The 72089-nt window shown below is 36.0% G+C and overlaps 4 protein-coding genes across 11 annotated transcripts in view; 2 read left to right on the forward strand and 2 right to left on the reverse strand.

Moving 5' to 3' along the window:
• Positions 1-3958, forward strand: part of LOC107778195 (zinc finger CCCH domain-containing protein 64) — a 7032-nt gene extending 3074 nt beyond the window's left edge. Inside the window, exons 6-11 of one of the 7 annotated variants that reach the window (XR_012704303.1) lie at positions 313-746; positions 849-1134; positions 2293-2386; positions 2802-2932; positions 3280-3506; positions 3599-3958. Coding sequence is in view for 2 of the 7 variants with exons in the window: in XM_075241620.1 (XP_075097721.1) it covers positions 313-746; positions 849-1134; positions 2293-2386; positions 2802-2932; positions 3280-3408 (1074 nt within the window). In the remaining 5 variants the exon portion in view is untranslated. Of the gene's footprint in view, positions 1-312; positions 747-848; positions 1135-2292; positions 2387-2801; positions 2933-3279 lie in introns of all 7 variants that reach the window. The other 6 variants (XR_012704304.1, XR_012704305.1, XR_012704307.1 and 3 more) reach the window with 6 other exon arrangements.
• Positions 3959-22414: 18456 nt separating this feature from the next.
• LOC107778193 (uncharacterized) lies at positions 22415-24345 on the forward strand. The gene is made up of 4 exons (XM_016598405.2): positions 22415-22528; positions 22628-22734; positions 23729-23807; positions 24060-24345. Exons 1-4 carry the CDS (start codon positions 22526-22528, stop codon positions 24105-24107), a joined length of 237 nt encoding a protein of 78 aa, XP_016453891.1. The 5' UTR covers positions 22415-22525; the 3' UTR covers positions 24108-24345.
• A 1743-nt stretch (positions 24346-26088) lies between these two features.
• On the reverse strand, positions 26089-28067 carry LOC107778196 (putative polyamine oxidase 5). The gene has a single exon (XM_016598410.2). It carries the CDS (start codon positions 27886-27888, stop codon positions 26257-26259), a length of 1632 nt encoding a protein of 543 aa, XP_016453896.1. The 5' UTR covers positions 27889-28067; the 3' UTR covers positions 26089-26256.
• Positions 28068-29760: 1693 nt separating this feature from the next.
• Positions 29761-37094, reverse strand: LOC107778191 (beta-galactosidase). 2 transcript variants are annotated; one of them, XM_016598404.2, is made up of 19 exons: positions 36735-37094; positions 36377-36472; positions 36144-36256; positions 35976-36042; positions 35382-35474; positions 35102-35245; positions 33896-33984; positions 33694-33799; positions 33289-33376; positions 33052-33170; positions 32678-32842; positions 32401-32576; positions 31816-31925; positions 31589-31698; positions 31374-31484; positions 30945-31055; positions 30639-30844; positions 30419-30540; positions 29761-30133 (listed from the first exon to the last, which is right to left on the reverse strand). In XM_016598404.2, the coding sequence occupies exons 2-18, from the start codon at positions 36470-36472 to the stop codon at positions 30432-30434; spliced, it is 2013 nt and encodes a 670-aa protein (XP_016453890.2). In that variant the 5' UTR covers positions 36735-37094; the 3' UTR covers positions 29761-30133; positions 30419-30431. The 2 variants fall into 2 exon arrangements, with proteins under 2 accessions (XP_016453890.2, XP_075097590.1); XM_075241489.1 differs by lacking the exons at positions 29761-30133; positions 30419-30540; positions 30639-30844 and adding an exon at positions 31188-31268.
• Positions 37095-72089: the final 34995 nt, after the last annotated feature.

Here is a 72089-nt window from a genome sequence, read left to right on the forward strand (position 1 = left end):
AGTTTCCTAGAATTTTACACTTATCCTTCAATGGGCAGACAAGTCTTTGACAAACTGAGAGGCTTCTGCTGTCAAATGCTGGACTTGATATCACTGTAACAATGACAACTAAAACCTTAATCTCAACTAGTTGATATTGTGCAAATGGTTCCTCTGCTTCTATTGTGTTGTGTTCTTAGCTTATAGCTAAGTCTGCATTCATTCCAAGAGATTATGGGTCTTTAAAGAAAACTTCTCTCCATATGATTTTAGGTCTACCTCATCCCTTTTGTATCATTTTGAATCCTCATTTTATGCATGAATACTTTGCAGAAATTTATTCATGCAATATCCCCCACTCCGGCATCAACAATGTCGAAACCTGAGCTTAGGGCAAAGCCACCAAACACTACTTTATCTCCATATACCAATGTTGACAAAGCAGTCCCACCCGATGGAGCAACGAAGAGGCCCGGTGATAGTACGTCTGAGTCACAGTATTGGAGATATGATGTATCTCAGAAAAGGCAGAAACATGGAGATGGTAATGGTGACAGACTCTGCTTTAAATTCGTCTCTTCTGGCTCTTGTCCAAGAGAGAAGTGCCACTTTAGGCATGATGAAGAAGCTATGCAGCAGTACTCAAGAGGTGTGTGTTTTGACTTTCTCAACAAGGGAAAATGTGAAAGAGGTCCCAATTGCAACTTCAAGCATAGTTTGCAGGAAGAAGGTGGCAGATCAGCTACTGGTGCAGCAAGCTCTCACAGGTGGATATTTATCGAACTACTACTTGTTTTTTCGTGATGACTTTGCTGTTGTCAGTTTCTGTGCCTTCATAAATACTTCCTATTTCTTTCGCTGTTTTTCAGGTCAAGAGAATGTTGGTTTTGTTTGTCAAGTCCGAATGTTGAGTCACATCTCATCACTAGTGTTGGAGAATATTACTACTGTGCACTTGCTAAAGGACCTTTATTACCAGATCATGCGCTGATTATGCCCATTGAACATATGCCCAATACGTTATCTCTTTCACAAGAATGTGAAAAGGAATTGGAACATCTTCAAAACAGCTTCAGAGCTTACTTCAAAAGGCAAGGGAAGGAAGCAATTTTTTTCGAGTGGGCATTTAAACGAGGAATTCATGCCAATCTTCAGGTGTGGAAAAATTTGCAAATAATGTATTGTGATGATGTATCCCTGTGTTACTGATTATTTAAAAAATAAGATATGTCTGTATTACCATCTTTGAAACTGTCGCTAAAAGTTTGTTTATTAGCATAACTTAATTTTAATTTATTTGCTTTTTGTTGTCTACTTTCATAGGATATGGTAGCAGTTTAACCAATATTTCAGACAAACTTGAATTCTTGTTTTCTTTATGTATCAAGTACCGCAGTTTTCCAAGCATATTTCAGTGGGCATAAGGTGTTGCAGTAGCTTGTACTGACAGAAAAAGGTGTTGCGTTGCAGCTCGTACATGTATTGTTCTATTTGAGATCTACGGCTTTAGGAACTCTGAGTAAACACAAAACCTTTCCTGAGTACTGGGTTTGATTAGAAAACCATCCATAGAGTGCCATTGCTTGATCGTTTTCTCTCAATATTCAGTTCTTTGTGAAAGAGCTGTCGGTGTTCATCACTCGCAGAGAGGCATACACCATGAGGCACAAACATTACCTAACTGGAATTAGTATTTATATTTTGAAGTACGAGTGAGAGATCAAATTGAATGAAAAATGTAAGCAAATTACCAGAAAGCTTAAAATCTGCACGGGAAATTAAACCCCATTCAAACCTTAAAGGCTACATGACAATGGAACAGGCCCTTGCTTTTCACATTTTGCAAAAGATTGTACATATTCATGCACTTTCTTTGTGCTCTTTTGTTTGAATTAAATACTTATTGGTTTGAAAAGGAAAAAAAGAGAGAAAATGCTCTGTTTGTGGAAACTGATTAAAGCTTGAGTACGATTTACCCAACTGGTGGTTAAGAAGAAAGACTCAGTCAAGGATCATGTGGCTGACACTCGTCATGTGAGGCTTACATCAAAGACACCCAAAGAGGCAGAGCCTTAAAAAACATAGACATGCCTTAACTTACACCTTTTAGAAGTATGTGTTTAATTTTACACATTGGGGCAAATTGCAGCTGCCTTGCCTTAATGGCTCAATCTCCTTTTTTAACATTGATGAATGATGCACAATTATGTAATTGTTATTCTCATTTCACAGTTCGTTTGTCCATTATTCCTTCATCTTTATTACCACTTATTTTCCATTTATCTTAATCTCCACTCTTTGTGTATCTTGTAGGTTGTTCCTATTCCCTCGTCCAGGGCATCTTTGGTTCAAGATATTTTTAACTTGGCTGCTGAAAAATTGGGATTCAAATTTACCATAATTAAGGGTATGGTTAATGACTTCTGTATTGCACAAGGCCATGGAGTCAGAATCCCTGCCCCATTCCCCAACCAGATAATAGAAGAAAACTGGTAAAGGACTTGATCAAAAAAAGAAAACTGGTAAAGGTAGAGACATTAGAACAGTGGAAAACAGCAGCTCAACTCTGCATTCATGCCTCAGCCTTGGCTATTCTTCGTTGTCCTTTAATGCATCATCACTGCAGATGCTCAAAATTCTAAACTTCTGTTTTTCCCATTGTATCCTTTTCTCCTCTGTTCTCTGTTAATTGGAAATGTGGGTTAGCATGGTTATGGACGAAACTCTCATGGATTTACAAAGTCATAGTTTGTCTCGTGTGGGAGGGTGAGAACAGTTCAGTTTAGAGATGACATTCATGTGGTGTTTTCTTTTTACTGCAGAAGGAAGACAAGCGTTGCGGACCCAGTTTGACAGAAGTTGCAGCTTATTTTATGTTGAAGTTCCTGGAGGTGGTATTTTGTCACATGTTGTGGAGGAGAATGAGAAATTCCCAGTTCAATTTGGTCGTGAGGTAAGATGTTTGTATATACCTGACAAGGGAGGATAGCCTAGTGTAAACGGGAGGAGCGTTGGCCCTCCACCTCGACCAATGAGGTTGGAGTTTCGAGTCACCAAGGGAGCAAAGTGGGGAGGATAGGATGTAAAAGCATGTAACTGAAATGTTTATATATATATATATATCTGGCAGAATGCACTTCCATATAAATTTTACCTAGGTTGATCGTGCAATCATCCCCTTATCTAATAATGTATCATGTAGTTAAATTTTTTGACAGTTGACGCTTAGTTTGCTTCCACTTTATGCAAAATATGTTTTAACAACTGTAATTTGCTGTGTTTTGCATGAATGTGTCACAGGTTTTGGCAGGCTTGCTAAATGTGGCAGATAGAGCTGATTGGAGAAATTGTAAGGATAGCAAAGAAGAAGAAATTAAAATGGTCGAGAGATTCAAGAGTGGATTTCAAGAATATGATCCAAATCAATAGGATATTGAAGAAAGATGCAACACGAGAGCTTTTCCTCTTGTGTTCTTCACCTAACGCAACGTAGCATTTCCTTGAGGTTCTCTTTGCTCCCGGCTTGGGTATAATTGCAAGTATTTGCAGTTCTTCAAGCTCATGTGCTTGCATTATGGTTGAACAGTGATCTGATTATCTGAAAACATTTTTGCCACAGGAAATGATGCAAATGTTAACCGGATAGTAACTGCATATATTTAGACAGCAACATTAGTTCAACGATTTGGTGTTATACCGAGTAATTCTGCACCTATTATGGAACTTTGGTCTACTTGCATAATGGACATTGGCCAAGTTGCTGCTAGGAGGTATAGCAGTTCAATTTTTATGTATGCTATATGTGTACACTCAGCTTGTCAGTTAGGCTATTGAGATAGTTGGACAAAACGTCGCAGAGCAGAACCATCCACTGTATGAATGGATCATGTATGAGCTTGTGAGTTTGTTTGCAACTGTTTGAGATAAGATGCAATTTTAACTTTTTTGTCCAATGGATTTGGTTCTTATTTGTTAGAAACATTACAAACTTTATTGACGGGACTGATATCATGTTAACTGGTTCACCAGAATAAAGTTTTATGTATTGTAACAAGAGTTCTTTCCATTCTGGTGTGAGTTAAAAATCTTGGAAGGCAAAAGAATGAATTGCTGCTAAGATCTTGTAGTACAGAAGTCTTTACCACTCTGCGGAACATGTTTACTCCTACTATCACTTGTGTTTAAGAGCATTGTCTGTATATAATTTGGCAAAGAACTTACGGCGATCTCTGGGAAAATCACACGACTGATCCTGAAACCGTTTTAGAAGTCAGATTGAATTTTCAATTGGTGGTTGGAAAATCTTTGAAAGGCGGTACAAAAAGAGGGGTAGACCAGGGAACGTATCGCTCCTCGTGAAGTAGATACCGCATCCAACCAAGTCTTTGACCAGGGAACGAGAGAATTTCCACTACTGCTCTTCTTATCTGTCGTACCCCCAATCCTCCTTTATACGAAGGCATCATAACATATACATCAAATCAAGATCAAATAAATGATTTTCCATCCCTTCTTTATACTCGTCTATTCCTCTATCACTATATATGCCATACAATATACTCTAAATTCTCATTGTCGAGGGAAGTGAATCAACAAATGCATGCAAGGAGGGATGTAATTCAAGAGGTGTAGTTCATCTAAACGTTCATCTATCTGTATATTAAAAGCACGAAGACCTTTAGCGAAATGTCGTTCGCTTTTTTTACCCTTGATAAATTGATTTCATACTAGACAAAATAGTCTTTTAATTATTTTCCTAATATTTAGGAATATAGATATTTATTATTTCCCTAATACTTAGGATTTCAAAATCAACTAAATTTTTTATATTAAATCTTCCTTATTTGAGCTATGTAATATAATAAATTTGTAACAAAAATAACAAAGAAAATCACATTAATTTGTGACAAAGGAAAATCCCATTATTATATCAATTTATGGAAACTTTATGGCATGCGCTAGGAATGTAGTGATAATATTGCTTCTTTTAAAGTTTTCTATAGATATTTAACCTTGAAATTAATTAAAAGAGAGCTCTACTTTACTAAATACGATAGGAATATGCAGTGAGAGAATTTGGTTCTTCAAACTTTTAGTATTTGTTTTTCGCCACTAGAGTTAATTAATCATTTTTAGACTAAATTAGATTTTAAACAATAAATATATTAGCATAAAGTTACATTCCATGTTGGATATAATGATAATTGCCATCAATCTTTTACAATTAATTTTTTCAGTTCAGAATGAGCTAATATGTTGATTTTTGAATTCAACTATGAATGTTTCACTTTTACTCTCCTAAATTTTATGAGGTTTCTTAAATTCTACGACCTTTTTCAATTAATAAATAAAATTCTTATTTTATTGTACGATGCGTGCATGACATTGCTTATGAGAAATTGCTTCTTTCAAGTTTTTCATAGCTATTTGAATTTTTTAAATAATAAAAAGAGTATTTTTCCTTGTAAATGAATGCTGTCATAATACACATTATCCTTTAAAAACAGATTTTCATTGGAAAAAAATCATAATATTATTTTTATTTTTCTAATATTAAAAACTTAGAAATCAACTAAAACTTTTAATTATTAAATATTCTCTTATTTGAACTACATAAAAACTTCTAATATTTAAGAATTTAAAATTAAATAAAATTTTACTTATACAAATTATTTTATTATTTGAATTATGTAAGAAACTATAAAAATTATTTTCGTATTTAACATAATGACTTTTCTTATTTTGAATTTCTTAAGTTTATTCCAACGGGCAAAGCCGTGCTACTTTTACTTCTCAATTTGAAAACAAAAAAGATTTAAAAAGATAAAACTAAGGGTCCTTCATCAATATTGTAAATGCTTCAAGATAGAAAGAACAAAAGCCAAAATTTTGTGGGAAGTACCTCATTTCACAATATCTTGTGGGAATGTGTTTATACTTTACATTAAAATAGTAAATTAATTTTCTAAAAAAAAAGTTCAAGTTGAATAAAGTGGTAGTAGTTTGTAGAACCTTACCTAATACTTAAAAATTTGAAGTCAACTAATAACAGAACTTATTAAATTTGTAAGTCAATCTAAATTTCTTAATCTTGAGTTTTTGGGCTTATATGGTATTTCAAGCGATTAACTGTGTACAAAATATAAATATAGTTTAAATCAGAGTCTAATTCTAGATAAAACTAAAAATAAAGTTGTTGAACATTTTTCACCTCTCTCAAAATTATCCAAAATAAACACAAGGGTGCTAGCCTCCAAAACATATCTTCTTTATTTCCTTATAGATTTTTATGCCGTGAATTTGCCTCTAAATATCAAAATTAATTAATTCTTTCTTTACATAATTGAGTCTTACTTATCTTCTATGTACAACATAATTGCATATTTTCAAAAACACATATTAAAAATTGTTTTTAAGAAAATATTGTATAAGACTTCCAAGTATATCAAAGAAACGAACCGGCATTGCTCCTTCGTAAAAGTTGTCGTGAGTTCGCTCCTAAAAAATTTTCAAATATAATTTATTGTCTTTTATATGCTTCTATCTTACTTAAACTTTAGATTACAGGATGATTTCATTTATTAGAAAGTATAAGAAAATTTCTCTTTTAAAATGTGGTATGTATATCTTTCAATATTTTACTTTTGAATCTTGTAATAGCACAAAATACGATTCAATGTACGTGCATAAAGATTATAAATATTTGTATTTTCGAATGAGCATCTTTATAATGAGGAGATATAATTACTTCACACTTCCTAAATGTGAAATTGCCAATACATAAAAATTTCTTACTCCAGGTTGTGTTAATATTGACAAAGAAATTCCATGGTGTTGCTATGTGTAACACTTAATATTATTTTGATAAATTATTGTTAAATACATTATAATTGAGTTTTTGGGCTGCCACCCTTTTGTATTTATCTAAGGATATTTAGTATTTGGGCAGCCATTTTTATTTCATATTTATCCAAAAAATTTAAAGATAACTTTGATTGACTTAGTCTTCCATAAACTCCCCATTTTCATTCTTTCAAGAAAAAAAAGAAAATCTCTACCCTCTCTCCTTCTTATCACCTGAAAATTTCATGAAAACCACCATAAATTTTTACTAAACCAACCAGCAAAAATTATTTTTGGTAAAACTCAAGTTGCTCCTCTCTTTTGTGGTAAGTTACTAAACCCGTTTTTACACTAGATAACTATTAGTGTTTTCTTCATATCTTTTTGTATAGAGCTCCATTTTAAGTAATCTAAGACTTTCTGAAAAGCTATTTTATAGATCTATAACTCTTATGAAGGAACTAAAATATAGTTTGTCTTTTATTTACCCGAAAATAGGTGATGAAGTACATGGCAGGTGCTGCCCGGATTTTCTATTTTACAACCCCTCCATGTACTACTGTTAGTAAGTTTAGCATAACCTTTTGTACAAAACTGATATGGGGGTTATTCAAGATGTTTGAAACACTAAGACACATATCTATAACTGTAAAGAAGACCACACAGTCTAGGTTGTCCTTTTTCATCTTCAAATCTGAGTCACAACACGAGATAGTGATACTGTCCAGAATTTCTGTTTCAAATATTTTGGGTAATTTTCACCAATATCATGTTTAGTTTGACATGTTAAATCACTGAACTTATATAGATATTTTATTATATATTTAAGGTATATATATATCCTTGTAAAATCTACGGGGAAGTATTTAAGGAAGTGGACGGATTTGGTTTGTCTAGGGCGTAGACGATTCGAACGTCCTCAAGTTGTGGTTGAACTATTTTGTGGTAAAACACCAAGGTTTGTGTATAAACTTTGTACTCTTTTTACTTGCTGGAATATTTTAAATTAACCTGATATTTTATTTTTCTTGTATTCAATTAATAGCATTGTATTCGTGTTATATCAAGTATTGTAAGATATTTGCTAAATCGCCCACTCATACGGATTGTTTGATCATTTTGTATTCTTGTTGGGACTTTGTCCTTCTTGTGGTAGTGACTTTGTCACTGATCTTGGCATGCCTCTTGATTTGGATCTTTTGCCATCTTGACTTTGGATTTGTAGTTCGTCTTAAATTATGGAACTTGTCCGTGTTAAGTATGAACTAGGAAGCCATTTTTAATATGATTCTTGATTCTCTTGACTATTGGGTTTTGACCCTACTTGATTTGGGGGCTTCGGTCCATATTGATATCTGATTTTGCTTAGTGTGATAGCATGACGTATATATTGGGCGAAAAATGGATATTTGACAAGCTTTCTTGGATTGCTAGTATACGATTTCTCAACTCTTGAATCTTGAACATTGTTATTGATATTTGAAAACACTTCAAGGGTTGATATTTGATACTTTTGATATATTTGTTCACTTGTTTCAAAATATGTTTCATTTGAGCTACCTATGACTGAAAATGAAAATTGAAGAAGTTAATGGCTCCAAGCCCAAAAATTATACGCCGCTAAACTTTATGCTTAGTGATAGTTATTTTCTATCGTAGGTAATGTATGTGATAAAATTTGAAGACGACCTTATGAAGTGGTCTTTTTGGGAGCACTTATGTGTAAGCACGTGATTTTTGACCCGCACAACTTTTAAAAGTAGTATTTTAAAAAAAAATAGTTATTTATTTTTCATTTAATAGGATTTCAGTCAACTTTTAGTTTTAATTTTAAAACATAAGTTTAAAAACACAAAAATAGTTTTATAATATTTCATTTCTTATTATATATTTTTGTTAGCTTATTAGTATTTTATGATATTTATAATATTTAAAAAATACCATAAATATTTTTATTTTTAATCTATAGTTCACTTTAATAGTTTATTCTTATTAACTAAGATTAATTAGTATATTTTGGTAGTATTAGTATTTTTATTTTTGTTCAATGCGAAAGAATTAAATTTGGGCCAATTGGGAGCTCATTTTCGGATTTTGGTGGTCCAGCAAGACAAATGCCCATTATTCCCAATTTTTTTTATCCCAAACCCTTTTCTCACACTTTAAAACCCCCCTTAATCATAGCCATTGATCTACTTTCATCCAAGGGTTAGGATTAATTCCCCTACACCATATAAAATCCTAATAGAACCCTAATCTAAAAGAAGAACCTAATTTCCTACCCCCACCAAAAAAGGAACGGCGCTGCTTCCTTCAAAAGAAAAATGACCCCATTTCCTTATCATCAGCTCTCATGCACACATTCGAGAGAGTCAGCTGCAGACTGAATCTCCTAAGCTAAAGGAAAAAGACACATACACTCAAAAAGAAAGAAAGAACAAGAACGATACAGTGAGAAAACGGACGAAATTGGACAGAATCTTTGAATAAGAACTAAAGTTTTGGTTCTGGGATTTCATTGTTCCTTCTCCTAAATTTTTGTTTTGGTTTACTGCACCAAACAAGTTTCGGTTCGAGTTCGAGGTTCCGGTCTAAAGTCGATTTTGGGTCTAGGATATGTCATGAATGGTCGTTATATGAATTTTGTTGGAAGCTTTGTTCAATAGAAAATCATTGCTTCAGTTAAGGTCCATTCTCAATTTGTCTTTACTATGGATTAGTTGAGTATTATATTTGTTTGCTTTTGCTAAATCATTTAATTGCTTTATTTTAGTTAAAAATCTTGATTGCTTGTTTGAATTGTTGATCGGTACTTTATGAGACTTTTTTTGTGGTTTCAAATAATTCCATGTATATATATTTCTAGTGAACTCAATCCTCATTGTTTTTGACTTTCTATGCTTGTGTCGGTCATGAGCCTTTAAAATTCACTACATAGTTCCTGGATGATTATCGCACTATGAATGTTACATTGTGGTTCTGATTGTGAAACTAAAGTGTGTTGTTGTTGATGGGAATCCACAGCTTAGATTAATTAGAGATAATCCTGAGGGAATCTATCTATTGGGAAATTTGAATTGTCTCTTTGGTCGAAAATTGAGCAAGAAAGTGTTCTGTTCGCGTTTGTATTATTTTCTTAGATATATCAGTGATCATGTTAACTCTCTTTTTAATTAAATTTTACACTTCATCCACAATTGACTTCCATAACTCATGGCCTCACAATAATCTCAAGGTTTTGGAAGAATAATGAATATCATAGCTTGCTTTAGGCGCGATTAATAAATAAATCATCGTGACTATGGGTACGGTTCCCGTGGCATAGTCATGATACATAATCCCCAATTCGAGTGTTCGTTTCACGTGACTCGACCGTAACTTCGAATAATAATAAAATTAACATGTTGTAAATCGCGGGTGCGTTTCACGTAGCGCGATTTGCAATGTGTACAAAAATAAACGAGTGCGCGACATCGCGACTTGTTCAAACAAATTCCACAATATTAAAAGCAGTTTAAAAGGTTAAGATGCACAATAGGTTCTAAATATGTAATTAATCAGATAATTAGGCCAATTATTAATTGTTAAGCGACCGTGCTAAAACCACGGAACTCGGGAGTGCCTCACACCTTCTCCCGGATTAATAGAATTTCTTACTCGGTCTTCTGATTTTGCGGAATTTAAAACAGAGTCAAGTTTCCTCGATTTGGGATTTTAAATAAACTGGTGACTTGGGACACCATAAATTATTCCAAGTGGCGACTCTGATTAATTAAATAATTCCATTTTGAATTATGTCACTTTAATTGGAAAAATCCCTTATCCCCTATCCTCCGCGGAAAAAAGGAGGTGTGACAGCTCTGGCGACTCTGCTGGGGAAAAGAACTCAGAATCTCTAGTTCAGGGTTCAGAATTCGAGCTTAGAATAGCTGTTATGATTGGCTTTTATGATTGTCTGATTTTTACGGTTTGAGCCTAATGTGCTAAATGCCGCTTTTTTACCGCTTTGATATTGTGTGAATTGTATATAAACTGCTATGAAACCCTTCTTCTCTCTGAGTCTTCTAAATCTTCTGGGAAGCATGCGCTTCGCGTGACTTCTTTTCTGTTAGATTCATATCCTAATTTTAGAACGAGGTTCGGACAAGTTGCAAAGTCGGTGAAGCTTCTATATTCCCGGTACGCTGTTCCCTTCGACTCGAGTTGTCCGCTCGGGTAAGCCAAGTCTAGAACAATACCCCCAGGGTTCAAACCTAGAAAAACATAACCCTATGCCGGATCCCTAGTATGTACGTTTGTTTGCATCACGTGCATGTGACTTTGGGGACTCAACACAGGGGTTGGGTTCGTCTAGGATAGGTGTACCCCAAATTAAAAGACCATCCTGATGCATCTTACGTGCTACTTGTGTATTTATTTGTTTGGCTTGCATGTTAACTGGCTTCTAGGATAGGGAAAGAAAATCAAGAAAAATAGGAGAGAAAATTGACCCGGTTCCTGAAAATATCGGTATTTGATAAAAAGAAGAAAAAAGATCCTGAAACTCTGCCGAATTTTTAAAAGGTTGTCGTAAATGAGTCCAAATTTTCAAAAATGACATTTTTCCCGGTCCTGAAAAACTGGCAGAATTATGCGGGTCTGATTCTCACCGAATGTGAGATACGTAGGCAAACCTCATCGGTTCCGGCCCACAATTTTCAAAAAATCCAAAAATATTTTCCTTTACTTCCTTCTTTAGAAAGTCTTTATTTTAATCCCCAATTTTAAAAAAAATACAAAAACATTTTTTTTTAATTTCTTCTCAAATTCCAAAAATATTTTCGTTCTTCTTTCGAAAATTGAAAAGAAAATTCACAATTCAAAAATATTTTTTTTCTTTAGAAGTATTTCTTTCATAAATTCAAAATAAAAGTCCATAAATCCAAAAATATTTTATTTCTTATTTAGAAGTTTTTCTTTCGAAATTCCGGAAAAAAAAATCGGAATTCAAAAACAAAAATATTTTCTTTCTTCTTTATAAGTCTTTCTTTCAGAAATAAAAAAAATAAAAAAAAGAGAGTTAGTTTATTTCTTTTATTCTTGATCCTCCCGAACTACGCAAGATCTGATTCATGTTCCCACATGATACGTAGGCAACCCACATCAGGTTCGATCGAATGAACTAAAAAAAATGCAAAAAACAAAAAAATAGAAAACAGAAAAAAAAAAATAGAAAAAAAAAGAGTGTTCATTCTAACATGTTTGTTATTTTGAAATAAAATCTGGTTAAAGGTGGTCGGTTTGTTGGTTTGCAATGGCGAGTCCAGGATCCCTGAGAAGGAGCAAGAACCACTGTTGTTGATCAAACTAAGGTCACAAAAAGGCAAGTAGATAAGTTGGTGATAAAATAGAGACAAATGTTGACTGACTTCTACCTGTTTTGAGCAATAGGACATGTTCTGCTTGGACGATCTTTCTTCCAAGTCCTTTGGCAAATCTGTTGCTTTGAAATTTTACATGCCGTCAGTACTGAAATCCGACAACCAATATTGGAAACGGTTCAGTCAAAAAGTCAAAATGTGAGTGCCGAATCAAAAGCAATAAAAAGGATTGAATGCCATTGTAGTGCTGATGTGCAAATTTGTGGCTAAGATGTCGCTTAGTAACTGGAAAGTCACTCCTCTTTTAGACAAGGAGGAGTCTTGGTAGTTTATTTTGTCATCTTTTCTGTTATCTGGGTTATCCAGGGTTGTAACCCAGATTCCAGTTTGTTTGTCTTATTGTCAAATCCTGCCATCCTTTATTAATGAAATACAGTTTGTCCCTTTGTGTCATTCTGTCCCTTGGTGTCATTTTATGCTTAATTCTTTCGCCGCTAGTTCTAGTGACATGACATGCATGCAAAATTTTCGGTCGGCTTTTATAAAATCAGTCTAGTTTTGAACTGGTTAACTGAGAACAAGACACTTTTGAGGATGAATACAGAGTCAAAACACTTTGGAATTAAGCTCGGTTCAAATTCATGTGGAACTAGAATAGTCATACCCGTGGGGTTAATGATCTTTACCTTCAAATCATTGTGAAGATCGGATTTGAGGAAGAATTAATTGTAAGTTTGGAAAGTTTGACATTAATGGATGGAAAGTGTCTTTCGACCACGAGACCCCAAAAGCGATATGTCCATCAATGTCATGTTTGTGAAGGGATAACATGATTGGCATTCCCGAGGTTGGGAGGCCCTCTTTCTACTACCTAAATAATTTATATCCTTTGTTACCCCTTTTGAGCCTATGTTATTTCCTTTGACCACCCTCTTTTGGAATCAAGTTTAGAGTCAAAAGTAAAAAAAAAATGAAAAAAAGAATATAAAAAAAAATGAAAAGAAAAGTTCATACCCCAAGAGTACAAATTGGGACAACTCTTAGAAAGTACAAGTGAAAAAAAGAGAAAAGAACAGTGACCCATGCCCCATAAAATAAAAGTTGGGGCAACTTGTTTTGAAAAAAAAAAGAGAAAAAAAAATAGTTAGGTCAGATGTTTGAACTATGTTAGACCTGATTCCTTTAAAAAAAGGATACGTAGGCAGCCTTACACGGTTCGGTCCAACCAAATAAGAGTAAAAAAAAAAATTCCAAAAAATCTCCGATATCTGAAACTGGGGCAAAGATTTTATTTCACTTTTGAAAGAGTCAATTCCGAGAGTTGTAAATCTACAGCCCCTTATTTTGAGTCTACTTTGAGCCTTTATGTCAACCATTCTTTCCAACCCTATCCAAAAAAACCTTCCAAAAAAGACCTCTTGATATGCCTTCAAGAATGCCAAGAAAAGCATGCAATGAGCAAAAGTTGTCACGCGACATAGAACACTGTCAAGTTGCTCACACAAGAAAGCAAAAAAAAAAAAATAGAAGAAAATTGAGTGAGTCTTACTAGTGAAAACCCTCACGGGCACTGTAAGGCGACGGTAAGAAGAGATAAATAAATGAGAGAGGCTTGTTGGTGAAAATTCCTCGGGGCACTACTTGTCGAAAGTGAGTCGTGAAGCTGATGCAAAGGATTGGCACGAACAAGCCCGACTTCAAATTCATAAGAATGGTAAAAGGGAAGATTTGGCCAGTTTGATAGATTAGACTGTTAAGTCCAAAATGCATGTCATGATCATTAAGGCTAGTTACCGCAAAATAAAAAGAAAAAAAAGAAAAAAAAGCTCTTCCTTCTTTCCTTCCGACAGGGGCATTTCTTGTTAATACTTGTTTCTTTGCATCATTGTATCCTTCACTTTGAGTCAGTCCTTGTCAAAACAAGCTAGAAAAGATTTCAAAATCTACTACCAGTTTTTCAGTTGTACAAAGTAAATTTGGCCAGCACACTTAGTCGTTACTGTCAACATGCCTTGAGGGTTCATGAAAATGTTTGCCCCCAAAAGACTCTTGTCAACCTATTGGGCGCAAGCAAAGATAACTGGTGATTCTCTTTGACAGACAAATTGCTCAAAAAGCAGAAAGACATTCAAGACATAGAAAAGGTCACCTAAGCAAAGATCTCCAGTTGGGATAAGGCTAATTGAGCCACAAATACAAATGGTACTCGGGTGTGAAATGACCAGGGTTGATGTAAAGCAAAAAGTCTCTTGAAACTGACTCAAGCTGATTGAGCAAAAGCCAAGCTGCCCAAGACTCAAGGCTGCAAACCGACCACCACTTTTAAAACTAACAAAATTTTCTTTGTTTGAAACAGGAACAAAGCAGTGCAAGGAATTTGGGTTTAAGAAAAAAAAAGAGAAGAAAAGAAAGAAAAATAAAAAAGAAGAGAAGAACCGACAAAGGTAAGTTTCTTAAATCTTTGCCTTTATCTGTCTTGCTAGTGTGCATAAATATTGCAATTGCTCTTCACATTTTTCCTCCTAGGATAAAAAGTCCTAGTCTGATGGATTTTCTCCCAATAAAAATCTTAGTCTGATGAATTTTTCTCCTAAGATAGAAAACCCAGTCTGATGAATTTTCTCCTAGGATAAAAATCTTAGTCTGATGAATCTTTCTCCTAAGATAACAAAAAAAAGACCTAGTCTGATGAACTTTCTCCTAGGATCGAAGTCTTAGTCTGATGAATCATTCTCCTAAGATAGAAAACCTAGTCTGATGAATTTTCTCCTAGGATAGAAATCTTAGTCTGATGAATCTTTCTCCTAAGATAACAAAAAAAAGGACCTAATCTGATGAATTTTCTCCTAGGATCAAAATCTTAGTCTGATGAATCTTTCTCCTAAGATAGAAAACCTAGTCTGATGAATTTTCTCCTAAGATAGAAATCTTAGTCTGATGAATCTTTCTCCTAAGATAACAAAAAAAATACCTAGTCCGATGAACTTTCTCCTAGGATCGAAGTTTTAGTCTGATGAATTATTCTCCTAGGATAAACGTCTTAGTCTGATGAATCTTTCTCCTAAGATAATAAAAAAGAGACCTAGTCTGATGAATTTTCTCCTAGGATCGAAATCTTAGTCTGATGAATCTTTCTCCTAAGATTGAAGACCTAGTGTGATGAATCTTTCTCCTAAGATACCAAAAAAAAAAAAAAAAGACCTAATCTGATGAATTTTCTCCTAGGATCAAAATCTTAGTCTGATGAATCTTTCTTCTAAGATTAAAATCTAGTCTGATGAATTTTCTCCTAGTATAATAAGTTTAAAAAAAAAAAAGAAAAGTCTGGATTTAAAAAAAAAAGGGGGGGGGGGAGTGGGCTTAATTTTCAGTTTTCTTAAGTTATCAATCTTTAGTTTTCTTGAAATCAGGGGTCCCGCCTAGAGAATAAGGTTAGTTTTTAGTTTAGTCAAGCTTAGTTTATAGTTTTCCGCAAGCTCAATCTCAAATCTAGGAGACACTTCCTAGTTTGGGTTTTTGAGATTTTTATTTCTTTAGGAGACGCACTTCCTAATTTTAGATTAAAGGTTTTACCCCTAGGAGACACACTTCCTAGTCTAGGTCTTTCAGGATATACTTTTAGGAGACGCACTTCCTAAAGTGAGATTTCACCCCTAGGAGACGCATTTCCTAATTCAAGTTTCACCCCTAGGAGATGCACTTCCTAGTCTGGGTCATCCAGGTTTTTTTTGTTAGCAGACGTATTTGCTAGTCGAAATTTTCTTGATTTTACTCACAGGAGACGCACATCCTAGTCGAGTCTTCAATTTTACTCTCATCATTGCAATCTTCATCAATAGCATAGGTAATTTATAGTTCTGCTAATAACTCACAAATCTTTCTAGTGTAAACTGGGGCAAAAAAAGTTTCGTTTGTTATGTCCGTTTTGCTGTAGTGGCAGGCTCCCACCTGGAGAACGAGGGAATTCATTTCAGTGTTAAGTCAATATCAGGCACCCACCTGAAAAATGAGGGAATTCATTTTAAGTTTTTAAGTCAGCATCAGGCGCCCACCTGGAGAATGAGGGAATTCATTTCAGGTTTTATGTCAGCATCAGGCGCCCACCTGGAGAATGCAGGAATTTATTTCATGTTCAAGTTATAGAGGCATCAGGAGCCCGCCTGAAGAACATGGTCAACTTTTAGTTTTCAAGTTCAAGTCAGAGACAGCAGGATCTCGCCTGAAGAATAGGGACAATCTCCAGTTTTTCAATTCAAATCAGAAGTAGCGCGAGCCGCCTGAAAAACAAGGTTGCAAGCTCAAGTCTACCGCAAGGTCAAGTTTATTTCAAGTGCAAGCAGCAGGGTGCCCGCCTGAAGAAAAGGGTCAACTTCCAGTTTATTTCAATTTTCAAGTCATTGGCAGGCACCCGCCTAGAGAACGAGAGAATTTATTTTAAATTTCAAGTCAGTTGCAGGCACCCACATGAAGAACGAGGGAAGTCATTTTAGAATTCAATTCAAGTTAGAAGTACAGAAGCTCGCTTCAAGAATGCAAGTCGACAATCCGAGATGACCAAAAGAAGAAATCTCAATCCAGAAAAAAAGAAAAAAAAAGAAGTGAATTCAAACTGTAGAAGCAGATGAAAAGATATGGGCTGCTCAAGACATGACTGAAGTCGCAAGCTTTGCATGTCCCGTCTTAATTTGAAGAAGCTGAAGAGATGAATCTGCACCTGCAGCTAGCAAGCATCAAGGTTCAAATCAAAAATCTGCATGAAGAACCATTCAAGACTCAAGATCAAGTTTCAGAAGACTTATAGATAGGAATCTTGTAACTCATAGCTGGCAGGCTTAGTTAGTCTTTTTCATTTTTGATTTTGATGTAATAATAAGATCGCGGACCGGAACCTCGACGGAACGGTATCTCACTCGACTCTATCATCCTCTCTACACACTCCATCACTTCTGAACTACACGTGTCCTGATTCCTTTATAGCCAAGGATATGTAGGCAGCTCAAATACCAGGGCTCAGTTACAATCTTTTGTCCGTCTTTGTTTCGTTTTGAATAAGCGTCGGGGTCATAAATCAATTACATTGATTATTGTTCTTTGCTCCGAAAACTCTTCGTGTTTCCAAGCAAAGAGGGGCAGCTGTAAGCACGTAATTTTTGACTCGCACAACTTTTAAAAGTAGTATTTTAAAAAAAATAGTTATTTATTTTTCATTTAATAGGATTTCAGTCAACTTTTAGTTTTAATTTTAAAACATAAGTTTAAAAACACAAAAATAATTTTATAATATTTCGTTTCTTATTATATATTTTTGTTAGCTTATTAGTATTTTATGATATTTATAATATTTAAAAAATACCATAAATATTTTCATTTTTAATCTATAGTTCACTTTAATAGTTTATTCTTATTAACTAAGATTAATTAGTATATTTTGGTAGTATTAGTATTTTTATTTTTGTTCAATGCGAAAGAATTAAATTTGGGCCAATTGGGAGCTCATTTTCGGATTTTGGTGGTCCAGCAAGACAAATGCCCATTATTCCCAATTTTTTTTATCCCAAACCCTTTTCTCACACTTTAAAACCCCCCTTAATCATAGCCATTGATCTACTTTCATCCAAGGGCTAGGATTAATTCCCCTACACCATATAAAATCCTAATAGAACCCTAATCTAAAAGAAGAACCTAATTCCTACCCCCACCAAAAAAGGAACGGTGCTGCTTCCTTCAAAAGAAAAATGACCCCATTTCCTTATCATCAGCTCTCATGCACACATTCGAGAGAGTCAGCTGCAGACTGAATCTCCTAAGCTAAAGGAAAAAGACACATACACTCAAAAAGAAAGAAAGAACAAGAACGATACAGTGAGAAAACGGACGAAATTGGACAGAATCTTTGAATAAGAACTAAAGTTTTGGTTCTGGGATTTCATTGTTCCTTCTCCTAAATTTCTGTTTTGGTTTACTGCACCAAACAAGTTTCGGTTCGAGTTCGAGGTTCCGGTCTAAAGTCGATTTTGGGTCTAGGATATGTCATAAATGGTCGTTGTATGAATTTTGTTGGAAGCTTTGTTCAATAGAAAATCATTGCTTCAGTTAAGGTCCATTCTCAATTTGTCTTTACTATGGATTAGTTGAGTATTATGTTTGTTTGCTTTTGCTAAATCATTTAATTGCTTTATTTTAGTTAAAAATCTTGATTGCTTGTTTGAATTGTTGATCAGTACTTTATGAGACTTTTTTTTTGTGGTTTCAAATAATTCCATGTATATATATTTCTAGTGAACTCAATCCTCATTGTTTTTGACTTTCTATGCTTGTGTCGGTCATGAGCCTTTAAAATTCACTACATAGTTCCTGGATGATTATCGCACTATGAATGTTACATTGTGGTTCTGATTGTGAAACTAAAGTATGTTGTTGTTGATGGGAATCCACAGCTTAGATTAATTAGAGATAATCCTGAGGGAATCTATCTATTGGGAAATTTGAATTGTCTCTTTGGTCGAAAATTGAGCAAGAAAGTGTTCTGTTCGCGTTTGTATTATTTTCTTAGATATATCAGTGATCATGTTAACTCTCTTTTTAATTAAATTTTACACTTCATCCACAATTGACTTCCATAACTCATGGCCTCACAATAATCTCAAGGTTTTGGAAGAATAATGAATATCATAGCTTGCTTTAGGTGCGATTAATAAATAAATCATCGTGACTATGGGTACGATTCCCGTGGCATAGTCATGATACATAATCCCCAATTCGAGTGTTCGTTTCACGTGACTCGACCGTAACTTCGAATAATAATAAAATTAACATGTTGTAAATCGCGGGTGCGTTTCACGTAGCGCGATTTGCAATGTGTACAAAAATAAACGAGTGCGCGACATCGCGACTTGTTCAAACAAATTCCACAATATTAAAAGCAGTTTAAAAGGTTAAGATGCACAATAGGTTCTAAATATGTAATTAATCAGATAATTAGGCCAATTATTAATTGTTAAGCGACCGTGTTAAAACTACGGAACTCGGAAGTGCCTCACACCTTCTCCCGGATTAATAGAATTTCTTACCCGGTCTTCTGATTTTGCGAAATTTAAAACAGAGCCAAGTTTTCTCGATTTGGGATTTTAAATAAACTGGTGACTTGAGACACCATAAATTATTCCAAGTGGCGACTCTGATTAATTAAATAATTCCATTTTGAATTATGTCACTTTAATTGGAAAAATCCCTTATCCCCTATCCCCCGCGAAAAAAAGGAGGTGTGACATTATGGAGATCACATTTGCATATGCACCATGATTTTGTATAATTTCGGGACTTGTACATGATATATATGTCACACTTATGTATGTTATTTGGAGGCTTGGATATTAAGACCAAAATCTTGTAACTTGAATTTGGTAACTTATTTTGCTGTTTTAAGGTGTGTTAATAACTCAAGTCTTGTAATATGTTAAATTTACACTTTGTCTTATATATATGTACAAAGGAGAAAATTAGTTTTTTTTTTTATACCCGATAATTTGAAATTTATGTACAATACAAACTTGCAGTGATGTTGATTATTCAAGAAGGATTATATCACCTTATATTAAAATTTTGACATTGTATTTTATTTTTAAAAAATAAAATAAAATTATGAAGAGTATTTTCAAAAAATAAATAAAAAAATATTGCACTTTGGACCTCATCGCATGAGCCTATTTCCGCTACTAAATTAGATTTGTTTCGTAATGTTGTAAGTAATAAATTAGATTTGTTTCGTAAGTAACACCCTCCCAAAGGGGTTGCTACAATATCTATCTATATTATTAGATAAATATGACTGCTTAAGTAAAAATATTGATACACTAAAATATTTATATTGAATTTAAAGAAATGTCGTATTTATCTCGATGTCAATTGCTATTACATATAATTTATTTTTATTCTACATTTCATACATTTTTTAATACACGCAAAAAATACGTGCACAATACGTACACTAAACGTAGTATTACAAAATAACAAGCATTGCAAGGGGATAAATTAGCTCAAATTGGCTAGAGTTGTATTAGACGATGGACGTGAGGTAAAAACTTACCGCACCTAGTATTAATATCCAACCATATTAATTTACTATTATTAAGTTTAAATCAATATTTTAAAAGGCGTGGACGTAAGGCGAGGCGTTTTACGTATGCCTTAGTGAGGCGTAAGCCCCGAGGCACGGAGCGTAAGTCCCATAGGTATTTAATTTTTAATATTTTATAAAATAATATAATGACAGTAAATATTTATAAACAGATAAAATTGCATAAAAATTGAAGAAAACTATAAATATGTGAAATATATATATATATATATATATATATATATATATATATATATAAAATTAAATAAGAATTGAAGAAAACTATAAATATGTGAAATATATATGCTCCATCCTCACAAAAAAACTAGTCAAACAATCTATTATACGCCACTTACAAGCAATGTTTTAAAAGGCGGGGGCGTAAGGCGGAGCGTTTTACTTAATATGGGGTAGATCTTTAAAAATTTTAATTTATAAATTAATAAAATAACATAATAACACAAAAAATATAAAATATAAACTAAAAGTTAAAAATTAAAGAAAATTAAAGGAACTCATAGAAAAAAAATATCTAGCATGATTCTTTAGTATAACTAATGCATACAAATCACGTATAACGTCTTTCACTTTCAAATAATTAAGAACTTACAATTTCTTTAAAAAAAATGATCAAACTCCATATTTTACCTTCCTAAAAGTAAATAATTAATAAAATCTTATTAGTACGATAATTAAAATATTACTCCTTCATGAATAAATACAAATTAGCTTAAGATATCAAATTAATAAAAGTATATAACAAGGAGGGACAAATAAACTAAGACACGACCAATAACAAGTGAAGATATAAATTCGCAATATTATGTCTCATTATTAGAGTTATGCTCAATCTTCATATTTTTACCGATGAATAGAACTTGTCATTAATTTGTTAAATTTTTTTGAAGGTCAATGATATTAATTAGGAAATTCGACACGTGATTTGCGTTAGAACTGTTAGGCGAGCCTCGAGCGTTGCGCGTTAGGCGTGTTTAGGGCGCACGATCGGGCGCTTGGGTCGTAAGCCTCACAGAACTAAGTACCATACATGAGCCCCAGGACGTTTTGCAAGTGCCCCGCCCAGGAGCGAGCCCGGGCGAAGCCCAAAAATACCTTTTAAAACACTGGTCTAAACTAAAGGCGAGAATGTGAGTTAACTATGATTTTATGATATGGGTGTACGTGAAGGCAATGTATTAAATATTCATTGTGTTGGATACATTACGGTATGATTACAAGATAGTTACCAAAAAAAAATAGAGCAATTTTTTTCCTGGTAATAAAATGCGATAGTTACCAAAAACAAAATAGTTAAGTTATTTTCTAATACTTTGTCGTCACCCACGGGGTGGGATTTTGGGGGGGGGGGGGGGGGTTGAATGATTTGTTTTAATTTTGGGTGGAAATCATTTCTTTCCTATCTATCTCAACTCATAACTTCATTTTATTGCTCTAACAAACACTTAGATATTAATTATCATTCTTTAAAATTTAAAATTTTCATTTAAAAAAAAAACTAATTCGATTTGCAAAAAGTATTATAGCCTGTTTGGCCAAGCTTTTCCAATGAAAAAAGTATTTTTTTTTTAAAATTGAAGTGTTTGGCCAAGCTTTTGGAAGAAAAAAAAAAGTGTTTTTGAGGAGAAACAGAAGCAGTATTGGAGAAGCAGAAAAAAATAGTTTCTCTCCAAAAGCACTTTTTTGAAAAAGCGCTTTTAAAAAAAAAACACTTAGAAGCAGTTTTTAAAAGCTTGGCCAAACACTAATTGCTGCTCAGAATTTTTTTTTAAATCAATTAGCCAAACACAAGCTGATTCTCGCCAAAAAATACTTTTAAAAAAAAATACTTTTCAAAATAAATTAATTTTTACAGCTTGGTCAAACAAGTTATTATTAATTTTTAATACGCATTTTTAATACACCGAAAAATGGTTATTCCAAACACAAATGGACCATGGTGATTTGACGATTTCGAGGATTAAAGGTTGACAAACTTATTCTATGTCGATCCTTTGAGTTTTCAACTTAGCAAATTAGTCCTAAACATTGGCACGATGTAGCTACTCTAGTACCTATTCATGCTTTTTAAAGTTTTTTAAAAATTGCAGTTTCAGTACATCGCATAAAAATATGCGATTTACTTTTATATTTTCCCATATTTATTCCATCGCATACCCGAACTCTTCAGAACTCAGATCATCTCATTGCGCTCTCTAAGTTCTCTAAAATGGTATGCAATTTCTTCTTCCTTGTTTCATTCTTATCATAATCTCAGCGAATGTATGAAATTTTTTAATATAATTCGTTAATATATTTTTTTTTCGTTAAGGTTCAATCAGCAAAACCCATTTCAAGCCCAGTACCCATTACATGGTACCCAACCCTAGCGGTATTTATGCTTGCAATTGGCCTTATCGTAACTGCTTCCTTCTTCATGTAAGCGCTTGATCTGATTTTAGTAATACTGTATTTTTTATTCTTTGGGATGTAGGGGAATTTTATTTAGTGGATCCAATAGTTTAAGATTAAGGCGTATTTGACTAATATTCGTTTATGCTAGTAATTGAAGTGATTTGTGTCAACGTTGATTGATTGCATTTAATACTTGTGAGAAAGGGCTGTTGAAGATGGTTGCATGTTGTGAATAAGGAAATTAAATAACATGAAATTGTTTATTTGACTCTGTTACTTCTTTCTTAAATGGCTCTATTCAATATGATGTGTGAGCTTGCTCACATTGCTGGTTTCAAGCCCGGGTAAAGGAGGAGGGTTGCGGTACGCTGCACCCAGCATAAACCCTATCAAATTCATGTTGAATCCTCATAATACAGATATCGTTACTGTATTCAATATGATGTGTGGGCTTGCTCACATTGCCGGTTCCAAGCCCGGAGAAAGGAGGAGGGTTGCGGTAGGCTGACAACCAGCATAAAACTTGCCAATTCATGAGGAATTCACATAATTCAGATATCGTTGCTCTATTCATATGATGTAAACTGTTTATTACTAATAAAAATTGTCATGTATGTTGACGAAATTATGCATTAGTGGTTTGGTTGTGTTAAAATAGCTTGAGATTAAGTGTAGTTGTTGTAGCTGTTTGTTGTTGGCTATGTTGTGCGGACTCTCCAAAATGCCGCCGTACTCATGTTGGATCCTCCAAAAATCATTACTTTTGGAGGATCGGACACGCACACGGCAACATTTTCAGTGAGTCCGAGCAACATAAGTTGTTGGTTGCGTTAAATTGATTAAACTGTGGAAATGATCACTTACTAGAGTATAATTTGAGACAATGTTAAAGAGTACCAGTCTGCTGGTATAATTTGAGACAATGTTAAAGAGTACAAGTCTGCTGTATGACTGATATTCCGGGTTCTACAAGTGTTGCTGTCTTTTCTCTTATAACAAACCTATGAATGTGTGACAGCTATGAAGCTACTTCTCCGAGGAAATATCGCAGTCTCGTGAAGGAGCTTACAACTGGAGCAATGGCATCTGTTTTCTTGGTATGTGCACTATAATGATTTGATCTCTTGTTTTCACTCTGCCTTTGTTGTTGATATTTGCTTGTTTCTATTCTTCCTCTCGAGCCGTGGGTCTTTTGGAAACAGTCTCTTTACCTCCCCAGGGTAGGGATAGGGTCTGCGTACACACTACCCTCCCCAGACCCCACTTGTGGGATATTACTGAGTTTGTTGTTGTCTCTCGTTTTCACAAAACTGGTTGCTTGTACTGATTCCTCACTGCACCTTGTGCAGGGTTTTGGATCCTTGTTTTTGCTACTTGCTTCAGGCGTATATGTTTGATGCATCCACATGGTTAGAGATGAAGTATTGTACTACTGTTTCTACATGAATGGTTTTGAGAATTGCAGTTGGTTTTATATGATTTATGATTGAAAATAGCATCTGTAGAACTGATCCTTGTCACCTGGTGTAGTCTTAGAATTTTTAACTGAATGGCAGCATTGGAGAGCTTATTGAAAAATTGATTGAGGTAAGTGTGACCTATTAAGCTTATGATGTAAGGCATTTTGAAACTTTCTATTGTTGGAGTTCAGTGCATAAAAATTTTAGTATTAAAGAACTTGTTGAAGTGTATGGATGTAACAACTAACCATGGCACACATCGGATAGAATGTTGGATATAATGGGAGAGCAGGTACATAGACAAACCATGATGTTACATCTCATTCTCATGTGTTCATGTGCTTATAGAATTGTCTATAAACGCAACAATACGAACAAGAAAATACTCTCTATGATGATTTGTATGAGTGTTATCGTCAATTACTTTGTAGAAGAGCAATTCAAGGTAATGCAATAAATCCATGGATATAAATGATTGGAGTTAGAGAAGATAAGTAGAAATAAATGATCACAAAAATGTGTGATATGCAGGATGTATACATATAGATACACACACAATATATATAGATATATGTATTCGCCTTTTATGCGTCCGATCAAACATTAGATCTCTTGTGATTCGTGGATAACTCTTTTGTGGATTAATATTATTTTTTACTCTTGCATAAGGATAGTTATCAAATTGCAGGAGTGAACAATAATAATCCACAAAAGAGCTTTCCGCAATTCACATGAGATCTAATAAGTAATAGGCTACATTCTAAGAGATATATATATATATATATATATATATATATATATATATATATATATATATATATATCCATTCATCAGTACATCTGCTTTTCAATCCTTTTTCTTCTATTTATCTTCTCTAAAACCTCAATGGATTTATTGTTTGTTGGAATTGCTCAGTATTCATGGAAACCCAAGCAAAGGAATCCTCACTTTCTTCTATAAAGTAATTGACAGGCGACACTAATATAATCCGCCTTAGAGAATAGTTTCTTGTTTTTGTTAGGTTTATTGGCCATATTATCTGCGTATAAACAAATAAGATGTAACATCATTATTTGTCTATGTACCGACCTTCCCATTATATTTAACATTCTTTTCGTTGTGTGGCATGGTAAGTTGCTACCTCCAAAATAAAAATAAAAATAAAATAAAATAAATATATATATAGTTAATCCTATATGCATTGAACTCCAACAATGGGGAAGTTCATGCCCTTATATCAAAAAGCTTAATAGACCAATCGATAAACATAGTTATAATTAAAGCAGTTGCTATCTCATGGCGATGTTTTTAAACAAACAGAAAAAAGACGAACATATATTTGATCTAACTAAAGAAACCAATAGATATACAAACTTTAAGTGATTGAAGTTTAGTAGTATTTTTATACTTGGCAAATATTCCTGATTATCTAAGTACCTTTTTCCAATTACTGCAGCTAGCTAAACTGCTCGCTAACAACATAAGAGCAAGTACTAGTACAATACATGTTTTAATCTTTAATAAGTTGCTAGTGCGGGAGCGGAAACTTGGAGCAATGGTAAAGTTGTCTTCGTGTGACCAAGTCACGGGTTTGAGCCATAGAATGAGCCACTGGAGCTTACGTCAGAGTAGGTTGTCTATATCATACCGCTTGGGGTATTGGCCCTTTCCCGTACCCTACGTAAACGCGAGATGCTTGGCTGTCGTTTACGAAGTTACTAGCGCAAATGAAAAGAAATAAAAAGATGTTGACTAATCATATATCATGAAAATTGAAACTTAGCTATAAAATCTCAAGTCATGATTATGTTAGATGAATAGGAATGCTAGAGAAGAGTACAAAGGATTTTGAAAGCAAGAATCACCAAATAATAGGAAAGGAAAAGTCCTTCATCACAAACAAATTGAAAGCAAATATAAAATGAAAAGTTTCTTTAATTCATTCATCAAAACATTCATGATATGTTTCTATTTCCTTCCCAATTCCTCTTACTCTCTAAAATTCCCCTAAACAGAGAGTATAACAAACAACTCATTCCAAATTTGATATGAAAACAATAAGAACAAATAAATACAACAATCTTTTTCAGATATCAACACATTGAAAGTGCTTAAGTAGCCTATTGGCTTCTCTAACTCCAGTAAGATAAGCACCATGAGTTGTTGAATAGTAGCATCTATGTGTTGCTTCCCCTGCAAATAAAATCTGAAGTGGAGGGCAATTCTTTGAATTTTTACCATAATTTCCCACTTTAGGTAATGGCTCAGCTAAAACATCCAAATCATCTCCACTTGATCCAACTGCAATATGAGTATATGATCCCAAAAACAATGGATCAGTACCCCATTTACACTTCAAAACCTTTGAAAACTTAACACAACTTTCTGCTGCTGCAGAATCTGAGTTCTTGAAATGCTTTGAGTTTGCTAGAAACTGTGATATTGTTGTCGAAACCCCGTCTATGATCTCCTCGTCATCTAGAGTTTCCATCTCAAGAGCTTCTTTACCTGTAAACCATGATACTAAAGTACTTGACTTTGGATAAAGTGGATGTATAAGAGCTGTCCTCCTAATCCACAAGGGAATTTTTGAATGAAATAATTTCGCGTCCGATTGATGAAAAACCATTTGCAAGTAGGGAAAATTCATCCCCTCATAGCCACATTCTTCAGTACTTGGACTAAGTTGCAAGAATAACTTGTCAACAACACCAAAACCAAGTCTTGAAATTGCTTGAGTCTTGAAACTAGGAAGTTGAGGACTAAACATAGCAAAGTCGTCGCGAATTCCTTGTTTTAGTACCCCTAATGAGACTGTTACAATGACATGATCAGCATACATTACTGATCCATCACTAAAATGTAACTTCACTGGCTTAGTACCATCACCATTTTCAAATTTTAAGTCACAATCATCATTTTGCCATTCAATTTTTGTGACTTTTCGGCCTAATTGAATCAAACCAGATGGTAAAACAGATGCCAAAGATTCAACCACAGTTGAGTACCCTTTGGCTATAGTTAGTTCATCTCCAGGAAAATTACAATACTGACTTTCTCCATTGAAATCTAAAGTACCCAAATCACCAGCTGATGAATAATGCCTATGTATATTCTCAAACATAGCAAAAACACCTTCTTCAAGTGATTTTCTACTCCATTTATCAAACACTTCAACATTTTCTTGATCTTTCTTTAAATTCCAATAAAATTCAAGACCTTTCCTAAGGAAAGAACCAGTACTTAGATTTTTTGTACTCCCATTTTCAAGATTTATACTTTCAACAATTTCTTTACATACCTCATCTTGAAAATTCCCTTCACCTGAAGAAAAAGCTAACATTTTGTTGAAAAAATTTGATATGGATTTAACAAGGGAAGAATTTACCTCATAGCCATCTTCTGTTATTGTCACTTTTTTATCCATTAATTTACCTTCTTTACATTCCCAAGGCTTTTCAGATTCCAATGAGTTAATTTCTTGAGCAATTTTATAAATTGGATTACCTTCAATTCCATGTATCCAAGTAGCTCCCATTTCAATTTGATCTCCATTAAATTCTGAAGTAAAAATTCTTCCACCAATTCTATTTCCACCTTCAACAACACAAAGCTCAAATAGTTCATTTGAGTTTTGTGTTGTGTAGAGTGTTTTAGCTGCTGTGAGACCAGAAATTCCAGCTCCAATTATCACAATTTTTGGCTTTTGTGTCACCATTTTAGAGGGAAAAAAGATTGAACAATTTGTGATATTTGTATTTTTTGTTTATAAGAATTTGGCTTGTGAGAATGAAGTAATTGAACAAGAAGCAAATCTATATATAGGAGTATATCATGGTGTCTATTACATTAGTTTATTCTTTATTGTATTCAAATTTTAAAGGTCTAGATTTTGAATAATGTAACAAATATTATATTGTAACCATAATTAACCAAAAGAATCATAAGTTTTTGGGAAAGAATTCTTTAACTTTGGGAAAGAATCATAAATTAAAGCGATCTTGTTTGAAATTCTAAATTTCAGTAATAATTTAAATCTCTAGCTCTGGTATGAAATAATTGACATACTTCCAAAATAAGTTAAACCCTGGTTCAATGTATTACCACATTGAAACGATGATAACCTGGTTTTTGGTTGCAGTTTAAAATTTGATTTGGCTTTAGTAGGGTTAAAATTAGAAAGGACAAATAAACCAATAAAACAAGCAAATTCAAACTATATATGTTGTTCAACAAATTAAACTGACAAGTAATAAAGACAAAAAAAAAAAAACAAACCGAGAGAATCTTACAATAATTTATATGTCATCACAGAACAAAACGTCTTTATTGAGAAACGAGCTTATATTAATTAGTTCAAATAAAAAAATAAAATTGAATGGCCCTTCTGACCATATATGTATTGATACTAAGAATTTTGGTGATGCTACAAACGAAGTTACTTGCGAAATTGCTATGTCCTTAACAAGAGGTATCGAGTTAGTTTAAGCTCCGAGTATAAAAATTACTTTTGTTAGGGAACGTTTTACTTCTAATGCATTTCATGTGTTCCAATATTAACATATCTTGTGGATTCATATTACTCAAAATTTTCTATAGCATCTACGCATAAATCAGCGTAATAAACACATTTACAGGTTGTTTGAATTTGTATCTAACATATTTTGAGGATTCATATTACTCGAATATTTTGCTATAAAATATGCGCCAAAATCTTCGTAAACACATCAGACTGGACATCTGAAGCGTGGACAATATAAGATGGGGGCACAATATCGGTGAAATAAGAATTTTTTTTTGGGGGGGGGGGGGGTGGAGGGCTGGCTCTGATACTATATTAAAATGGACCTTGAGCCTAACTTAACTCCAAAAGTTAGTTCATGAGGTGGGAATCGCACAAAAACATATAAGGAAACCAAGCTTCTCACCCCTAGCCGATGTGAGACACCAACAATTCCCTTCAAATTTTGATGATGAAGTTCAAGAAATGCAGCAATTCCCTTCAAAAGTTAACTCATGAGGTGAGGATCGCACAAAACCATATAAGGAAACCAAGCTTCTCACCCCTAGCCGATGTGAGACATCAACAATTCCCTTCAAATTTTGACGATGAAGTTCAAGAAAATGCATCAAGGTATAATGGCAAAAAAAAAAACAAAACAAATGAGGTCCCTTTTCTCGTCTAAGATTTGATTTTGATCAGATTTGTGGTTGATAGTGTTATATCAGAACCTTCTTATATTAGCTAGAACTAATCTATTCTATAGTTGATACTCGCTGTGTTAGATTAGCTGATGTATGATGGCAACATAATGGCTAATATTTGTGGGTTGATGCGACAAATAACTATTAATTGAGTCACGTAAAAATGAAAAAGAAATGATGCAAGGCTCTATAGAAACTACAATATAGTAGTAGTACTGTTACAAAGAAAAGTCAAAAGAGAGATTTTCTGACAAGAAAAAAGTTGGTTGAGACACGGGATGATAGGGCGGGGAGCACTCAATTTCAATACTAAGTAAGGTCCTCGTCGAATAAGTAAGAAAGTTCAGCTACAGAGGGTAAAGAGAGGGGCAGACGAGAGTGAAAATTGGCTTCCTTGATAATGAAACTTGTATTATTTCACAACCTTGTGATCAACAAATAGTAGTTGTATATATACACGAAGCTTTATTTGTAATCTAAATACAAAATGATACTGGCAATTGTACTTGAAAACTGTACAGTTTCTTCAAATCACTTGCCCCAATCAGCAGAGTTCTATAGAACTTCCTAAAACAATGCTTACACTGAAGCAAGGGAATTTTTTAAAAACTATATCCCTGTAATCTGTACTTCAAAATGATTTATTCAGCTGCAAATAGCCTCCACAGTTAACTTCTTTTATGTATTCGGACGAAGCTCCCGCTCATAAGGTTTTCGAGCACCATATTTACTGAACAAGCTTACTGTCCTATGCAGCTCTGGATTAAGAGGAAATTATAAGTAAAACATTGGAGTAACAGTTATGTATAAGTTTACTCAACAGCAAAAGTATGTATGAGATCCTGAGGTTAATACAAAGATAAACTCATGGTTTTAGACGCGAAATAAAATACTGAATTTTGAATCAGGACAACAGGTTATTGCAGCATAAAAAAGGGCAGCCGGGTGCACAAGGCATTTCGCGTTTATGCAGGGTGCGGGGAAGGGCCGCAACCCAAAGGAATTCTAACAGCTAATGCAATGCAAAAAAGGAATTCGCATACCTTTTAAAGCTATTTATCTTGATCTTTTGACCAAAGAAATTCCTGTTGGATCACCACCCCATTCTTCAAATACTACCAATAGGTTTCCACTTGGTTTTAGCCATGATCTTGGAACATGGTACCTGAAATTAACAGTTCCACAAAGTTACTTTAAAACAAACTGGAGTTAAATAGTACCATATTTAGCTCTACTATTGTAGGAATTATGGATATCTCTTACCATCTTTGAGAAGGTTGTCCGCAATTAGTTTGACATTTCTTCTCATTGAATGTTCCAGCATAATTGCATTTTCCGCATTCACCTTGTGCTATATATCCAGGCCAGTGGCGACCTACGCCTTCGCCATTTATCCATATCTCACCTTTCCCCATACTTGCCATGTCTAAAGCTAAAGGGTCACTTCCTCCGGGCGCGTTAAATGTAGCCTGGAGAATTTATCAATATATTAACTACACTGCTACAATATATTATTCAAGATCATAAAATTGATTAAGAAAACATGGCAATATGTAGATTGGAATTTACCTTGTACCAAGTCAGGGGCTGTTTTTGAGCCACTAGTGAACCTTTAATCCATTCAACAGAAGAACTCCCACTTAATGTATGAAGACTTAATGATTCACCTTTTAGACCAACCTGCAAATAAGCAAATTATAGATTTGTCAGGTATCAACTCTATATATATATTTCGTTACTCTCACATCTAAGTAGCTTCATTCGTCTCCTCAACAAAAGGACAGCCTAGTGCACGAAGCAGAAGGGCCGCACCTGCACCTTAAGGGGATGTGATGTAGGCAGCCTACCCTGATGCAAGCATCAATGACTGATTCCACGGCTCGAACCCATGACCTATAGGTCACATGGAGACAACTTATAGGTCACGGGTTCGTCTCCTCAAAAAATTATATGAAAATCAAGCTTTAGGGAGAGAACAGAAGCAATTAGTAAACAAACCTTGTAAGACCATCTCTGTTTTGCTAAGTCTCTTTTCCCCTCATTGAGACCACTCAATGTGACTGGACCTAGAACTCCTGCATTCCACGTATCAAAATGCACGCCAACGTTCTGAAATGGCGATTTAAAACCATAGGTTATATACAATTTTACAAAAATGGTTCAGCTATCATTGCTAATTGAAGGGCCAGAGAAACATGAAGTAGAAAACTAACCGGGAGACCAACAGAAACACTGAGCAGAGAAATCTTGTTAATACCAGCTCTTAATTTCACATTGCCACTATATGTAAGTTTTGGACTATCCAATGTCCCATAAACAGTTCCTACCACAAGTCAAGAACATATAGAGATCAAAAGGAGATAAGAATAGACTTAAAAGTTGTAGTTTGTTAGGAAAAAGTACTTAGCCATATTCCCAAATAGAGTGCAGTTCCCACTACCTGATAGTTTGCCATTGATGAAGACATGCAAGACATGACCCGCCGACATAACAGTGAGATAAGGGTCCTTTCCATTCTTTAAAAATCCTTCATCAGATGCTATATTTACACTGGAGAAAGTAAACACAACATTATCAGGATATCCAGTGGCGGAACTAGGTAGTGTCAAGGGGGTCCCTTCGTCGGAAAATTATACTGTGCAAAAAAGGTCAGCTCGATGCACAAGGTATCCTGTGTTCACGCAGGGTCCGGGAAGGGCCGCACCCCTAGGGATATGATGTAGACAACCTACCCTAATGTAAGGGTTAGTGGCTGATTCCATGAAAAATTACATTGGTGCAAATAAAGTAAAAATGATCTTTTTGGTTATATGTGAGCTGTTGAATCCCCTTGACGTGAAGAAAAGTTCAAGTATAATAGTAAAGGGGTGTTCAAAATTGCTTTAGGTCATAGGTTCAAATTCCAATGGTGACATCCTACAATATTTTTAGAATCCCCTTGTATAAGTTTCTGAGGATATAGGATCTGCCAAGTAAAGATGGAACAAGATAAAATCGTTTATAAAAGAAAATGGAAGTTACTCACTCTGTCATGTACCAAAGATAGTCTGAGGAATCTCTGGTGACATTTTTCTGTTCCCATAGTCCATTTGCTGAAAGTGTATCGCTGTCATCAGCAGTCGGAGTTTCTTCATTATATGACTGCCAAGAAAGTCCACCACCTGTCGATGTCATCTTTATGCTCGAGCTTCGGGAGCTAACCTGCAGCATCACATAGAGGACATTATGACTTCTGTCCATAAAACGTTCTCATCTGTATTTTTCGACAAAAGTATTAGTAGGATTTTGTTTATTTTCATTACCTTTGCTGTGTTATAAACAGCAGTTTTGCAGTCAGGAAGAATACTGATGGACCAAGGAGGCAGATCATATGGCTTATTCTGAAATGTGACTTTAACTGAATATTTCGAGTCGTAGTTTGATAGAAATGCAGCACAATTTCCAGATTTTGATCTAAAGACATGAGCCTGTATTGGCCACAAAAATGTAAAACAAAGTTAGAAGACAAATCAAGACGATTATTCGACCATACACAAATAACAACAAACCCAATATAATTACACAAGTGGGGTCTGAGGAGGGTAGTGTGTACGCATACCTTACCCCTATCTGGAAGGTAGAGAATAATTGTATGATTATTCAACCATAAACATACAATTTTTTATATCAGACTAACCTCTTGATTACTGCCAATCTTAGTCACTGTGGGATATGATGAAACTAAAGCTGGTTCACATAGCTTAATTGCTTTATGCAAGTCTCTCAAATGCCCATATTTTGGTTCATTCAGCAGCCCTTTTACATCATAAAACGAATAATAGTCAAGATAAGCACGAAAAATTTGCAGAAATTTTTTCCATTATACTCATTTTTGTTGTGCAGATGTGAGAAGATATCGGGGTTTTTATCGTACCATACTCATCTAGAGGAGCATCATAATCATAGCTAGTTGCAATGAAAAGCCCTGAAGATGTTCGGCCAAAATTCGTTCCTCCATGATACTGAAGCAACCACAGTATAAAATACAAGAACATATCAATAAGACAAATAGCTACGTTTATATTCTAAAAAAATAAATAAAAGGCAGCCCGGTGCACTAAGCTCCCGCTATGCGCGGGTCTGGGGAAGGGCCGTACCACAAGGGTCTATTGTACGCAGCCTTACCCTGCATTTCTGCAAGAGGCTGTTTCCACGACTCGAACCCGTGACCTCCTGGTCACATGGCAGCAACTTTACCAGTTACGTCAAGGCTCCCCTTCTATGTTTATATTCTAAGTAACAGCAAAAACTGTAACACGAAATGCAAGGTCAAACTTACCATGTAGTAATTGAAGAATGAACCATTGTTCTGAACAAACCTTGCAACTGAAAATGCAATATCTTCAGCTGGCCTTTGAGGAACTGGACCACCAAATTTTGTATACCTAAATATAGATATAGTAGTTGAATTAAGCAACTAAAATAGGTGGTTAAGTAACATAAGATGTTATAATCATATATTTGGCAATCTTGGAATTTACCAGCCAGTCCAGACTTCTGTCCACATTTTTGGTTTGTAAGGCTTATTGGGACGGAATCCTTCGCAGTAAAAGCCATTGCAGGTATCAATCTGTAGCAGAATAAAAAAAACAATTATGAGTTCTAGAGAGAGAGATATCCAAAAAAATCTTTAAACAAGTTGCAACAGTTATTGTTTCAAGAATTGACAAGTTACTCCTAATCTATATCAATCCACAACATAAAAAATTTACACAGTAACAAATACTGTAATGAAGTCACTAAAACCCAGTCCTCCAAAACCTTTGTAACTTGGATCCTCCAAAACTGCAGCTACATTCGTGTCGGATCCTCCAAAAATATATTATTGTAGAAGGATCCGACAGTCACCCGGCCGCATTTTTGAAGGATGTGAGCAACATAGCTAAAAACTATTGCTAGATGATGCCACTATATTTATCACTGATATAGAAAAGATCCGAGTAACCAGAGGCGGATCTAGCCTTCTGACACCGAATTCATCTGAACCCATAACTTTCGCCGCGGAGCATAAATTTATGATTAAAAATATACTAAAATTCAACAAATAGTAGATATGAAACCATAATATTAACTTAAACGTTGAACCCATGTAGTTTAAATATATGGATTCGCCTTTGCGAGTAACATAGCCAATAACTATAGCTAGATGATGCCACCATATTTATCACTGATATAGAAAAGATTATAAATTTTGAACTCAATTACGTGATAACTCTGTCTACCAAAACTATATTATGGGACCCGTTATCATTAAATTGGGGGAAGGCAAACAGAGATAGGTAAATCTAAACATACAACGAAGATTAGCATGGTCACTAGGTAAGGATGACACGAACAAAAAGCACAGTCCAGTGTACTAAACTCCCGCTATGCGCGGGATCCGGGAAGGACCGGACTACAAGGATCTATTGTACACAGTCTTACCCAGCATTTCTGCAATAGACCTGGTGCACTAAACTCCCACTATGCGTGAGGTCCGAGGAAGGGCCGAACCACAAGGATCTATTGTAGAGGCTATTTCCACGGCTTGAACCTGTGACCTCCTAGTCATATGGCAGCAACTTTACCAGTTACGCCAAGGCTTCCCTTCGTAAGAATGACACGAACAAATCGAGAAAAATTCCCCCCCCCAAAAAAAGAATATTATGCAATTATTTGAAATTAGGAGGAAATTGGGAAATGCTTACCACAGGATCAGGGGCATCCTCTTGTTTACACATAATCCAAGGGACTCCAGTTTCAAGACTCACAGCCATTTGAGCAGTCCATTTTGTATAAGCTTTACCAGGAGCACCAATTTCCCATTCTACTGGTCCATACTCATTTTCTATCTGTAGCATTAATTATCAAATTATAATTTTTCCACTAATCGAGAATTAGGAGATAAATTACAATTAGGGGAAAATAATTCCAAATTCATTTGTAGAAACAGTGTAAATAAAGACAAGGCATGAGCATAATTCAAACCTGGGCAATTATTATTGGTCCTCCTTGAGGTTCAAATAATTTTTCTGACTTCATCATGTTGACTATTCTCTGTACAAATCCTTGCATAGCCACCTTCATTATAGTCAACCAGTAAACATGACAGTTCAGACTTGGTACACAACTTCTATTATTATTATTATTATTATTATTATTATTATTATTATTATTATTATTATTATTATTATTATTATGTACAAGTTTGTAATGACTCTTAGTAAGTATTAATATTAGTCTCTTTTTAACCTTAAGAAGCAAATTCAGGATTTTAAGTTTATGAGTTCTGAATTTTAGAACAACGATTTCAAGTACTAATGACTGGGTTCTAAATTTAATATTAGTACATATTTAATGAATTTCTTAACACAAATATACTATTTGAGCAAAAACTACTGGGTTCTATCGAACCAGCCGGGGTTCTAGCTCCACCCCTGGTTGTTGTTATTGTTTTGTGTTCAGCCCACAAAAAGAATTAAACTCACACGTGAAAAAGGTTGAGACATAATATAATTAAGTAAAAATATGATTTTTCTAACAACTTAAGCTTTAAGAATATGGGAAAGTAAAAAACCAGACCTTGAAAGGCTGATTGTCTGTTCTGAATTCCATACCAGGAACATACTTTAGCCAAACAGGGAATCCCCTGCAACCAAATAAAAAAAATAAAACAGAGTATAAAACAGGGGAAGCTGCAAAAAACTAAAGCCAAGTCATTTATATATTAACTTATTTTTTGTAAATTACCCAAAGTTCCATTCTGCACAAACGTAAGGGCCAATACGTAGATTGACATAAAGTCCTGCTTTTTGTACCAACTTGACGAACTTAACAAGATCATATCTCCCTTCAAAATTATACTGAAAATTGAAAAAAATATATATTAAAAGCTTAATATTTTTGTTTTTAGATACTAATTGCAGAATCTTGATTTAAATTTAAAAAATAAAAATAAATTAAGTAGAGTTAAAAGGAATTACTTTTCCAGGTGAAGGTTCATGCCCATTCCAAAAAACATAAGTCTCAATAACATCTAAACCTCCATCTTTTGCCTTTTGTATAAGATCAGGCCACATCTGAAATTACCAATAACAAAAAAAAAAGAAGACAATATTTCATAATTTTAAAAAAAGAATTATAGAGCCAAAAAGCATAAGGGAACAAAAATTACAAATAGCAAGACAAACCATTTTTCCAGAAGCCATAAAAATGTGTAAACAAAAGATTTTTACAACCCAAAAAAAAACATTTAAAAGGAAACAAAAAAATTGTCAAAGTACAAGACATGGCAATTTATCAAGAAATCATGAAAATAATGAAATGACGCTGCATAATTACCTCAGGAGTGCTTCTTGGGTAATGAATAGAACCAGAAATAAGAATTTTTCTTCTCCCATTTATGAGTATAGCTCTGTCATCGTAAGAAACAGTGGCTTTCACTTTTGTCTTGTCTTTCTTCTTATGCTTTTTGGCTCACAAATAAAGAGGAGAAAGAAACAGAAGAAGGCGAAAGGGGCGTTAAAACCAACAAAAAGAATGACACTTTTGTCTTGTCTTTCTTCTTCTTCTCTATTGATTCTTTTGAGAACCAAGTATGTAAAGATATTTATACCAATATTTTAACTCACTCTGTGTGTGTGTGTGTGTTTTAACTCTATGTACGTAGGTTTTGAAGGTGATTTGGTTACGAGGGAAGTTAAGGAAGAGATGTTGCAACTGCTTTATAAACAAGTAGGAGAAATGCACAACTGCTTAGGTGGGGCACACATTTTGACTCACAACTTAGATTATCCGATTATTTGTTTATCTTAATAGTTAATACTTTAGATTTTGATAAATTTTGAAGTATAATAATTTTGTTTATTTTTCCACAAGGGTGGTTTCTTGATCCACTTGCATGCAATTCAATTATTTCCTAGGATACCTAATATATTTCTTTTTATCTTTTGAAAATTCCCAGGAAAATTTGCCGTCACTAATTTTCGGGTGCACATTGGGTAATTTGCTTACTATGAAATAATTCACAAAATATACATGAGATGTAAATCAGTTTACGCAAGCCCAGTGCAACGAGATCTAGCTGAGGACACTATTGGTGAAAAGAATCGATATTTCCCAAGTATAAATATTAAATAACGTAAGATTAACACATGAAAAAAAGAACATCTATCACTTTTATTTGTTTACGTGGAATAACTTTGTCTTTGAAAGGAAAATACTTCAATAATGATAAAGGATGCACTTTCTTAAATTCTTCATTTAGGTGCGCATCCTTTAATTTGGTTCTTTTTGTAATACATCCTTTTTTTCTCATAAAGAAATGAAAAGAATAGTTTTTTATAAGGGAAAGAAAGTATGAAAATGATTGAAGTAGCTGTGGTTTCTTTACGAAATGAAAATAACAATGAGGGGTAATATTGTGTATAAGTATAAAATATTGCTTGAAAAGCTTAACTAATTGCAAAGTTTTTGCGCTATAGTTGAGATACTGTTGTAGCAACAAGAGGTATAGTTAAATAGTTAATCAAATTTATGCTTTAATACTATATTGACTTGGTAATAAGTACCTTAATGGCTTTAATTTCATTTACTCAATAACTGCCTTGCTAATCTCATGCCATAAAATTTTTAGTTAATTTTTTGAAAGTTAAATGGAGTGTCACGTAATGGAATTAATGGTACTATAGAACGTGTTATTTAATTATATAGTGTTTTATAACTTAAATTCAGTTATATATTGGATAATATGTCATAAAGTTAGTATTGTCCTTGCTAGGCGAGCGATTTGGTTGGAATGATCGTTTTTTTTTCTTTTTCTTTTTTAATTTTTCACCCGATGTTTGCTATTCGTTTTGGACTTCTGACTAATCAGAATTCACGGTACATAAGGCGCATAAAAAGGGAGAAAAGCTCCCTACCAGGTATTTTCATATTAGGTTCAAACTCGATAATTTTTAATTAAGAGTGGAGAGATCTTATCTATCCAACTACGACATTAGTGGTGGACCGGTGGTTGGAGCGATCTTCTCATGCATAAATTAATAAATTATTGTAAGTCTAAAAGATTAAATTATGCGGATATATCTTGGAAATAACTTGTGCTATTCAAATTCTAATACAAACGTTCAAGGAAAAAGTTCCAAATAATAATGTAGATATTGTTGAGACAGAGGGCTTTATGTGATTTTTATACAACTGAAAGTTCCATTTCTTGTTATTCAACATGATCCACAAATCGACACTTTCTTTTTTTTCATTTTCCTTTATTGTGGGGTATCAGAATTTTTTTTTAGTGGTTTATAATGATATAAAGAAGCAATAATTTATCACTGGATATCGAGGCATATACTAGCATTTGTGAAAAAATTCATATCTATCAATAATTATTAGGAATTATAAATTGGGAAGACACAAAAATTATAGGATAGCTAGACGTGAAATAGAATTAATAGAAGTAAAAGAGATATCTTAAGTACCAACGGTTGTGGTGGTAGGGAACGGTTAATCAGAGATTTCGGTCCAACCATATAAATAAAAAATAATATTTGGTAGGAAATTGTTCTTCATTTAATGGGGCTTACACTGTGAATCTGGATTACTCAGAATCCCAAAGAGTTTACCGGATATTGGATGAGAAAAAATAAATAAAAATAACATGTTTTAATTTTAATCAACCCCTTTCTATCTTTCTCTTTTCTTTTCCTTTTTCTTTTTTCCTCATCTTTTGTTCTTTTCTTTTAGGTCCATTCCTATTAAGCTCTCATTGAAACACAAGAAAAAAGACAAGCAAACATAATGGTCCCAAGTCTGAATCCTTAAGAATGTAAGGCGTACAAGGGATGAAGACATCATGTTATTTCACAACCAAAGCCAAAGCAAACTCACAACTTTCAATGATTTCGTGCTGAATCCGGCAAACGAATAAATAGGTGGTCTTTCCGGAAATGTTAAACAAACGTTAAGTGTGCGAGATATATCATTGTACCCATTGTTATCCTTAAGGGCCTATATATCATCGTAAGAGTTGTAGCTAGGAAAGATTATAGTTCGGAAAGCGAGGATATTTCGCACCTAACATACTATTTTTTGTCACTGACGTTGATGATCCAGCTCTTTCGAACCTAGATTCGGATTTCACACTTTATAAAACTTCAAGGCAAAATTCAATTGCGGGAGGAACTACGTTTTATTGCTTTCAGGTGGCGTCTTCCTTTTATATAATCTCAGCAAAAAGAGCGCCTAACATAGGGAACATTTCACCTAACCTCTGTTCATTACATCCAAAAGACCATCCTTATAACCGTTAATAGAACAAATACAAAGATAGAGTAGCTTTCTTACCAATATACAAAAAGCACATATCAAAAGTACGTAAGAAAGTCTACCTATGTATGAAAGGAGCTCTATACAAAAAATGACATAGGTTCAGTAACAAATTTCCTTTTTTCCTTGTGTCTAAATATAGCCATTTGTATCTTATCCATCAGATATGGGCATGTAGCTTGATTGGGAAGATCCTTCCAATTATAAATAATGGAATTCCCATGAATGATGCTCCATTTAGCCAATGCATCTACTACTTGATTAGTATCACGATAGCAATGCTGGTGTCACGATCCGAAATTTCCACCTTCGGAATCGTGATGGCGCCTAACATTTCACTTGTTAGGCAAGCCAACGTTAAAAAATCTTAACCATTTTTAAACAAATCAATTTAAGCGGAAGTCAATTATTGAAATAAAGTGTTGAAGACCACAACAACCGAATCATCACAATACATCCCTGAATTTGGTGTCACAAGTGCACGAGCTACTAGAATAATACAAATAAAGGTGTGAATAAAATTCAAGCTGTTTGAAAGATAATACACAGCTAAGGTAAGATAGAAGGGGACTTCAAAACTGCGAACGTTGTGCAGTTATACCTCAAGTCTCCTCTGAGTAGCTGAATCCGAGCACGTCTATGGTACGCCGCTAGGACCAACTCCAAAATCTGTACAAGAAGTGCATAGTGTAGTATGAGTACAACCGACCCCATGTACTCCGTAAGTGTCGAGCCTAACCTCGACGAAATACTGACGAGGCTATGACAAGACACGTATGTAAACAACTTGTACAAGTATATACAAATACGAAGCAACAATAAAACAATAAATAACACTTTATAAATTTGGGAGGAAACATGCGAAGGGGGTTGATATAATAATTTCAGCAGGAGAATTAGCACTTAGCAGCCAAATAATTCCTCAATAATAAAATGAGCAACTGATGATATGAAAATGGCACGGCACCACCCTTCGTGCTTTTACTCTCATTCCTCCCATAAACTGATAAATAAATAATAATAATTGGCACGGCATCACCCTTTATGCTTTTACTCTCTTTTGGTACGGCATCACCCTTCGTGCTTTTACACTCTCTGAAAATGGCACGGCATTACCCTGCGTGCTTTTACACTCAAAAATGGCACGGCAACACCCTTCGTGCTTTTACACTCTTTCTCACCATGACAATGATAGTATAAATAATAAAAATGGCACGGCATCATCCTTCGTGCTTTTACACTCTTCCTTACTATAAAAATAATAATATAAATTCGGAACAGTATTTAAATGTGGGGATATATACTTAAAATTCAATTCAATACCAGAATATCGACTTCACCTTCAAGAATATTCAACAATAATTTAACTAACAATAATCCCATGAAAAATGATCAAATAAACATTAATAATTTAAGCAGAAATATCTTAATTAAGTATACAATTATTTACAATAAACAGATTCCACCCGCTATGCTTTACTCAACCACAATGCATAAGTACTCGTCACCTCACATATACGTTATACCCGCACATTAAATCACGTAGCAAATAGACTAATAAGTCCTACTCCCTCAAGTCAAGGTTAACCACGACACTTACCTCGCTTTGCAACCAAATTCAAAATTCCAATAAACCTTTGCCTCGTGAATTTGTGTCTGAAATCCTCAAATCTAGTCATAAAACTTTCAATATACTCAATACAAATCGTAGGAATTGATTCCATATGAATTTACTAATTTTCCGGATTAAAATCCGAAATTCATTTAAAAAATTGACAGTGGGGTTCACGTCTCGAATCTCGAAAACCTCACAAAATCAGAACACTCGTTCCGATACGAGTTCAACCATACAAAAATCATCGAATTCCGACATCGGATTGACCTTCAAATCTTAATTTTACATTTTTGGAAGATTTTATAAAAAACTAATTTTTCTTCAATAAATTCACGGATTCATGATATAAATGAGTATAGAATCGTGAAATATAATCAATATAGGATAAGGAACACTTACCCCAATATTTTTTTCGTGAAAATCGCCCAAATATCGCCTTACCCAAACTCAAAATCGTGAATAATGAAAAATAGGGCGAGATCCCATTTCCAAAACTTAAGTTCTGTTGTCCAAGTTTTTACTCATCGCGATCGCGGGAATCCGTTCGTGATAGCATAGAACAATTTTCGCCCAGGTTCATTTTACTCTTCGCGATCGCGGGAATGGCTTCGCGATCGCGAAGCACAAATTGCACAGGCTGCCAATTTTCACTATGCGAACGCGACATCCCATAAGCGAACGCGAAGCATAACCCCGCAGACTTCGCGATCGTGGACCACTTCATGCGAATGCGAAGAACAAATTTGGGTGCCCCAGCTTGTGCCTCATTTCCTCTTCGCGGACGCGATCAACTCTACGCGTTCGCGGTGCACTGGGAGCTAACCTTCCGCGATCGCGTGCTTATATTCTCGAACGCGAAGGGTAAAAATCACGGCTCACAATTTTCTCTTCGTGATCGTGGGAATGGCTTCACGATCGCGAAGCACCATGCACCAGATGACAGCTGAAGCTCAAAAACCAGATTTTTTCAAAGTTCAAAAGGTCCGTAGGCTATCCGAAACTCACCCGAGCCCTCGGGGCTCTAAACCATATATGCACACCAGTCCAAAAACTTAATACGAACTCGCTCGCGCAATCAAAACACTAAAATAACACTTGAAACTATGAATCAGATACCAAATCAAATGAATTTTTTAAGAAAACTTTAGAATTTCTATTTTAACAACCGGACGTCCGAATCGCGTCAAACCAGCTCCGTTTCTCACCAAATTTGGCAGACAAGTCATAAATATAGTAATGGAGCTATACCGGGTTCCGAAACTAAAATACGGATCCGGTATCAACAAAGTCAAACATTAGTCAAATCTCTTAAGTCATTAAACCTTTAAACTTAAAATTTTTAACAACATGTGATAACTTGAGGTAGAGACCTTTGAATTCAATTCGGGCATACGCCCAAGTCCCAAATCATGATACGGACCTATCGGAACTGTCAAAATACTGATCCGGGTCCGTTTGCTCAAAATATTGACCAAAGTCATCCCAATTGAGTTTTAAAGCTCTATTTCATATTTTAATTAATTTTTCACCTAAAACCTTTCCGAAAAAATTTACGAACTGCGCACGTAAGTCGAGAAATAATGAATAGTGCTATTTAAGGTCTCAAAACACATAAATAATTTATTAAATTTAAAGATGACCTTTTGGGTCATCATATTCTCCACCTCTAAAACAAACATTCGTCCTCGAACGGAATTAGAAAAGTACCTGAGCTGGTGAAAAGGTATGGATATTTACTCCGCATGTCCTACTCGGACTCCCAGGTAGATGTTGATTGACCTCTTCATTGCACCCGAACTGAAGGATAACTCTTAGACCTCAACTGTCGGACCTGCCTGACTAGAATAGCTACCGGCTCCTCTTCGTAAGTCAAATCCTTGTCCAATTGGACTGCGCTGAAATCTAACACATGGGACGGATCATCATGATATTTCTGGAGCATAGACACATGGAACACCGGATGAACCGCTGATAAACTAGGTGGTAATGCAATCATGTAGGCTACTTCACCCATCCTTTCAAGAATTTTGAAGGGTCCTATATACCTAGGGCTCAACTTGCCCTTCTTTCCGAACCTCATTACACCTTTCATAGGTGAAACCCGGAGCAATACTCTTTATCCAACCATGAATGCAATATCACGAACCTTACGGTCGGCATAACTCTTTTTCCTAGACTGAGCTGTGCGAAATCGATCCTGAATAATCTTGACCTTATCCAAGGCATCCTGTACTAAATTGGTACCCAACAATCGAGCCTCTCCCGGTTCAAACTAGCCAACGAGCGAACGACACCGCCTCCCGTATAATGCTTTTATATGGAGTCATCTGAATGCTCGACTTATAGCTGTTATTATATGCAAACTCCGCAAGTGGCAAGAACTAATCCCTAGAATCTCCAATGTCTATAATACAAGCGCGGAGCATATCTTCCAATATTTGAATAGTGCGCTCTGACTGTCCGTCTGTCTGAGGATGAAATGTTGTACTCAACTCAACTCGCGTGCCTAACTCACGCTGTACAGCCTTCCAGAAGTGTGAGGTAAACTGCGTACCTCGATTTGAAATAATAAACACGGGCACACCATGAAAGCGGACAATCTCACGAATGTAAATTTCAGCTAACCACTCTGAAGAATAGGTAACTACCTCTAGAATGAAATGTGCCGACTTGGTCAACCTGTCCACAATGACCCAAACTGCGTCGAATTTTCTCTGAGTCTGTGGGAGTCCAACAACAAAATCCATAGTGATACACTCCCACTTCCACTCAGGAATTTGTATATTCTGAAGCAAACCACTAGGTCTCTGATGCTCGTACTTGACTTGTTGACAATTTAGACACCGATCTACATATGCAACTATATCCTTTTTCATTCTCCTCCACCAATCATGTTGCCGTAAATCTTGATATATTTTGGCAGCACCTGGATGAATTGAATACCTGGAACTGTGTTCCTCTTCAAGAATTAATTCATGAAGCCCATCCACATTAGGCACACAAATACGACCCTGCATTCGCATAACTCCATCTTCCCCCACAGCAACCTGTTTGGCTTCACCGTGCCGCACCGTGTCCTTAAGTACAAGTAAATGAGGATCATCATACTATCGCTCTTTGATGCGCTCTTATAAAGAAGACCGAGTGACTGTGCAAGCTAGAACTCGACTGAGCTCAGAAACATCTAACCTCACGAACTGATTAGCCAAAGTCTAAACATCTGCAGCTAACGCCATCTCACCAACCGGAATATATGCAAGACTGCCCATACTCACAGCATTTCTACTCAAAGCATCGGCCACCACATTGGCCTTTCCGGGGTGATACAAAATAGTGATATCATAGTCCTTCAACAGCTCCAACCATCTTCTCTGCCTCAAATTAAGATCCTTTTATTTGAACAGATATTGTAAGATACGATGATCGGTAAATACCTCACAAGAGACACCGTAAAGGTAATGCCTCCAAATCTTCAGCGCATGAACAATGGCTGCCAATTCTAAGTCATGAACAGGATAATTCTTCTCGTGAACTTTCAACTGCCGCGACGCATATGCAATCACCCTTCCATCTTGCATCAATACTGCACCAAGCCCAATGCAAGATGCATCACAATACACCGTATAAGATCCTGAACCTATGGGTAATACCAACACTGGTGTCGTAGTCAAAGCGGTCTTGAGATTTTGAAAGCTCAACTCACACTCGTCTGACCATCTGAATGAGGCACCCTTCTGGGTCAATTTGGTCAATAGAGATGCTATAGATGAAAATCCCTCCACAAACCGACGATAATAACCTGCCAAACCCAGAAAACTCCGAATCTTTGTAACTGAAGTAGGTCTAGGCCAATTCTGAACAACCTCAATCTTCTTAGGATCCACTTTTATGCCTTCTACCGATACAACATGCCCAAAAAGGCAACTGAGTCTAACCAAAATTCACATTTTGAAAATTTGGCATACAACTGATTATTCTTCAAAGTCTAAAGCATACTCCGAAGATACTGCTCATGCTCCTCTCGAGTGCTGGAGTAAATCAAGATATCATCAATGAATACAACCACAAAAGAATCTATATAGGGCTTGAATACCCTATTCATCAAATCCATAAATGTTGCCGGGGCATTTGTCAGCCCAAATGACATCACTAGGAATTCGTAATGCCCATACCGAGTCCAAAAAGCTGTCTTAGGGACATCAAATGTCCTAATCTTCAACTGATGGTAACCAGACCTCAAGTCGATCTTTGAAAACACCTTGGCACGCTGAAGCTGATCGAATAAGTCATCAATTCTTGGCAGTGGATACTTGTTCTTGATAGTAGACTTGTTCAACTGCCGATAATCTATACACATTCGCATTGAGCCATCTTTCTTATTTACAAATAACACTGGTGCACCCCAGGGAGAGACACTAGGTCTAATAAATCCCTGATCAAGCAAGTCTTGTAACTACTCCTTCAGTTCTTTCAGTTTCGGCGGGGCCATACGGTATGGTGGAATAGAAATGGGCTGAGTGCCCGGAGCTAAATCAATACAGAAGTTAATATCTTTGTCGGGTGACATCCCCGACAGATCTGCAGGAAATACATCTGGATATTCACGGATAACTGGAACTGAATCCATAGAAGGAACTTCCGCGCTGGGATCGCGAATATAAGCCAAATAAGCTAGACATCCCTTCTCGACCATATGTCGAGCTTTCACATAAGAGATAACCCAACTAGTGGAATGGCCAAGGGTCCCTTTCCACTCTAGTCGAGGTAACCCCGGCATGGCTAAGGTCACCATTTTGGCGTGATAATCCAATATAGCATGATAAGGGGACAACCAATCCATACCCAAGATTCTATCAAAATCTACCATATCAAGAAGTAAAAGATCCACACTAACCTCGAGACTTCCAATAATAACCACACACAAACGATAGACATGATCTACCACAACAGAATCTCCCACCAGTGTGGACACACACACAGAAGCACTCAAAGAATCACGAGGCACAACCAGATATGAAGCAAAATAGGAGGACACATAAGAATAAGTAGATCCTGGGTCTAATAGAACTGAAGCATCTCTATGGCAAACTGGAACAATACCTGTAATCACGATATCGAATGACTCGGCCTCAGGCCTAGCTGGAAAAGCATAAAATTGAGGCTGGGCCCTACCACTCTGAACTACGTATCTGCGACAGCCTCTAACTGGCTGGCCGCCACCTCTAATGGTCTGACCTCCACCTCTAGCTGCATGACCCCTACCTCTAGCTGGATGAGCAGGCGGTGAAGCAACCGGTGCTGGAATCATAGCACGAGAACCCTACTGCTGCATGCTGCCCTGAGACCTAGGGCATAATCTAGCAATGTGCCTCGGATCACCACAAGTATAACAGGACCTCGGCTGCTGTGGCTGCTGACCCTGAAATTGTCCATGTCATCTGAGTAACCACCTTGGAAACCCTGGATTAGAGGTACACTAATAGGAGCTGGTGGTGCACTGCAGGATGCCTGGAGCGCTGAATGAAACGGCCTGGGAGGATGACCCCTACCAAAATTACCTCTACCTCCAGACGAGGCACCACTGAACCCACCGAACTAACGAGGCCTCTTATCAGACCCCTGCCCTCTTTCCTGTGCAAGAACCATCTCGATCCTCCTAGCAACATTAGCAGTCGCCTGAAAGGAAATCTTACTTCCAGTCTTCTTGGCCATCTGAAGACTGATAGGGTGAGTAAGTCCCTCAATAACCCTCCTCACTCTATCTCCCTCAATAGGAAGTAAAAGGAGAGCATGACGGGCTAGATCCATAAAACGGGTCTCGTACTGAGTAACAGTCATACTGCCCTGCTGGAGATGCTCAAACTGCCTGCGGAAATCCTCTCTCAATGTGATAGGTAGAAACTTCTCTAGAAATATCCATTAGAACTGCTCCCAAGTTAGCGTAGGCGACCCAACTAGTTTGGTCAACATAAAATCTCTCCACCACCTCTTGGCGGAACCCGTCATCTGAAATACAACAAAATCGACCCCATTGGTCTCAACTATACCCATGTTTCGCAGCACCTCATGGCAGCGGTCAAGATAATCCAGTGAGTCCTCAGAATGTATACCACTAAACTAAACTAGAAAGAGCTTAGTAAATTTATCCAGTCTCAATAAGGCCTCAGAAGACATGGCGGCCCTATCACCGGCCTGTGCAGCAACAACTGGCTGAACTACCCCAACTGGCGGGGCTTTTGGAGCCTGATACTGGGGAGCCATCTGCTCTGGAGCGGGAGTAGTGGGAGTTTGTGCTCTTCCCCCAGCCTGTGAGACGGTTGATACCATTGGAAACGTACCATTCTGAGCCACGCCCTCCATAAGACTCACCAAACGGACTAGGGTGACCTGAAGTATTGGAGTAGCTATGAATCCTTCCGGGACCTGAACTGGTCCAACTGGTACAGTCTGAACTTGAATCTCCTCCTGAAGATCCACCTGAGGTTCTATAACAAGTGTTGCTGCTCAAGCTATAGACTGGGTTCTACCTATGCCTCCGCCTCGGCCTCTAGCACGACATCGACCTCGACCTCTACCCCTATTCATAGTTGCCACTAGGGGTTATGGTCCCTGTCTATCGGTAGATGTATTACGTGTTTTCACCATCTGCGAGAGAATAAGAAAAGAATGGTTCAATCATCGATGATAGAATAAGATCGCACGACAGAATAAAAAAGAAGTGATATTTTTCCTAAACTTCATAGCCTCTGAAAGATAAGTACAGACGTCTCCGTACCGATCCTTCAGAATCTACTAAGCTTGCTCGTGACTCGTGAGACCTAGGTAACCTAGTGCTCTGATACCAACTGTCACGACCCAAAATTTCCACCTTCGGGCCCGTGATGTCGCCTAACATTTCACTTGCAAGGCAAGCCAACATTAGAAAAATCTTAACCATTTTTAAACAAATCAATTTAAGTGGAAGTCAATTACTGAAATAAAGTGCGGAAGACCACAACAACCAAATCATCACAATACATCCCTGAATCTGGTGTCACAGGTGCACGAGCTACTAGAATAATACAAATAAAGGTCTGAATAAAATTCAAGATGTTTGAAAGATAATACACAGCTAAGGTAAGATAGAAGGGGACTTCAAAACTGCGGACGCCGTGCAGTTATACCTCAAGTCTCCTCTGAGTAGCTGAATCCGAGCACGTCTATGGTACGCCGCTAGGACCAACTCCAAAATCTGCACAAGAAATGCAAAGTATAGTATGAGTACAACCGACCCCATGTACTCCGTAAGTATCGAGCCTAACCTCGACGAAGTAGTGACGAGGCTATGACAAGACACGTACGTAAACAACCTGTACAAGTATATACAAATACAAAGCAACAATAAATAACACTTTATAAATTTGGGAGGGAACATGCGAAGGGGGTTGATATAATAATTTCAGCAGGAGAATTAGCACTTAGCAGCCAAATAATTCCTCAACAATAAAATGAGCAACCGATGATATGAAAATGGCACAGCATCACCCTTCGTGCTTTTACTCTCATTCCTCCCACAAACTGATAAATAAATAATAATAATTAGCACGTCATCAACCTTTGTGCTTTTACTCTCTTTTAGCACGGCATCACCCTTCGTGCTTTTACACTCTCTGAAAATGGCACGGCATCACCCTTCGTGCTTTTACACTCAAAAAAGGCGCAACAACACCCTTCGTGCTTTTACACTCTTTCTCACCATGACAATGATAGTATAAATAATAAAAATGGCACGGCATCATCCTTCGTGCTTTTACACTCTTTCTTACCATAAAAATAATAATATAAATTCGGAAGACTATTTAAATGCGGGGATATATACTTAAAATTCAATTCAATACCAGAATATCGACTTCACCTTCCAGAATATTCAACAATAATTCAACTAACAATAATCCCATAAAAAATGATCAAATAAACATTAATAATTTAAGCAAGAATATCTTAATTAAGTATGCAACTATTTACAATAAACAGATTCCACCCGCATACTTTGACTCAACCACAATGCATAAGTACTCGTCACCTCACATATACGTTGTACCTGCACATTAAATCACGTAGCAAATAGACAAATAAGTCCTACTCCCTCAAGTCAAGGTTAACCACGAGACTTACCTCACTTTGCAACCAAATTCAAAATTCCAATAAACCTTTGTCTCGTGAATTTGTATCTGAAATCCTCAAATCTAGTCATAAACAATTCAATATACTCAATAAAAATCGTAGGAATTGATTCCACATGAATTTACTAATTTTTTGGATTAAAATCCGAAATTCATTTTAAAAATCAACAGTGGGACCCACGTCTCGAATCTCGAAAAAACTCACAAAATCCGAACATCCGATACGAGTTCAACCATACAAAAATCATCGAATTCCGACATAGAATTGACCTTCAAATCTTAATTTTATATTTTTGGAAGATTTTATAAAAATATGATTTTTCTTCAATAAATTTACGGATTCATGATATAAATGAGTATGGAATCATGAAATATAATCAATATAGGATAAGGAACACTTACCCCAATGTTTTTCCGTAAAAATCGCCCAAAAATCACCTTACCCGAGCTCAAAATCGTGAATAATAAAAAATGGGGGCGAGATCCCATTTCCAGAACTTAAGTTCTGTTGTCCAAGTTTTTACTCATCGCGATCGCGGGAATCTGTTCGCGATAGCGTAGAATAATTTTTGCCCAGGTCCATTTTACTCTTCGCGATCGCGGGAATGGCTTCGCGATCGTGAAGCACAAATTGCACAGGCTGCCAATTTTCACTATGCGAACACGACATCCCATACGCGAATGCGAAGCATAATCCCGCAGACTTCGCGATCGCTGACTGCTTTATGCGAACGCGAAGAACAAATTTGGGTGCCCCAGCTTGTGCCTCGTTTCCTCTTTGCGGACGCGATCAACTCTACGAGTTCGCGGTGTACTGGAGCTAACATTCCGCGATCGCGTGCCTATCTTCGGAAATGCAAAGGGTAAAAATCACGGCTCACAATTTCCTCTTCGCGATCGCGAAGCACCATGCACCAGATGACAGTTGAAGCTCAAAATCCAGATTTTTCCACAAGTTCAAAAGGTCCGTAGGCTATCCGAAACTCACCCGAGCCCTTGGGGCTCTAAACCATATATGCACACCAGTCCAAAAACTTAATACGAATTCGCTCGCACAATTAAAACACCAAAATAATACTTAGAACTACGAATCAGACACCAAATCAAATGAAATTTTTAAGAAAACTTTAGAATTTCTATTTTAACAACCGGACGTCTGAATCACGTCAAACCAGCTACGTTTCTCACCAAATTTGGCAGACAAGTCATAAATATAGTAATGGAGCTATACCGGATTTCGGAACCAAAATACGGATCTGGTATCAACAAAGTCAAACATTAGTCAAATCTTTTAAGTCATTAAACCTTTAAACTTAAAAATTTCGACAATATGCAATAACTCGAGCTAGGGACCTCCGAATTCGATTCCGGACATACGCCCAAGTCCCAAATCACGATACGGACCTACCGGAACTGTCAAAACACTGATCCAGGTCCGTATCATGACCCAAATTCTAACTAGTCATGATAGAACCTAACCCAACCTTCTAGATAAGCTAATTAACTACTAACCAATTCCAATAACAATTAATAAAGCAATTAAGTAAAGAAATATCTGAATCTTATACATTTTACCAAAGACTAGTCGTATAAATCATGAGCTTCTAAGAATCGAGTTTACAAAGCTGGTATGAAGTAAATACATCATCTGTTTGAAAATTACATAAACAGAGTTTTATGAATCTAAGGCTACCATGAACAAGAGGCAGCTACAACCGGAATACAGGTACATCTTCAGATTCAGCTCCCAACGAACACAGAAACATCAGCAGCCAACATCTGCATGCAAGGTGCAGAAGTATAGTATGAGTACAACCAACCCCATATATTCAATAAGTAACAAACCTAACTTTAGGTTGAAAGTAGTGACGAGCTTGTACCAAGGTCAGAGTCCAACTCCAATAACCAACAACAATTCATGACTACATAACGTAAGTAATAAAAGAAGTAACTCAAAGATAAAATGCTCAGCTTAATCATAATTTCTAAAAATAGTTCTGTCTTTCAAGTATATCAGTAAAAACCCAAATCGTTACCGAAGTTGCCAAAATTATGAGTACGTTTGAAAACAGTAATTTTTCCAAAAATCCTTTCAATAATAAATAAAATGTTTCATTTTCTTTCTAGATAGCCAGTGTAAAACAAATGCATCACTATGACCACGTGTCAACATGTGTGAGAAGTCATGAATGACGTGATACCGTACAATATGAGGAAAATATCTCTATGCCTGTATGTCATGAGTGCATGTCAATGCAATGTATCTCAGAGATGAACTCATGTACTCACACTCTCAGAGTACTCAATCTCACATTCTCACACATTCCACTCATCATGCTCAATCACTCGGTACTGTATATGGCCAATTCGGCCTAGGGAAGATCCATCCTGGAATATACACATCAACTGATCATCAGTCACTCAGTACCGAGTAGGGCCAATCTAGCCCATGGAGATGATCCATCTCCGGGTATATAATGCTTCAAACAAGATCTATGTCCAGGGAAGATCCATCTCTCAATAATATCAATCGCGCTCACTGGGGGTGTGTGCAGACTCTGGAGGGGCTCCTTCAGCCCAAGCGCTATAATCTGTATGGACAACTCACGTGCTATAGTATAAATATCTGGATTCGCACGGACAATTCACGTGCTGCACGGACAACTCACGTGCTATAGTATCAATATCTGGATCCGCACGGACAACTCACATGCTGCACAGACAACTCACGTGCTATTATAAGGCAATCTGGCCTGCTGTGGCGTAATGTCAGGAAACTAGCCCAAAAATGATGATATGATGTGTCAATATGTAGCAACAGAGACTGAGATATGATATGAAATGAATGAACATAACTAAATATGAAATTGCAATGTAAGCAAATAACTCAATAGCAGTAATGACCTCAATAGGTCCCAACAGAATAAGCATGTAGCCTAGACATGGTTTCTAACATGAATCACATCTCGATAACTCTAGTACGTAGAGATTTCATGATTATAGATAAGTTCAGGTAACTACACAGTACCACAGGAATAATAGAGTCACAGTTCACACGGTGCACGCCCACACGCCCGTCACCTAGCATGTGTGTCACCTCAATACCAAACACATAACACGTATAATGAGGGTCATACCCTCAGCTCCAAGATTAGAAGAGTTACTTACCTCGAACAAGACGAATCCAATGTCGAGCAAGCTAAACACTGCTCCAGAAATTCCATTATACGCGTATCAACTTCTGAACGGCTAGAATCTAGCCACAATAAATTTGATTAAGTCCACACAATTATAAGAATTACTTTCATATCAAAATACTAATATTTTCCCATAAAATTCGAAATTACACTCCAAAAATTGCCCATGGGGACCACGTCTCGGAATCCAACGAAACTCACAAAATCCGATAACCCATCCAATTACAAGTTCAACCATACTAATTTCATCCAAATCCGACTCCGAATCGATGTTCAAATCTTGGAAATTTATATTATGAAATTGTAAAAAACTTCCTCCGATGTCTCTTGAAAAATCAATAATCTAACGCCGAAAACGAAGATTAATTCATGGAATATAATCACAAGGGAGTCAAGAACACTTACCCCAAGTTCTGTGGAAAATTTCCTCTCCAAAATCGCCCAAACTGAGCTCCAAAATCCGAAAATGGCTAAAAATAGCGAACCCCGAACTTAAAGGTTCTGCCCAGCGTCTTCCGCATCTGCGGTCAAATATCCGCATCTGCGACCTCCGCTTCTGCGCAAGAAGCTCGCATCTGCGACCGTGGTCGCTTTTGCGACATGCAAACCGCATCTGTGCGCACATGTCTGCATCTACGGCCTCTGTCCAAAGCCTCCCTGGCCGCTTCTGCGGCTCCTTTGTTACTTCTGCGACCATCGCACCTGCGCAAACCAGCCGCAGGTGCGGTCACACCAGAACCAACAGCAACCATCAATAATAACTTGAAGAAAAAGAAATGGTTCAAAATCAATCCGAAACACACCCGAGCCCCTCGGGACCCCGTCCGAACATACCAACAAGTCCCATAACATAATACGAACTTAGTCGAACCTCTAAATCACATCAAACGACGCTAAAATCACGAATCATACCCCAATTCAAGCTTAATGAAACTAAAAATTTTTAACTTCTACATTCGATGCCGGAACCTATCAAATCAAGTCCGATTGGACTCAAATTTTGCACACAAGTCATAAATGACATAACAGACGTATTCCAACTTCCAGAATCGGATTCCATCCCCGATATCAAAAAGTCGACTCCCCGGTCAAACTTCCAAACTTACATTTCTATTTTTAGCCAATTCAAGCCTAATTTAACTACGGACTTCCAAATAATTTTTCGGACACGCTCCTAAGTCCAAAATCACCATACGGAGCTATTGGAATCATCAAAACTCTCTTCTGGGGTCGTTCACACATAGTCAACATCCGATCAACTATTTTAACTTAAGCTTTAAATCTAGGAACTAAGTGTTCCAATTCACTCTCAAACCTCTCCGACGAGTCAGAAAATTATAATTGAACACATGATAAGCAGTAAATGGAGGAACGAGGCTGTAATACTCAAAACGACCGGTCGGGTCGTTACATTCTCCCCCACTTAAACATATGTTCATCCTCGAACGTGCCAAGAGTTGTTCCTAAGCCATTAAATCACTATTCCATCTTACCACGCACGTACCCGGGGGTGATCCCATGTCACCCTATTCTATATAGGCTTGACAACACCATACAACTGAAAATCATTAATTTAACATTAGCCCATAAACCTTGGAATTCTCAACATTCAGAATTTTTTACAAGACCCGAATCTCACAGTTACATACTGTATAAGTCTGAACAAGCTGCATCGAGCCATAACTACAACCACAGATATAATCACCTAACATATTACACAACTCGCATGCTCGTAGCACTATTCCTGATCACAATAACTACTCCAAAACCAACCAAGTACTAGTATTAAACCCCATATCGAACCAAACCTCATCCCAAAACCTTCGTACACTGTTGATAAATAAAGAAACATGCATAATCTCGTAACCCCTTATCAGATCAACAAGTCATGGAGCTCTCTTGCTCCAACCCGAACCATAATCCCTTTCTTAGCCGACTTTTAATGTCATCTTCCTAAATATACCGTAATTAAACCTGATAGTACCCATTTTGGGTCGAATGACCTTATATTATTAAACACAACTATCCCACAGACATGCCATACCAATATAACTCATAGCCACAACCTGTGCCATCCATGCACCAATACGCAACAATTAAAATGTACGCAGTCATGGAAAATGACTCAAATGAGAGAACTACCCCGCAAGATTAACAAGTACCGCCACAACGAAATGCTGAAAAATCTATCACACACCGTAGAACCATCACATGATTCTAACACAAGGTTCATACCTTAACATAACTCCGCTGCAATGCGTGACTCCATCCAAACGATGGTCCATATTATATACCTCGAGCCACCCTGCTAAAAATCAATAACCACAGAGAGGCAAATGACATAATGCCACACAAAACCTGAAAGAACATAACCAATACGCAATCGATCATGCAATACCCAAATACTCATCTCGCTCGAATTTCGCCATAAGGCCCCCAATAGAACCGCACCATGTGTGCATATAACCAATGAATCACAACTCCTCGTAGCATAGAAGAGTAACTCATAGATCATTTTCGACCACAAATAAGTTCAACATCAACTGAATGGCACATCCCTCATCAATAGCAGTGTGGAGCCAACCAATCCGACTCGGTGTAGAATACACATACTAATTGGACCTACCAATGGACCCCCAAATCAACTCTGGTCACCCACATATAGATGCATAACCCTCCAAAAATGCACAACGACTGAATCATAATATATACTATCATCTGGCTAGCTTTGGCCGTGACTTCACAGTCCGCAACCATGAAACAATCTGCTCCTGAAAACTCCCAGTCTCCAAATCCATAGAACACGCGAATCACCATTTTCGATCCCATCTCCACCGCCCGAATGTCTAACATATCTCTCATACACGATCATCCCACGAGGTATACTTCTCACATTCTTTCATGCCACATAGAAACATCTTAAAATCATCAGTCGATCAACCAATAGAGTGCCGCAATACCTATCACATATCTATAATTCAAAACATAGTGTGCCTTCTGAAATGTACACTCTACTCACGCAATACCAAATAGTTATAGCATTCATCCAAACATCAAAAACCGTCCATGTCCTCTAAGAATTTATGACCTCCCCTTCAAAACTAAACTGTGACCTTGCACACACAAACCTTAATCCCACACAACACACCACATCTATCATGCCGTTATATGAAAAGTACGAGAACCTCATAATTATTCTGAGTCACAAGTAGAATACATATCTGATCAGCCAGAAGCCTTCCGTTTGATCCCATCCGATAGAAAATCACAATACTCAACATGCTCCTTAGGCCGGTAAGAAATATCCATCTCAAACCATGGTAGAATCCTCGAGAATACTTTGGAATCTATTTGCACATAATCAAGTCATCAGAACTGAATCGCTCTAATTCAACCAAGCCACGCATGTCACCAAACCCAAGAGTCTTGCCACAAAGCACTTGTAGAAAACCCCCACATCATAAGCACCCAAAGAATCGATCATATCCATTACCATACTGATCTAACCTACTACCAAGTTGTCCTATTTCTCCGAGTCCCTTCCGAATTGGCCTTCAAATTGATACTCCTCTTTGCTAAAACACCACGATCTTTAACCATAACTCACCCCACGAACCCTAGCATGGAATCACAACGCCCTAAAGCCCATAAGCCGCTGAATTCCCTCTTAAGTACTCCAAAAGCACCACCACCGAGACATCCACTCTGAAAGACCTTATGTGAATTTTAAAATTGTTCCTTTTCCCTTTTCTTATACTGAAATGTAGAATTCATAGTCATGCAGAATTACCGCAAGTCCCGACACCATCCAATATAAATAAACAATTCTAGCGATATACGAATCCAAAAAATTTTCAATTGCCACTTATATTTTTGAATCCATTAGCACCTTCTCGAGAGTCACCCACTTTGTTCATATCTAAATTGCACCGCCCAAATGGGTTGAAAGACACGTGCTCCATTAGCAAAGGAACACTCAAATAGGTAATCCTGCCTTAACAGCACTGATCAAATTCATACTTCGTTCGCACTACATCATTCACAAATAACAACTCACTCATCCCATGATTTTTATACACTCATAAAGCGCAATATAGCCCGTATTTAGGAATTTCAGTACTCGAGTCATCCTCGATCTCAACCTCTGCAAGTCATAACTAATCCACAAGCATGCCTCAGACCAAAACTAAAATTTAACATGTCACCATGAAATTAAACCGTCAACAACAGGCTCCCCCACTTGGCTCAAAGCTATAGATTAAAACACAGAATAACTCACAATACCCATACCATATTACTGCCATGATATGCAGTCGGTTCAACAAAACATTTTCTCAAGCTTATGCAATACCCACCATAAAATACCTCAATCATCCATTAAGCTCGCATTTATTCTCTTGACAGTCAAGTCAACTTTCTCAACCAGGTTCAAATTCAAATCTCAACACATACATCCCGCTGGCAGAAAAGAAACTCTCCACTCACATTATAAGGAGCACACCTACGTAGGTTACTCCGCAGGAGATATCCCACCTGCTTAGCCTCAAATTGAAATCTTGTTATACCCTTTCGCATCCACAATTACTACGCAATCACTTAATCTTTCTGAGTCCAAACTCATTAACAAGACATGAGAATTTAATCTGTCCCACAATTTAACAACGTGAAAGATCCTTCAAAACATTCACACTCGAGACTGTACGTCACATCAAAACGAAAATCAAGCACCCAATGGCCCTTTCTTTACATTTTAAGGAAACACTTCTCGTCACATTCAAATCATCTTGACATATTCTGCATTTACATCATACTCATCACAAAGCCCTTCCACCGCTCATCGAGCCACAAATTCCACTCGTAGGGATATTACCGGACATATGAGTTCAAATGTACAAGTTACAACTGAAGCTACCGAGCTTAAGATGCAGTCTAACCATGGCCTCGAGTCCTCCAGACTAGCCCTTCATCAGCATACAGAAATCACATCTCGCACCTCATCCATGGAATCACAAGTCATCGATGCACAACTGATACCAAGCGCTCAAGTGCGCACACAAATGCGTGGAAGGAATTCAAAGAGTTATGTCTCAAGCTGAATCAATTCCGCACGATAAGGAAATAAAGTTGGGAAGTATATATCCTAAATGCCCTGTAGCCTCTCGAAGATAAGTATGGACATCATCATACCGATCCGCAAGACTGTACTAGACACTTGCTCATGATTTGTAGAACCTATAAACCTAGAGCTCTGATACCAACTTGTCACGACCCAAATTCCGACTAGTCGTGATGGCACCTAACCCAAACCGCTAGGTAAGCCAATTAACCAATAACCAATTCCAATAACAATTAATAAAGCAATTAAGTAAAGAAATATCTGAATCTTATACATTTTTCCAAAGACTAGTAGTACAAATCATGAGCTTCTAAGAATAGAGTTTACAAAGCTGGTATGAAGTAAATACATCATTTGTTTGAAAATTACATAAACAGAGTTTTATAAATCTAAGGCTACCATGAACAAGAGGCAGCTACAACCGGAACGCAGGTACATCTTCAAATCCAGCTCCTAACGAACACAGCAACATCAGCAGCCAACATCTCCATGCAAGGTGCAGAAGTGTAGTATGAGTACAACCGACATATGTACTCAATAAGTAACAAACCTAACCTTAGGTTGAAAGTAGTGACGAGCTTGTACCAAGGTCAGAGTCCAACTCCAATAACCAACAACAATTCATGACAACATAACGCAAGTAATAAAAGAAGTAACTTAAAGATAAATTGCTCAGCTTAATCATGATTTCTCAAAATAGTTCTGCCTTTCAAGTATATCAGTGAAAACCCAAATCGTTTACCGAAGTTGCCAAAATTATGAGTAAGTTTGAAAACAGTAATTTTCCCAAAAATTCTTTCAATAATAAATAAGATGTTTTATTTTCTTTCCAGGTAGCCAATGTAAAATAAATACATCACTATGCCCATGTGTCAACATGTGTGAGAAGTCATGAATGACGTGATACCGTACAATATGAGGAAAATACATCTCTATGCATGTATATCATGAGTGCATGTCAATGCAATGTATCTTAGAGATGAACTCATGTACTCACACTCTCAGAGTACTCAATCTCACTTTCTCACATATTCCACTCATCATGCTCAATCACTCGGTACTGTATATGGCCAATCCGGCCCGGGAAGATCCATCCCGGAATATACACATCAACTGATCATCAGTCACTCAGTACCGAGTAGGGCCAAATACAGCCCGTGGAGAAGATCCATCTCCGGGTATATAATGCTTCGGACAAGATCCATGTCCACGGAAGATCCATCCCTCAATAATATCAATCGCGCTCATTGGGGGTGTGTGCAGACTCCGGAGGGGCTTCTTCAGCCCAAACGCTATAATCTGCATGGATAACTCACGTGCTATAGTATAAATATCTGGATCCGCACGGACAATTCACGTGTTGCACGGATAACTCACGTGCTATAGTATCAATATCTTGATCTGTACGGACAACTCACGTGTTGTACGGACAACTCACGTGCTATAATAAGCCAATCTGGCCTGCTGTAGCGTGCAACCCGATCCCATAATTATCCTCACAATCATGCCCTCGGCCTCACTCAGCCATCAATCTCTTCAGTCTCTTGGGCTCACAATGTCAGGAAACTAGCCCAAAAATAATGATATGATGTGTCAATATGTAGCAACAGAGACTGAGATATGATATGAAATGAATGAACATGAATGAGTATGAAATTACAATGTAAGCAAATAACTCAACAGCAGTAATGACCTCAATGGGTCCCAACAGAATAAGCATGTAGCTTAGACATGGTTTCTAACATGAATCATAGCTCGATAACTCTAGTACGTAGAGATTTCATGATTACAGATAAGTTCAGGTAACTACACAATACCACAGGAATAAGAGAGTCACAATTTACACGGTGCACGCCCACACGTTCGTCACCTAGAATATGTGTCACCACAAAACGAATCCAATGTCGAGCAAGCTAAACACTGCTCCAGAAATTCCATTCTACACATATCAATTTCTGAACGGCTCGAATCTAGCCATAATAAATTTGATTCAGTCTACATAATTATAGGGATTAATTCCATATCAAAATACTAATATTTTCCCACAAAATTCGAAATTACACTCCAAAAATTGTCCGTGGGGTCCATTTCTCGGAATCCGACGAAACTCATAAAATCCGACAACCCATCCAATTACAAGTTCAACCATACTAATTTCACCCAAATCCGACTCCGAATCGATGTTCAAATCTTGGAAATTTATTTTATGAAATTGTAAAAATATTCCTCCGATTTCTCTTGAAAAATCAATAATCTAACGCCAAAAACGATGATTAATTCATGAAATATAATCACAAGGGAGTCAAGAACACTTACCCCAAGTTCTGTGAAAAAGTTTCTCTCCAAAATCGCCCAAACCGAGCTTCAAAATCCGAAAATGGCTAAAAATAGAGAAACCCCGAACTTAGAGGTTCTGCCCAGCGTCTTCCGCATCTGTGGTCGAATAGCCGCATCTGCGACCTCCGCTTCTGCGCAAGAAGCTCGCATCTGCGACTGTGGTCGCTTCTGCGACGTGCAAACCTCATCTGCGGTCGAGCTTCTGCGCGCGTATGTCCGCATCTGCGGCCTTTGTCCAAAGCCTCCCTGGCCGCTTCTGCGGCTCCTTTGTCGCTTCTGCGACCATCGCACCTGCGCAAACCAGCCGCAGGTGCGGTCACACCAGAACCAGCAGCAACCATCAATAATAACTTGAAGAAAAAGAAATGGTTCAAAATCAATCTGAAATACGCCCGAGCCCCTCGGGACCCCGTCCGAACATACCAACAAGTCCCATAACATAATACGAACTTAGTCGAATTTCTAAATCACATCAAACGACGCTAAAACCACGAATCATACCCCAATTCAAGTTTAATAAAACTAAAAAATTTTAACTTCTACATTCGATGCCGGAACCTATCAAATCAAGTCCGATTGGCCTCAAATTTTGCACACAAGTCATAAATGACATAACAGGCGTATTCCAACTTCCAGAATCGGATTCTGACCCCGATATTAAAAAGTCAACTCCCCGGTTAAACTTCCAAACTTACATTTCTATTTTTAGCCAATTCAAGCCTAATTTAACTACGGGCTTCCAAATAATTTTTCGGATATGCTCATAAGTACAAAATCACCATACGGAGCTATTGGAATCATCAAAACTCTCTTCTGGGGCTGTTTACACATAGTCAACATCCGGTCAACTATTTCAACTTAAGCTTTAAGTCTTGGAACTAAGTGTTCCAATTCACTCTGAAACCTCTCCGACGAGTTACAAAATTATAATTGAACACAGGATAAGCAGTAAATGGGGGAACGAGGCTGTAATACTCAAAACGACCGGTCGGGTCGTTACAGTCCGTTTGCTCAAAATGTTGACCAAAGTCAACCTAATTGAGTTTTAAAGCTCTATTTTACATTTTAATCAATTTTTTCACATAAAATCTTTTCGAAAAAAATTTACGGACTGCGCGCGCAGGTCGAGGAACGATGAATAGTGCTATTTGAGGTCTCAGAATACAGAAATAATTTATTAAATTTAAAGATGACGTTTTGGGTCATCTGGATGGAAAACTCGCAAGATTGTAAGAGTTGTAGAATATCCTTAATTGCGTCCAGCATTTGCCAAGATGGATCGTACATGCCTTTTAACATGTTAACCAAGATCAAAGAGTCACATTCTAAAATCAAATTGCGATATCCCTAGTCGATGCACCATTTAACTCCAATCAATATTGCTTTAGCCTCAGCTAAGTTACTACTACCCCTTCCTAGTGGTTGTGCAAATGCCATAATCAAAACATCATTAGAGTTCCTAAGGAGCGTTTCTCTTTTAATATGCCTTATGCAGTACAAATCCAAAATTTAATGATTATTTTATTAAATTTCGTTTGTATAGTCTACCTACCGCTTTTTACCAATAAAACTCAGCAAATCTACCACCTTCCCATTAACCTTTCCGCATTTTTTTTTAAAAAAGAAAAAAAATTAAAGGGTTTAAAAGTGAAAGAATGGGAAATGTGCTTTCTTTTTAGACTTCATGTTCTTCTTATGCTCGATCTTTCAGATCAAAGAGGTAGAGACAATGAAAATACTAATTACGAAATCAATGAAATATATTAAAATATCTTGCACAAAATTTTTTCTTTGATATTACCAGAATTTTTAACCGGATGAAGCGTACAAATCTATACTCGATTAATTTAATAGGCTTTAACAGGAATATAATGAATCACTACGAATTTTATTTTTATTTTTCTCTTTGAGGCTACAATTTTGTCGAGCTAACTAGGTCCTTAAGCAAATAAGCAAAATGATGCTCTTAACGCATTTTAAAAAAAATATATTTTACAAATTCAATTCAATCTTCTTGCTTAATTTCAATATTAATAGTAGGGGTGTTCAAACCTAGCTAGAAAACCGCATCAAACCGATAAGTCAAACAAAATTGATTAAAAAAACCCGATTAGGTATTGGTTTGGTATTGAATAAAAAAATTCGAACCAACCCGACATACAAATATATAATTTTTATATATACTTTTAAGATTTTATATAAAATTTTCTTTAAAAAATATCTAAAAATATTTAGGATTCTCTCATGGGATGTAATATTTAATAGAACTATGAAGTGCATCCATATTTATTTACGTTAAATAATGAGTTGTATCATCACTTTCTTATCAAGTGTTATTGAAATGCGTCAATCTCTTTGTTATTTCATATTCATATGTCAAAATCTATTAAATTCTTATATCTTTTTCGAATTTGAAATGACAGTTCGGTAATTTTAAAATTAAATAGAACATATCATTATTTAGATTTCATATTGATTTTATGCTTAATTATTAAATTCGGTTAACCTTGAAAACGTACATCAACGAAAAATTATTGTTAGACGATTAAGAAAATAACTATCATGTGTTACTAAAAAAATTCTCTCATAAGAATATTTTAATAGATCCTATGTTTGTGAGTTTTTTTAATTTTTACTAAACATATATTCACTTATCAAAACTTTATCTATAACTTTAACGAAGTAAGATTGGGATATTATTCATGTAAAAAAAAATCCGAAAAATCCGAAAAATCGACAAAACCTAACAAATCCAAACCGATATAGTCCGTTTGAAACCGAACCAATCCGGTCCAACGTACACTCCTAATTAATATAGTATTGAACACTTTTGTAGCAATTGATTGGTTCATGAAACTCATTCGTCAAACGGTTGGGAGTCAGCTCTTAGCTCATAGTTGATCATCAGATGTGACATTGGTATTGAAGATAAGATGTTCCATTTTATTGCTATTTATTTTCAAATAATGCTGTCCAATACAACTTTATATTTTGCCTTTTTTAAATAAAAAAAAAAATTGAAAATCGAATGGGATACTTTTCAAAATAGGTAAACTTTTGAAGAGGCATTAATGGCTAACTCTTTTAGCTTATTAAACTAGTATTTTCCTGTTTCAATTTATGTCACTTTTTTCTTAGCCACCCCAAAAATAATATATTTTTACATTTTGTAATATTTTAAATTTAAACTTTCAATGTTACCCTTAATAAAATACTTTATAACTATATAAATTTTTTTATCATTTATTTTAGAAAATATTTTTAAAAAAATAAATAAATTCTGTGGCCAGTCAACTACCCTCACATAAATTAAGACGGAGAAAGTAGTAGCTATTAGTCTTCATTTAGAAACTAGGGATGTAACAACTAATACAATAAAATAAATTATGTGATTAAGTTCAAGAAATTTGACAGCGATAGGCAATTTATTTAGCTGGCTCAAAGTGGAAAGCAGAATTATTGCAAAGTCCTACAAGGCAAAACAATTTTTAACTGCAAACTTGAGGAAATAAATACATAAAATGTGAAAATTTTCTTTCATCTCTTTAGAAAAGTTTCCCCTTACCTGTTGATCTAAAAATAAATATGATTTGTCTCCTTTGCCTTTGCTAGACCCGATTGAGAAATGTGTTTAATGCATATTCATAAAGTTACAATGATTTTCAACCCTAGACAATGACTTTTCTTGCATTTCTTTCCCACGAGGTGTTAATTTCTTCTTTGCTTCTTTTCTTTTTGTTTTAAGTTCGGTATTAGATATCTATATTGGAGTTCAGCTAATTCGAATTCACGTCGCATAAACTTATAACATGGAAACGTGCTCCTATCAAGAATTTTCTCATTTCTGAGGTGAAAGTCGAAACCTCTGATTAAGGGAGGTCTATGTGAAGGCATAAGATAGGTGTCAATATCTCCATTTACTTGCTTTCACATTACTATATTAAATTTTGTATAATGCTGAAAGATATAAAACGTGATAAAAATTCTTATCCTCCAAATTAAAAAGAGATAATTATTGAAGCACAAAACATAATATTAATGAAAGCGATATACATTTTATTATGATAATATAATTACACCTGTTTTGATTTTACTGTCCAACTATTCTCTCTCGAACCAATCCCAATTAGAGAAGCCATAAAAATGAAATAATTACAGTCTTAGTTTTAGGATTAGGCAAATTACGACTAGTATTGCTTAACGATGTATTTTATTTATGGATTTTTTTTTGTAAGCTTTAACCTATGTATAAGGTCGAAACTCGTACAAGTACAAACTAGATTTTATTTAAAACAAAAAATAAACCCAACTCTATTATATATGTTAATCACTTTACCCTCTTTTTCCCCTTTCTTTTGGGGCTTATTAAGAATTGTAGACCATCTAAAGATGGATTAGATAACTAGATAAGCAATGTTTTTTGGTTTAATCATTGGCTAAAAGCAAAAGTTAAAGCAATCGTAGCTTTATAAAGTGGCATTAACACAAACATACATAATTATTAAATCTTACTATGAAAGTGACTCTCAATAATGCTAAACATGATTAATTTTCTTTTGGAAAATCAAATAGGCAAGATTTTTATATTTGCTTTCATGCAACGTAACCTTAACAGATCTTTTCTTCCAATAATTAATTATTATCATCGTTTGCATTTAAAACATTGTGGGGTGTGTTTGGCAAGTTGCATGGCCAAAGTTTCATGCTATGGATTAGAATGCCACATATTAAACGTCAAATTTCAATTGGTTCAACTTATCCATATTTGTTGGCTTGGGGACCCATTAAATAGGCCCACAATGAGAAATTTCTTGGAAAATTTTAATGATAATTCTTTACGAAGAATTAATTTTAAAAAACCACGCTTAAATAAAAATAAAAAATAAAAAATAATCAAAAAATATATAATATATGTATAATCCATATATAATATGTGTATAATCGTGTATAATCGGTATATAATTTATGTATATCGAAAAGAAAAAAATCTCTAAAAATCACATACTCCGTACGTAGTTCACATGAAAATAGAGAATATTCAACATACTAGAATAATTATGACCAAGTCATTATACTAAAATTCAAACTCATAATACTGCAATTTCGAGTTATGATTTATTGAAAACTAAGTTGCTTTGAGAATTTTAATAGCTGTTTAACAATTGACTAGACACCAAAATATGTAACACTTAAGCAAGGAATTGAAGAAATTGGTGAGAAGAACAACTAATTTCAAGTACTTTGTGATACATCACAATAATACTTTGTTTCTTCCCAAACACTTCAATGTTTAAAATCCATCATCTTCTCCTAACGTTTCAAAATTCAGTTGGCATTTCACATTATTATCGTAATCAAACATCCATTCAATCATTTTAATTCCTTTTTTTTATTTTCTCTTTTTAAATAATGATCAGATCTACGTAACAGTTTCTCTATAGTTGAAAATTTACGTGAGAATATTGAATTTATAATAGTAGGATAATAATATTATAAAATTGAGTGGATAATATGGAATTGTTACTTGAGAGTGCTTTATTAGTTGATAACTATGTTTCAGCGTTTGTCACTCTCAAAGTCCAAATATTGTATTCAATTTTGATAAAAACGGAACTTTATTCCTTTTCTATCTTTTTTTTTTATTTCTTACGCGGTGATCGGTATCCATATTAGAATCAACTAAAGCGTCCTTTAGAAAAAAATGAATCCTGTCATATTCAGGATTGAATTTGAGACTTATCGTTAAGGACGAATGACTAGTATTTATCACTTTACTAAAACTGTTATTGGTTATTCATTTTCTATCAATCTAATTCAAAGTTCCACGTTCTCCCTTCCTTGTCTTAAATATCATAATGCAAATTTTGATGAAAAAGAACTTTGAAAGAAATGACACTTTTTAAAATTTTCTTTCAATCTATTCCAAGTTTCACACCTTCCACGTCTTATCATAAATGTCACACTGCAAATTTTAATAGATTGTTTTTCAAGGAAACGTTATCAAAAGTATTTTTATTCAACAACGTATCCATAATGTTGGCTTTTGTACCACACTTAATTAAGATAATCCCTAGTCCCTTTCAAGTAGTTATTATCAAGTCAAAAAATTATGTTTGTTACATGAACCACAATCACGACTTGAAAATCGTCTAACTATTATAGTTTTCGGTCTAACTAATCTAAGCTCTAACGAAAATTAATTGCTTAGAAATCAAATTGTTTAAGCAAACAATAACCATTATATATATATATGCTTTAGTCATAAATAAGTTTGAATCGTCTATATGAATTTCCACTGACCATGTTTTCCATTTAAATTTATCTCAATCCAATATTATATAAAATAAAAATAAAAATACGAAAATCAAATTATTTAAAACGAAAAAAAGAGAGTCGAAGAGTGGTATGTGGTGTAGCTAAACCTATATCTTGGTGGGGAGATGGTACTTAAAAAGCTATTATTGGGTATCTTGTGGTCAGTTTTGTTCAACCACTATACCAACCCTTTGAATTTTGCCTTTCTTTTAAAGTTTCATGTACACAGATTTTCTTGATTTTCTCAGCTCTGATTTATTGCTTTTCTCTTAACTAATTAGTCACTTATTTTATAAGGAATTCTGTTAACTAAGTCACCAGAATCTTAGTTTTCTTTTGGGAGAAGTTGGTCAAACTAAACAACCCCACATACCTGCTTCCTATTTTGGCCAAGCCCATAATTCTGATTATATCACTATAAAAAAATTGAAATTAACTTCGAACTTCGTTGCTGATCTATTACTAAATCGCTCGTAGCTAACATAATTTTTGATAATCTGTCGCTAATCCGTCACTAAATAGGACAAGCCACAGATTTTTCTATTTAGGTACAGAATTTGCCCGTCGTAGTTAATTATTTTTTTAGTAGTGTTGGCAATACAAGAAAACTTCAAAGAAACATCATAGATCGTGTATTCAGAATTTGAAGTTTATCGATTTCTATAACGATTTCAAATTAATATACGATAATAACTGATTTTACAATCAACATCTATAGATTTATTGACTTTCTTAAAATATACTAAAAATTATTGAGTTCATGATGAACTCATAAATAAAATTGTATATCCCACGTAATCACCAACTCCTCCCCCTCCCCAATACTAACCCAAAAACTTAGCATCTCCAAGAAAGAAAGGGAAGCAATATGATTGGCATAAACTAACAGTGCGTTTGAAAAGCCACATCGAAATTGGATGTAAATATACAATTTTGGCATATTTATCTTGCCAAGACTGACTTATGTGAATCATTATAAATGAGTATTAAACATTAGAAAGACATAAAATTTCTAAAAAATTGCCAAGAACTTTTCGGAAAAGAAAATGACAAATCCAAATTGGCCCCAATAAATGAAAATTTTCAAATACTTTTGTTGGAGTTTGAAAGCTCTAAAATAAGAAAAAAGAAAACGAGACAGAAAGATGTTGGTGTAGAGTTACTTCTTGAATAATTTTTTTCTTTTCTAAAATTGATCATAAGTTGAAATGGACCTGGTTCTAAGCTTCCACGTCTTTTTCATTTACTCATACCAACTCGAATAATTTTTGAGTGAATCAGATCATGACTTGTCTTTTAAGTAATCCATTTTAATCCGCTCAAAATTGATCTAATCCATAAATTGATAATATTGGTGCCTGTCAACATCTTTCTCATTTCTCGTACCCAAAAAATCAACAAAGTTATGTACAGTCATCACAAACTTTAGCCACAAATTTAGGATAAGAAATTCCGAAAAGCAGTTGATTTATAATAATTTTGTATCTTAGTACGTTGCAGATTATGAGTCGCTAATTTTTGCATTGGTTACTTAGCAAAATTAGTGGTAGCGATAACGAAACCAAAAACTATAACTATAGCCTCCTCAAAATAGTGAGAAGATTTGAGTGAACATTTGTAAAGAGAAAATGACATTTGAGTTTACGTGATGGGTTTGAAGAAGTAACATTTGCATGGCTTTTCATGAAAAAGCCTTATCGAGAAGCTTTGTTTTGTTTATAAGAGGTGGAGCCGGAATATAGAGTTTATCAGCTCTGAACTTGTCATCGATATTCTAACTTGTTTTAATATAAATACATGAACTAAGCAAAAGTTCTCGGGTTTGTTTGAATTTGTACGTACTACCGTTAAAGGCGGACCTATGTATAGAGAATAGGGGTCACCGGACCCCATTAATCTCGACAAAAATTCTAGATATATATATGTGCATATATGTTGAAAACTGTCACATATTTTGCCTAGAATCCTTAAAATCAAAAGTCCGATAGGGCGTTGGTTAAGCTGTAAGTTCATGTGCCCTCGCCACCTTCAAATCGTGGGTCCGTCTCTAGCTATGGTAGCTCCCAAATTATATCAATATACGTTTCGTTTAGTTTTCATTATCCTTTTCAACAGTTGCTGCACCCTTTAATTATGAGCTGTGGAGCGTGGGCTGTGAATCTCGCTTTCATTATCTGATATTTGCAAAGCAGGCAGTTAAGTATTGAAGAATTAACTCAAGTAGCAGCCCATCCAATCACTTAAACTAAAAATAACCGGATATATAATATATGCATAATTTATATATTATATATGTATAATTATGTATAAACATTGCACAATCTATGTATATGACTAGAAAAAGTAAACAGTAAATATGACCAGCTATATACATATGTATAAAGATCCCAATAGTATTTCCAACTTCTAAATTTCTTTTTTCTCAAACAAAAGAGAAGTTTGATCGAGACTGTTTCCTATCGAATACTAGTTGAGTATTTAATATTTGCATCAACTAAATCGGAAGTTTAATTCAAAATATTCACAACCTTTATGCTAATTCCACAAGACTATTTCATATCTAACACTAGTAGATCACCTTTCTTCGTGCATATTTGTATCAACTAAATCAAAAGCTTAATATATGCGAATGACTTTTTCATAAAAAATATTTTTTTGAAAATTAACTTCATTATTGTTTACCCGTAAAACGGTACAGTTGAATTTATACGTGATTTCTAGACAAGTGAACTAATATGATCCTGAAATGATGCAATAATTGAAGAAATGTACAATACTTAGCCTTGAAATATTGATGAAACAACAAAAATGACAGTTGCGGGAACAAGGTTTCCGGGCACAATAATGATGAGATCAAAAAGCAAGAAAGTAAGATTGTATTAAGCTTTCTATAGAATGTAGTATAAGTTTAGCCAGAAAATTCGTGTCCCTTACAGTGATAACTGAGCTTACTATTTATAGCTATGTCTAGGGAAGGAGAACCTAGGATCATGCCCTCCTTTAATGCCAATTATAAGGGTCATTGATGAAGATGTAACAGTGAACATAAATGCCAAATTCTCTGTAACGGGCTGTCGCTCTTAATGCTGCAGAATATTCCCTATTAAATGTTACTGGGCGTAGAACATTTAATACACCTTTATGAACGTTATCCCTTCCGGTGACAAGTGGAATGGTTGTGTTCGGTCTTCGGCCATCCTTGTCTTGGGCTCCATGTGTCTTTTATTTAGACGACCACGTGTCATATCATATTTCACCCTACACAGATAGTCCCCCTGCTTTCCGGTGACATAACTTTATGTTACCGGAAAGTTGGTAGAAACACTCTTTTGGCAGAAATTACTATAATTTTCTCTGAAGGATTCTGACAGTTGATTAAACACACATCTCTCTGTATTTAATGTCCCGAACATGCGTCATCCCATGATTCAGCACATCTTTTGCCGATTATCGAGGTAATCATGGCTATGAATTTAGCCGCCAAAATTTTACATATATGCATCATTCTTTTCCTAATTCTCTTCCGATTTGCATCTTTGTTTTCCATCCCTTCTCTAATTCTTTTCAAACACAAAACCTTTTCCTTCTTCTTATCCAATGGCTTCTTCCTCCAAGCGTGCTGGTTCTTCAAAGAACAAGAACAAAGCCGAGGACTTTTCTCCCCCAACGGTGGGTTCCATCATCCCAAGAAACTCAGTACTACAAAGGACCTTGAAGAGAAATTCCCTACTGCTAGCCCTCATACATGGGTTGTTAGTAGGTACCCTTCTTCCATTCCTCCTTCCAGTATTCCTGCTTTGAAGGAAAACTGTCGTTGCCATGAGTTGGATATCATTGCTCCTGATCTATCAGAGCGAGTGACTCTTCCCAAGTAAGGTTTTACATACTTTTACACGTATCCCTTTACTTTGGGTGCGTTTTCTTTGAGTGGAGAGCTTGATTCCGTGATTACGGAGTTTTGCCTTCGCTGCGAAGTGTGTTTGGCACAGGTAAGTCCTTCAGTGTGGAGGACGGTCGCCTGTCTTCAATGCTTGTGCCAGGAAACTGGAGAGGAGCTAACCTTAGATCATATGATGAATCTCTTCTCCCAAAATCATCCACGGGGGAATGATAAACCTCTACAAGCGTAGCCACCATGCTTTGCTGCCTAGCATAGATGATGACAATGACCGTGGGTGGATGGAACAATTCGTTGCAGTCGCCACCAACGACATCATTCCGACAACGACTTCATCCTTTCCGGTCACTTGGAACCACACTCGTAAGGTCTTTGTTTAGTATTTCATTTTACTAGATATTCTTTTATAGACGTATCAACTCTTTACCCTTCGCATGTTTCGGCAACTCGATGGATCCCACTGGTGGTGGAAGGTTTGGACCGGTGGGTTCAGAAGATCTTGGATGTCACGGTGCCCAAAACTCGTTTGTAGAAAGAACTGGCCCTTAAATACGGATGTAAGGCCAAAAATCATGGTAATTTTAATTTATCTTGCTTCTATTTTTTTATATATGGAGAACTTGGTTGAACCCTTCTGACTTGTTCATGAAATTAGGTCTAACTGCGGGCTCTATTGCTGTCTCCGAGGAGAATGTTTTGGCTGATCCTGCTGATGCAGCGGGCTGCTTCAGGAAGCACTTACTCGAACAGGTATCTCCGGGCCTGTTTCGGGCGCAAACACTTCTTTACAGAGTCCCCGTCCGGAGTATAAGCAACCAAAGAGAAGACGTTCCTCCGCAGCTGGGGAAAGGAATAAGAGGGCAAAGACTGATGCCCCCAAGTCATCTCCGGTGGCGATGACGACTGGTCCTCCTTTCGGGCCGGTCATAGACACCGTGATGATTGATGATGATGATGAAGCTAGTGATGAGGGAGCTTCTATACATAGAAGGCGACGATTCTCATCATCTCAACAAGGTGCTCGACCTGTTGATATAGTTACACCAATTGAAGACGATGTCTCAGCACTTTGGGGAGAATATGATTTGGTAGAAAATGTCAACTCCCATTTTTGGGCCCCAATTGATGTAACCGGTGCTGTGAGGCTTAGTACCGGGCCCTTGCCGTCTTTTGTTGGCGAGCATCCAACAACTAGCACTACACTTGATGCAGATGCTTCTCACTCTTCAACTCCATCAGTTTCATTTCCACCTTCACCAACACCAGCAACTGCTACATCACTTCCATTTTCATCCACTCTTCCACCAACAGTAGCTACATCACCTCCATCGGCTGCATTTGACCATGAAGATGGTGTTCCTCTTCCACAGTCCCCAGTTCATAGGAATTTAGGGCAAAATTATGCTGCCTCTTCTGAAGATCCACAAAGGAGGAAGAACGTTACTCTTTCGGTCTCTACCAGATGCAACTTGCTATACCGGCCGGTGGAGCTTGCTAATTATCTAAAGCCTTTAGCTTTAGAAAAAGACTGGGAAAAGATTCAGGCACTCCCGGGAGAGTGCTTGTTGAACAATGCCATGTATAACGCCACAACGGTACGTTCTTTTCTTCCTTCATTACTTCTTCTACTTGTGCATGAATGTATTCTAAGTTTTACTTCTTCTTGTTTTGTAGGACAACTTTCTTGCTTCTGAGGGCATTCAATGGTTGATTCGTGAGACGGAAGAAAT

This window comes from Nicotiana tabacum, chromosome 21 (genome assembly GCF_000715075.1).
Source record: "Nicotiana tabacum cultivar K326 chromosome 21, ASM71507v2, whole genome shotgun sequence".
NCBI classification, from domain to species: Eukaryota; Viridiplantae; Streptophyta; class Magnoliopsida; order Solanales; family Solanaceae; genus Nicotiana; species Nicotiana tabacum.

What these genes read in the sequence shown, in the direction of transcription:
- LOC107778191 (XM_016598404.2), bottom strand. Translation starts at nt 36,472, where the DNA reads ATGTGGCCTGATCTTATACAAAAGGCAAAAGATGGAGGTTTAGATGTT. An exon ending in ACAGAAGTCTGGACTGGCTG is followed by an intron (nt 33,800 to 33,895) that starts GTAAATTCCAAG and finishes ATCTATATTTAG; the next exon opens with GTATACAAAATTTGGTGGTC. An exon ending in TATCTTTGGTACATGACAGA is followed by an intron (nt 31,926 to 32,400) that starts GTGAGTAACTTC and finishes TACTTTCTCCAG; the next exon opens with TGTAAATATAGCATCTGATG.
- LOC107778196 (XM_016598410.2), bottom strand. Translation starts at nt 27,888, where the DNA reads ATGGTGACACAAAAGCCAAAAATTGTGATAATTGGAGCTGGAATTTCT.
- LOC107778193 (XM_016598405.2), top strand. An exon ending in GTAACTGCTTCCTTCTTCAT is followed by an intron (nt 22,735 to 23,728) that starts GTAAGCGCTTGA and finishes AATGTGTGACAG; the next exon opens with CTATGAAGCTACTTCTCCGA. An exon ending in CAATGGCATCTGTTTTCTTG is followed by an intron (nt 23,808 to 24,059) that starts GTATGTGCACTA and finishes CACCTTGTGCAG; the next exon opens with GGTTTTGGATCCTTGTTTTT.